General features: G+C 38.9%; 6 protein-coding genes and 1 long non-coding RNA gene across 8 annotated transcripts; 2 read left to right on the forward strand and 5 right to left on the reverse strand.

Moving 5' to 3' along the window:
- Positions 1 to 17991: 17991 nt before the first annotated feature.
- Positions 17992 to 23544, reverse strand: LOC122016108. Its single transcript, XM_042573298.1, has 7 exons — positions 23372 to 23544; positions 23126 to 23196; positions 22010 to 22118; positions 21624 to 21706; positions 19159 to 19314; positions 18581 to 18679; positions 17992 to 18343 (listed from the first exon to the last, which is right to left on the reverse strand). The coding sequence occupies exons 1-7, from the start codon at positions 23424 to 23426 to the stop codon at positions 18191 to 18193; spliced, it is 726 nt and encodes a 241-aa protein (XP_042429232.1). The 5' UTR covers positions 23427 to 23544; the 3' UTR covers positions 17992 to 18190.
- Positions 23545 to 26564: 3020 nt separating this feature from the next.
- LOC122015553 (probable auxin efflux carrier component 1b) lies at positions 26565 to 30083 on the forward strand. Its single transcript, XM_042572515.1, has 7 exons — positions 26565 to 27016; positions 27096 to 28296; positions 28827 to 29127; positions 29203 to 29288; positions 29364 to 29521; positions 29617 to 29693; positions 29772 to 30083. Exons 2-7 carry the CDS (start codon positions 27183 to 27185, stop codon positions 29836 to 29838), a joined length of 1803 nt encoding a protein of 600 aa, XP_042428449.1. The 5' UTR covers positions 26565 to 27016; positions 27096 to 27182; the 3' UTR covers positions 29839 to 30083.
- Positions 30084 to 30103: 20 nt separating this feature from the next.
- LOC122015554 lies at positions 30104 to 32433 on the reverse strand. 2 transcript variants are annotated; one of them, XM_042572517.1, is made up of 3 exons: positions 32000 to 32433; positions 31750 to 31913; positions 30104 to 30489 (listed from the first exon to the last, which is right to left on the reverse strand). In XM_042572517.1, the coding sequence occupies exons 1-3, from the start codon at positions 32375 to 32377 to the stop codon at positions 30483 to 30485; spliced, it is 549 nt and encodes a 182-aa protein (XP_042428451.1). In that variant the 5' UTR covers positions 32378 to 32433; the 3' UTR covers positions 30104 to 30482. The 2 variants fall into 2 exon arrangements, with proteins under 2 accessions (XP_042428451.1, XP_042428450.1); XM_042572516.1 differs by having other exon boundaries at positions 31766 to 31913; positions 32000 to 32432.
- A 4173-nt stretch (positions 32434 to 36606) lies between these two features.
- On the forward strand, positions 36607 to 39697 carry LOC122014844 (phospholipase D alpha 1-like). The gene is made up of 5 exons (XM_042571302.1): positions 36607 to 36638; positions 36719 to 36850; positions 37008 to 37088; positions 37179 to 39045; positions 39119 to 39697. Exons 2-5 carry the CDS (start codon positions 36746 to 36748, stop codon positions 39562 to 39564), a joined length of 2499 nt encoding a protein of 832 aa, XP_042427236.1. The 5' UTR covers positions 36607 to 36638; positions 36719 to 36745; the 3' UTR covers positions 39565 to 39697.
- A 188-nt stretch (positions 39698 to 39885) lies between these two features.
- On the reverse strand, positions 39886 to 45117 carry LOC122014845 (mediator of RNA polymerase II transcription subunit 17-like). The gene is made up of 8 exons (XM_042571303.1): positions 44966 to 45117; positions 44674 to 44887; positions 42703 to 42816; positions 42237 to 42322; positions 41768 to 42158; positions 41228 to 41692; positions 40818 to 41135; positions 39886 to 40394 (listed from the first exon to the last, which is right to left on the reverse strand). The coding sequence occupies exons 1-8, from the start codon at positions 45064 to 45066 to the stop codon at positions 40071 to 40073; spliced, it is 2013 nt and encodes a 670-aa protein (XP_042427237.1). The 5' UTR covers positions 45067 to 45117; the 3' UTR covers positions 39886 to 40070.
- Positions 45118 to 46094: 977 nt separating this feature from the next.
- LOC122017494 (zinc finger Ran-binding domain-containing protein 2-like) lies at positions 46095 to 47053 on the reverse strand. The gene is made up of 3 exons (XM_042575125.1): positions 46660 to 47053; positions 46306 to 46379; positions 46095 to 46205 (listed from the first exon to the last, which is right to left on the reverse strand). The coding sequence occupies exons 1-3, from the start codon at positions 47007 to 47009 to the stop codon at positions 46192 to 46194; spliced, it is 438 nt and encodes a 145-aa protein (XP_042431059.1). The 5' UTR covers positions 47010 to 47053; the 3' UTR covers positions 46095 to 46191.
- Positions 47054 to 55463: 8410 nt separating this feature from the next.
- Positions 55464 to 58093, reverse strand: LOC122016940. The gene is made up of 4 exons (XR_006121224.1): positions 57875 to 58093; positions 57693 to 57800; positions 57510 to 57596; positions 55464 to 55701 (listed from the first exon to the last, which is right to left on the reverse strand). It is a non-coding gene; the product is annotated as an uncharacterized LOC122016940 (long non-coding RNA).
- Between the last annotated feature and the right edge of the window lie 12634 nt (positions 58094 to 70727).

Below are 70727 nucleotides of genomic sequence, written 5' to 3' on the forward strand. Positions count from 1 at the left end.
TGCCGATTGAGCACTTGGAAGAGGTGACCGACGAAGCAGGCGGGAGTCATGTGGAGGCTAGCGACGCTGCAGCCACCACTGGTGAGCTACCACTCGAGCGGCAATCTATGGCACTGATCACGGTGCCCTCGGAGTCGGCCACTTCCTGTGAGCTGCTAATTCAATGCTGCAAGAGGCACCCAATGGAGGCTTCTACCCGCTCAGAAACTTCGGCCCTACATCCCTCTTCTCCTTCAACTTTTCGCATTCCATCCGAATGGAGTGAAGCTTCATCCTCAGCAGTTCCTGAGAGAGAGGCTTCCCTTCCTACGCCTCCATTCTTCGATCGGACACCTATGTTGTCTGCGCTGTCGGCTGGGATGATATGTGCATCGCCGGTCGCCTTCCTACCGCCTACGTCCACAACCTAGTCGGCCAGATATCCATAATTTGCTCCTCCCCCATATCCAAGTCCAAAGGCCCACCCACTTTAGAGCCATCAGCCCCGAGCGGTCGGCGAAGCATCAAGGTCATCCTTCGCTTGCCCACTGACGAGTGGCATCACTCGAAGGATGTCGAACCGTGCTCCCTTGCCACCAAATTAAATAGCCATTCAAGGTCCCCTTGCCCAAACATGGGCAGATGCCCGGGCAAGAGCGGCAACCTCTTAGCCCAAGAAGTTAGTTGACGCCTTACTTAGAAATCTACTAAGGTAAATTTCAACTAAGTTTTTTCTCTGCGTTCCCGGATCGAAAATTATTACCTGTTCTTTCTTGTAGTTATGGGTTGAGAGCTTGGCATTCTGCCAGTGGCTGATGTTTTTGGAGCATGAGAACCAACATCTTTGAGCCCCGTCCAGCCAAGCCTACACCTTGCGGACTCTGGTTGAGAAGATCACTACGGAGGTTGCCCAAATGAAGAAAGACTTGGAGCGGAGCTCCGAGCAGCTGTTGGGCTCCGAACGGGCACTCAACATGGAGAAGAACAAGAATCATGAGTACACCCTCCAACTCGATCAGCTAACCAAGCAAGCTCATAACTTTGAGTCAAAGATAAACTCTTCCAATGCCAGGAAACTCCGAGCCATCGAAGACCTCGACATCAAAAACAAAGAGGCTCGAGTTTTGTCTCAAAATCTTAAGGAGGCGGAAACTGCTTTAGCGGTCGAGAAGGTTAGCCGAACGGCTGAGCAGGTGAAGAGCAAGGTCCATCTTGATGAGAAAGATGCTGAGCAGCTGGCTACTCTAAGAGCTAAATTGGAGGCGTCCTGGGCGGCTTTCAACAGGTACCAAGAAGAGGAACCAGGCCGGTTGGAATCTTTTAGAGTAAATTATCTCCACTCTGGCGCTTTCAATGAAATGCTTACCAATTGGACTCTCCGCCTTTTCAACTACGACATCGATGACACTCTTCGATAGCTGAAGGACGACGGCTACCTCTCCCCTGATTTGTCTAACAAAATTATAAAGAGAGAGCATATCACCGGGTTACTTTCGGATAACATGCTTGATTATCTTGCTTAGCTTTCTTTTCCACCCTCTCGTCAACTTTTTGTATGCTCCAAAAGCAGTTTGTAAAAAATTTTAAGTAGCAATCAATATGCCCATTTGGCACTTTAGAATTCTTTTTCCTCTACCATGTATGCTGAGCTGAACGACTCAAGAGTGATGAGATGTGAAAATTAAGTTCACTTATAACACTGTCGAGCGCCTAATGAGTTTTTAACACTTAGGTAAGAGAGCTTGCTTACTTATAACACGGGCGAGCAGCTCGTGAGTCTGAGACACGTCCGGTCTGAACTCCGTGGCTAAAAATCTTGAGGCGCGAGAGCATGCTCTCTTATAACTCACCTGATCAGGTTGAGAGTCTTTGACACTTATGCGCGAGGGCATGATTGCTGATAACATGTCCGAGCAACTCGTGAGTCTTTGACACGCCTGATTTGAACCACGTGACAAATATTCTTGAGGTGTGAGAGCATGCTCGCTTATAACTCGCTCGATTATGTTGAAAGTCTTTAACACTTGGCGTGAGGACTACGCTTGCTTATAACACAGCCGAACCACTCATGAATCTTTGACACGCCCGATCTAAACCCTGTGACAAATATTCTTGAGGCGTAAGAGCATGCTCGCTTATAACTCACTCTATCTGGTCAAGAGTCTTTGATACTTGGCTTGAGGGTTGGGCTCGCTTATAACATGTTGAGCGGCACGTGACTCTTTGACACGTCCGATCTAAACCCCATGGTAAATATTCTTAAGGTGTGAGCGCATACTCACTTATAATTTGGTTGGATGACTCATGAGTCTTTGACACTTGGCGCGAGAGCTACGCTCACTTATAACACGGTCGAACGGTTCATGAGTTTTTGACATGCCCGATCTGAACCCGTGACAAATATTCTTGAGGCGCAAGAGCATGCTCGCTTATAACACAGCCGAGCGGCTCGTGAGTCTAGAACACGCCTGGTCTAAATCCTTTGGCTAATAACCTTGATGCGCGAGAGCGTGCTTGCTTATAACTCATCCAATCGGGTCGAGAGTCTGGGACACACCCAGTTTGAACCCCATGGTTAATAATCTTGAGGCGCGAGAGCATGCTCGCTTATAATTCGACCAATCAGGTCGAGAGTCTTTGACACTTGGTGTGAGGGCTACGCTAGCTTATAACACGGCGGAGTGGCTCATGAGTCTTTGATGCATTCGGTCTGAATCCCGTGGCAAATATTCTTGAGGCGCGAGAGCATGCTCGCTTATAACTCGTTGGATTGAGTCGAGAGTATTTGACACTTAGAAAATCTTTATTTGAACCTTCCTGCATTTATAGAATAAATGGTTTTACAATTTACATCAATTCTTCCACGTGCTTACTATTCCACTAGATAGGGTTGTGATGGTTCGCATTCTATAGTTGGTCAAGCTTTCTTCCATCTTCATCCTGTATATAGTATGACCTCGAGCAAAGCTTTTGTATCACTTTATAGGGCCCCCCATTGTGCTTCCATCTTAGTCACATCATCGACTGACTTCACTATCCTCTAACGATACGCAATCAACCGGATAATAGCTTTATCTCTTATTTCATCTATCAGATCTAACTCCATAAGTTGTCGATCAAGATTATCTTCATCGTACAGTTGTCGCCGATCAAATTCTATGCCAACCTCGACGGGCACCACTGCTTCTCTCCATACACCAAGTGGAATGGACTAATGTCAATGGTAAGACTGACATCCAGTAGCACTCCGCCCCTGTAGGACTTATGATATAAGTTGCGATTTCACGACATATGATAATGTGAATTTTGGCCATGAATTGATCCTACGGGTGAGTGAGTTTAGGAGTGTGCTATAATATGAAATCTTTAGTTTCTGGGAGGCTATAGGAATCCCCAAGTATTTGAAGGGCAATTCTCCTATCTAAAAGTCTGTGATAGTGAGCAACTAATCCCGTGGGGGGAGGGGGGGGGTCTATCCCTGCCATGTAAATGATGGACTTAGCTAAGTTGGTTGTGAGACTGACCATCTGGGCAAACTATGATAAGCTCTCAACGAACTGCGTCACTAATGGAGTATCCCCTTGGGAGGGTAGTAATAGGTTATCTGTATATACCAAATGTGCTATCCTCAAAGGTTCATTTTTGGGGTGGAAATGAAAATGAGACCTGATAGTGCATCGTACTAGTGACCTTGATAGATACTCCATGCACAGTCCAAATAGGTAAGGGGAGAGGGGATCCCCCTATCCGAGTCCTCTACCACCTCTGAAGAACCTATACATGACGTTATTAATCACTATAGAGAAGGAGGTGGTAGTGATACATTCTCTGATCTATGCGATATAGATGGTTGGGAACTGTAATGCTACTAATACATCCTACAGGAAACTCCAATACACCGAGTAAAAGACCTTCTGGAGATCCACTTTCAATGTACATATGGTGATATGTGTTTTTTGGTGTAGTTCCTTAGGAGCTCCTATGCCAAGTGGATATTATTTGTGATAATACGACCTTTGACAAAGATGGTCTGCGTAGGATGTAGGAAATGATCTGAAACCTTTGTCAGTCTACTAGCCAGGAGCTTGGAGATCACTTTATAAAACACCGTGCAGTAGGAAATGAGCCTGTAATCTTGCACCTTACATGCATGAGCTATTTTTGGGACTAGGGTAATCAGAGTGTGATTTCATGATTTTAGAAGTTGCCCATGTTAAATTTTGAGGGATGGCCTAAGGCAATCACCATACGATTTTTACTAAATATAAATTTACTATTTGAGTACATATTATAAGTTTGATTATCTTAAACTTATTTATTGAATATCTGTAATACAATTTATAGCATGAGAGAAATTGTGATTAAATCATAACTAGTGATTATCTCTACATGTATAATTATGAACGTATTAGAATTTCTCTAGTTGTTGACTTGATGCATTCAGATATCATCAATTCTGTAAGACTAGCACGAGTTATACTTCTTGGTTCACCAAATAGCTGTTTTCTCACTGGCTGAAGACATTGGGATATCGAGAGTCAAACGTGGATGATAGTTATGGTAACTAGTTCAATGGAGTAACTCGCTGTAAGACTTCATATGGTTATCTATATATATGGATATATATGTGAAGCTTTTACTGTAGCTCGAGTGCAAGTTTCCTTCGACTTAAGGTATACAAGTCATCTTGGTCATTGAGACTTATACTTTGACATCTTAAACAAGCACCTCATTGAGATATGAACCCGGGATGATTGAGTATAAATCGAAATGCCTGAAGATGTTTAGATAGCCCACAGAGGATTTATCACTCCTTGCGAGGAGACGTATACCCTATGGTCACTCGTTAGGATTACTCAAAGTCTTTGGCCAAAGTATCACATGTTAAGAGTGCGAGACTCTTAGACACATGTACGAGTAATTTGAATCTATAGAATGAGGAAGTATTACTTGGGCTAGGTGTGACGTAGTCAGTCTAGTGGGGAAAGACATATATACCATGTCTTGAACCAAGTGAGTATAAGACGAGTGAAAGGAACAAAGCATGACTCACTATAGCTGCTGAAGGGTTTAGAATTAGTTATAAGATCAACTGTAATTTTTTAGCTAATTGGGGATCATGATATACTACTGGATGTCACTCATGATCGTTCTATAATTAAGTAGTTAATTATGGATGACCAAGATAAACCAGGAACCTATTGGATCACGCGCACTAACGAGTCTCTAAAAGACGTAAAATAAGTTAAAGAATAGAATTTTTAAATCAAGAGATAAATGTTTGGTTGGACCATATATAACACAAATACGAAAACATTTGTCATAATGAAAGTGCAGATGGGTTATATGTCTTATGGTAGGGTTGAACCATATTTGGTTTAATTATGAATTATTCATAAACCAACTTGGTTTAGTTGTAAGCCAAACCAAGGGGTCAATGAACTAATTTTTGGTTAAAAGATAATGGATTGGATTTGGGCTTTCTAATCCAACTCATTAAAGAGGATTTATATACAGATGCAATTAGGAGAGAATTCGACACAAGTTTCATTATTTGGTTGATTGACTTTTGGAAACTCAATCCTCCTCTCCCTCTCCTCTCTCTCCCACAGCCAACAAGAGGGTGCTCCCTCCCTCTTGTTGCCGTGACCACCACAAGGGAGAAAAACTCTCCTTTGTGTGCTTCTCTTCTTCTTCCTCTTGATCCCTCTTCTTTGCTCGTGGCTACTAACTTCCGAAGGAAAGACTTGTACTCAAGGAGTTGTCTTGAGTAGCTCAGCGTGGATACGTATAGAGGTGAGATTCGACAACATCGCTATGGTTGATGCCTTCTCATTACAGGCTATCCGTAAGATATACCTAGCGTAAATTTATTTTTTGTAAAATTTTAAGTATGCGATCATGTTTGACATGTTGTATCCTTATATGCGTGTGGTGTATGTGATGCAATAATTAGAAGTTATTGTTATTTTATTTTTCGTTACGCATGTTTACGAAATGTGTTCTAGCACGCACCCGCATTGGGCATATCCCAACAGCTAAGTAGTAAAGAACTCCAGCATAGCTGAGGTGAAATCATCCTTGACTGTATCCCATGTCTGCTTAAAAAATTTAGAGCTATATCCATCTGGACCGGTGCTTTAAGGTCTCCTATACTGAAAAGAGCACACCTGAGCTCCTCTACAGTTAGGATCCTTGCTAATTGGGTTTGATGGTTAGCCGTCAAAACTCTCCCAAATTGCATACACTTGGCCTAGAAAGTGGCATGCACTACCTAGGTCCCTAGCTGCTCCTGATAGTATCTAACAAAAGCCTGAGCAACTTCCTGAGGACTGATGGTAGACACCCCATCATCCTTTTCAATAGCCATTATTTCTCTTCTTTTGTTATTTTTTTTACTAATGAGCAGAAGAAGGGGGTGCTTCTATCAACTTGTTTGAAATATGTATGTTTTACCCTTTGTTGATAGAAGAGGTACTCAGCCTGTGCTAGAAGATTAGCGATTTTCTTGACTTCTTTATATTCCTCATCCACGAATCCTTGGGTTAAAACCCTCTCCTGTACTTCCTCTAGATGTATTTGTGCCTACTTTGTTCTTTCTTGTATGTGTTGGCAGCTTTTCATATTGAGTTGTCATAGTGGCTCCTTAAGGAATAAGAGCTTCTGCTTTAGTTTGAACTATCCAATTCTCTTGTACTAGCTGGCCAAAATCATGATGCGTGGTCCACATATTGTAAAATTTGAAAGGCATGACATGTGGTCTATGAGGTTCTAAGATGGATACAATACATGTGCATTCAATCTGCACGTGGTGATATCAAAAGTATGCTCATGTCGTTGTCCTGCCTAGTGGATGATCCACCCACATAGATTTTCTAGGTTGCCTCCGGTTCGACATTCTATATCTTTGTCACAAAATCGGCCAAGGCTTGTGCCTTGATTGCCAATCTGCCCTGGTACTGTATGTCAAATTCATTTAGCTCCGTAGTTCACTTGATCAGCCGACATGATGCTTTAGGGTTAAGAAGAAACCGCCCTAAAGTGTTGTTAGTCAGTACAATTATAGGATGCAAAAAGTATGGACGTAACCTCCGAGTAGCTAAAATCAGCCCGTACACCAACTTTTCGAGACTGGTGTAGCGACATTCATCATTTTTCAATATATGGCTCAAAAACTACACTAGCTATTGTCAGTGCCATTATGTTGCACCAACGCTGAGCCAACTGGCCACTCTGTGGATGATAGGTACATCCAAAGCGGTTCAACAGCGATGGGTTTTACCAATACAGGTAAGAAGTTTAGATAACTCTTAAACTCCTCCAGCGCTTTATCGCACTTGGCGTCCCATTAAAATTTTATAGCTCGACGCAGAACCTTGAAGAACGGGTGGCTTCGTTTGGATAATTTGGAGATGAACCTTGATAATGTTGTGATCCGCCTAGTCAGCCACTGAGCCTCCTTGAGGTTGCGAGGAGAGGGCATGTCTTGTAGCGCCTTCACTTACATGGATTCGCCTTGATCCCCCACTCAGTCATGATGTAACCGAGGAAGCGTCCGCTCCTCGTCCTGAACAGACACTTGTTTAGATTGAACTTGATTCCATACCTCCTCAGCGTACAATAAGTCTCCTTGATATCTGCACAAAGATTAGTGGCTCAGAGGGATTTTATCATAATGTCGTCGATGTATACCTTCATGTTTTGGCCGATTTACCCTCGGAATATCTTATTCATCAGCCTTTGGTAGGTGGTCCCCGCGTTCTTTAATCCGAACGACATCACATTGTAGCAAAAGGTCCCATCAGTCGTGATAAAACTGACCTTCTCTAGCGAGCGGGACCTAGTGGTAGCCCTGATATGCATCCAACATGCAGATCAGTTCGTAGCCCATCGTCGAGTCCACCATCTGATCAATGCACGGTAGTGGGTAATAGTCCTTCGGGCAGGTCTTGTTCAAGTCTTGAAAATTAATGCAAACCCATAATTTATTACCTAGCTTAGAGACTAGCACCACATTAGCCAGCCAACTCAGAAATTGTATTTCGCATATGTGGCCAGCATCCAACATCTTTTCTACTTCCACTCGGATTATCTGATTTTGCTCTGAGCTGAAGTCTTTTTTCTTTTGTTTCACCGGCCTTGGCCGGACATGCAGCTCATGTTGGACGATGGTTAGTAAGATGCCTGGGAGCTCATGCGTCGCCCATGCGAACACATCATGATTCTACCTTAGACAAGCAACGAGCTCTTTCTTCTGTTCCACACTCAGGTCGACTGCAATGAAAGTCGTGGCTTCCAGCCGACTGGGGTGCACCTGGACTTCTTCTTTCTCGTCATAGACTAGGGCGATAGGCTCTTCCAGAATTGCGTTTACCTCGAGCTAAGGAGCCTTCCGTGTGACCTATGACTCGACTTTTACTATCTCGACGTAGCACCACCGAGCTGCCAATTGGTCGCCCTTGACTTCCTCGACCAAGTTATTCACAAGGAGCTTGATCTTCTAGCAAAACGTGAACACAACCGTTCAGAACTTGTTCTGTTGGTTAGTCCTAGGAAAATGTATCGGTTCCACTGTACAAAAATTTTTGTACAAGTGTCGAACCTTTCCTTAAATAATCTATTGTGTTATTTAGAAGTTAAATTAGGAATCGTAGACGAAACTTAACATCATTGATTCTAAATTTAACTTATCTGTTCTTAATGGTTTAGATTTGAATCGCAAGCGAAACTTAACATTATTGATTCAAATCCACCTATGTTATTAATTTCATTAAATATTAATTTCTAAAATTGACTTCCAGGACTGTATGGCGAGGCACATGGCCTTCTTGGATATGGGAGCAACCACCACCGCCTAAACAAAGCCTTTTAAGGAAAGCTAATATTTAATTTCCTTAAATAACTCTAGGTTAACCAAAAAGAACAATCGAATCACAAATTCGAAAAAGAAGAAAATACAAACTCGAAAAACTAATTCGAAAAACTAGATCTAATGCATCTTATGTTTGGAATTCATACAAGGAAAAATAAACTAGCATGATGCAAAAAATAAATACTAGTAATACCTTTCTTTGTAAACTTTAATGACCTCTTGATCTTCTACCGCATTCCTCTTCTAACCTCGGATGTTGTGTGGGCAACGATCTTCCGAGATGAGAACCACCAACCACCTTTTTCTTCCTTCTTGGTTTCGGCCACCAAGATATCTCCATGAAAAGATGAGGTTCGGCCACCACCAAGCTCCAAGGGATGCTAGGAAACAAAGTCTCCTTCTTCTTCTTCTTCCTCAAGTAAAATCTGGCCACAAACCATGCTCCTAGAGAAGTTGCCGCCGGCCACAAGAAGAAGAGAAGAGGGAGAAGCTAGGGTCGGCCACCAAAGAAGAAAAGAGAGGAAGAATAGAATAGAGTCATTCACCATTAAGGCACCTCTTTTATAATCCTTGGTCTTGGCAAATAAGAAAATTTTAATAAAAACTTCCTTAATTTCTTTGCCATGAAAAAGAAAAATTATTTTAATTAAAAAAATAATTTTCTTCTCTTAATAATAATGGTCGGCCACCACAAGCTATAAACAAGGAGATTTTTAATTAATTAAAACTTCCTAATTTGTCTCCAGAAATTTATAAAAATTTCTCCAATAATTTTAATCCCTTCATGGTTAGTAAAAAGGAAATTTTATAAATTAAAATATTTCTTTTAAATATGTGGATAATTTCTAAAAAGGAAAGTTATCTCTAAAAATTAAAATCTCTTTTCAATCTACAAATAAGGAAAGATATCAAATCTTTTCTTAATCTTTTGTAGAAACTAATAAAAGAGAATATTTAATTTTTAAACTCTCTTTTAAAACATGAACATGGTTTAAAAAGGAAAGTTTTCTCAAAATTAAAATCTCCTTTCAATCTACAAATAAGGAATATTTCAAATCTTTTCTTAATATTTTGTAGAAAGCTATAAAAGGAAAGATTTAAAATTACATAAGAAATAATTTTAATAAAAATTCCTTTTAATTTTCTAGTGGTCGACCACCTAAACTTGGGACCCAAGCTTTGGCCGGCCACCAACTTGGCTCATCCTTTGGGTCTTGGCCGGCCCTAGCTTGGGTTCCAAGCTAGCTTGGCCGACCACCAAAAGTGGGTAAGAAGGTGGGTATGTGATGGGTATAAATCTCTATATATAAGAGGCTACGATAGGGACCGAGAGGAGGAATTGGTTTTGGTCTCCCGATGGAATTAAGCTTCCCGTGTTCGCCCCGAACACACAACTTAACTTCATCAATAATAATTCATATCACTAAAGAATTATTATTGAACTACCGCACCAATCCCAAATTACATTTTTAGGCTCCTTCTTATTATGAGTGTGTTGGTCTCCCTGTGTTTAAGATGTCGAATGTCCATTAATTAAGTGAGTTACTGACAACTCATTTAATTAATATCTTAGTCCAAGAGTAGTACCACTCAACCTTATCGTCATGTCGGACTAAGTCCACCTGCAGGGTTTAACATGACAATCTTTATGAGCTCCTCTTGGGGACATTATCAACCTAGATTACTAGGACACAGTTTCCTTCTATAATCAACAAGTCACACTATAAGTAACATCATTTCTCAACTTATCGGGCTTATTGATTTATCGAACTAAATCTCACCCATTGATAAATTAAAGAAATAAATATTAAATATATGTGTTTGTTATTATATTAGGATTAAGAGCACACACTTCCATAATAACTAAGGTCTAGTTCTTTTATTAAATCAGTATAAAAAGAACTTACCTTAAATGGTCCTGCTCAATACACTTAAAGTGTACTAGTGTAATTTTTAGTCAAGATAAACTAATGCCTAATTACATTACGACTATTCCAATGGTTTGTTCTTTTCCATCTTAGTCGTGAGCTACTCTTTATAATTTATAAAGAACCGATAACACAATCTTCTGTGTGTGACACCACACACTATGTTATCTACAATATAAATTAATTGAACATCTACATTTGGTATATATAAATATAGACACTTGACCAATGTGATTCTTATAAATGTTTATATAAAAGCTAAGCTTTTAGTATACACTCCAACATGTTCAATGTCGGTTGACCCAAAATAACATTGTAGCCGGATGGGGCGCCCACCATTATGAAGTTCGTCATCCTCGTCCTTTTGAGCGGCTCCTCTTTGAGGGATATGGCCAGTCGAGCTTGGTCGATCGACAATAATTCATAGCCCGTGAACCCGTATAAGGGAGCCGACATGGGCTGCAACTCGTTCCGATTAATTTACAGTTGATCAAAAGCTTTTTTGAAAATGATATTCACTAAATTGCTTGTATGTACAAAAGTACGGTGAATATTGTAATTAGCAATTACCCTTTGATGATTAGGGTGCCCTCATGCAGGATACCTACTCCCTCCAAGTCTTGAGTACCGAAATTGATCTCTGGTCCTTCTGTCGTTGCTTTGCTGCATCCGACGGTGTGAATTTCTAACCGCTGAGCATCCGATTTTCGAGCCCGGTTAGAGTCACTGCCAGTCGATTTTCTTGCAATCATCCCAATGTTGCCCCAAGCGGCATTGTTACGGTTTTCTTCCTCCCGAGCTGACGAGCGTTCCCGTTCAGCAGACACCCGGGCAGTCCTTTGATAGTCTCCATGCTGATGCAACTGTCAATGCTCTTCACACCACCCTTCCACTCATCGGTGACAGTGTCTATCAGGTGAGGGGGATTTGCAGCGGAATCTCGAGGAAACCTCTCGGCGGAGCTTCATCTAGAAACTATAGCAGTCTTTGGTATTATGCGTTGTTGTCCGATGATACGAGTAAAAGAGTAGGGTCCACGACTAGGGCTTGGTGGGCCTCCCTCGCTTGGCCTCCACATATCGCATGGGCCCGAGGCTCCTGGTGTTGAGACGTTGTTCCCACTTGGGGCCCCTTTGGTGGTTGATGTACATGGGTCGATCAGTTGTCCGAGACGGGGGCTAGTTCGGGATCACTTCCTTACTCAAAGCTTCCTGGGCTTCTTAGATATTGATGTACTCGGTAGCTCGCCCGAGCAGGTGATCGAAGTCTCTAGAAGGCCTCCAGATGAGTGACCGAAAGAACTCACACTCTACAAGTCCTTGGGAGAAAGAGCTTATGAAGATCTCAAGTGTGGCTGATGTAATTTCCATGGTCACTTAATTAAACCTTTTGATATAGGTCCACAGTGTTTCCTTGAGCCCTTGTTTGACCACAAATAGGTTGACATTTATCTTCTGATGGCAGGGATTGTTGGCAAAGTATTGTAAGAACACCAATCGAAAATTTTTGAAGCTATAGATAGATTCGATCGGCAACCTCTTGAACCACCTCTATGCTGACTCGGAGAGTGTGGTGAGGAATACCTGACATTTAACCCCATCTGTATATTAGTGGATCATGACAACATTATCAAATTTAATCAAATGAGTCGGTTGCCCCCATGTATTCCTCTATCGTCAAAGGCCTATAATGGCGCGGTAGCTAGTCATCGAGGATCTCCTGGGAGAATTATTGGTTAATCTACTCGTCAGAGGTATCGAGCTGAGGTGCTTTACCCTTTCGCCCATCTCGAACAAGCATGTCATCTAATGAGGAGCTGGGTGTTTGCTCCGGTTGGTGGTAAGGGATGGGCATGTTCGCCGAGTCTTGGGAGACACCAGTTGGCCTATTGCTTTGCTTCCGGCCAATTTGATCTTTCGCTCGAGCTCTAGGTTTAGCATGCTGATTCATTCCTGACGTGGTGGGGTGGTCCACTCGGCGGTCGGTAGCTATATGCTGCTGCTTCATCATCTTCTCCGCTCGGGCTTGTACAAGTAACTCCAAGTCTTCTTGTGTTAGTGTTTCTGTAGTAAGTCGTCCAGCGTCCTCCATCTTCACGCTTCGGATTTAGGTAAAACTTCTCATAGACGACGCTAAATGCGATCCTATCTGAAAATGGAGATGGCGACAAATTGGGGAGGTGGCTTGAAAGCTGACGAAATGAAAACTCCATGCAAGCCTGCAACACAAAGTCATTAGTGCCGAGCCGGGAAGGGGTTCCCGACGATAACCCTCCGACGCTCAAGTCAACTTCCGACAGGTAGGAAAAATGGAGAATTGTAGTAAAAGTGTGTAGAAAATGAAGTTGGGCATATCTCTGCCTATAGATAGGAACCCCTTTTTATAGTGTCACTATAGTATTTATGCACGCATCTTAAGGTATAGGCACGTTTTCCTAGGTGTCTTAGGAAAAGATAAGTCTAAAAGTGACCCTGACACTATTCCTTAAGCAGTCATACAACTCTTTGATGTGACATCTTAGAAGCTTCTAAAATACGATTTGTCTACTAGACATGCTCTATTGTCAATAGCGCAAACTCCCAAAAGGATATGATAAGATAGTCAGCAGGTTCATATGTGACCGACCGGCCACTGCTCGGCTAGATAGTCCTTGTTTGGGTGTATTGCCATAAGCTATTGTCCCGCTTTCTGTTCGGCTGAGATGTTGTTGGAGGGCTGCTCTTCGTCTGACTGGCCACGCCTCCCTTTCGAGGATATTGGTCCGGTAGAGTTGATGCTCGGCTATCAGGGTTTTCAATAGTGGTGAATAGCGCAGTACATAGCGCGCTATCGCGCGCTATGATCAGCGAACGCTCTGCAGCGTTCGCTGATTAGCGATTGTCCCGAATAGCCCACGCTATTTGGGACAAAAGCGTCGATAGCGCACATAGCGTGCGCTATCATGACCTAGCGGCCCATATCGGGCGCTGTAATTGTAAATTGCTTACACAATAACTAGGGCAAAGGCGAGTTGAATCGTGACCGTCGAGGTAGGGCAGAGGCGACAGGCGGCGATCAGCGAGTAACAACTTGTGAGAGGCGAGTGGCGAGCAGTGACCTGTGAGCGGCGGCGAGGGACAGCGATTGGAGGTAAGCTTTTCTCCTTCCTTTCGTTTTCTTCGTTTAGTTTTTCATTTTCGTTTTTTTCTCAAAGGAGCAAAAGTGATTTCGCGATTTCCAGAAGTTAGGCATCTGGATCGATTGAGTGATCGATTGAGATCTTTTCTGTTCGAACAGAAAGGATCTGGATCGATCACTCGATCAATCTAGGGCATCTGGATCGATCCAGTGATCGATCCAGACCCTTTCTGTTCGAACAAAAAGGATCTCGATCAATCACAGGATCGATCCAATTCCTTGGATCGATCCAATGATCGATCCTGATGCCCTGGACTGATTCTCTTTTTTTTTTTTGCTGATTTGTTTCTAATTAATTAGTTATTTGTTCTGATTTTTTCCTTTTATTTTTTCTAGGATTTTGATTGTCTAGTTAGAATTTGCAATGTCTATGAATTTGTCAAAAAAAAGATAAAAAGGATATTGGTTGGAAGTATTGTTATCAAAATGAAGGGAAAAAATCTGTTCGATGGAAATTTTGTCATCATATATCGAATGGAGGGATTACTCGCTTGAAGGAACATTTAGCTCAAACTCATAAAGGGGTTGCACCTTGTATTAGTGGTCCAGATGATATTAAGAAAGAAATTAGAGAATTACTTGACAAAATTAGAGCATCTAAAAGCAAACAAACTGAATTATTACGAGAGATTGGTGAAGGACCCCAGAGTATGAGTACACAATCATCAAAAGTTGGAAGTGTAGGGGGAAATTCAATTGGATGTTCTGGTAGTGGTGAATCAAAAGGTAAAGGTATCCTTCATGGGTTTGTTAGTTCCGAACCTCAACAAACAACCCTAAATTCGACATACAAAAAAGATTTGCTGGTTGATGTGAAGTGTAGAGTTGATCGTTTTATTTACTCAGTCGCACTTCCGTTTAATGTTGTGAATGATCCTTATTGGTTGCCTATGGTTGAAGGCATTGCGGAATATGGAAGAGGGTTCAAGCCTCCTTCAATGCATGAGTTAAGAACTTGGATACTTAAAGCTGAGGTTGATGGCATCAACCTAATATATGAGGAGCATAAATAGGCATGGAAAAAATATGGATGCACTATTATGTCCGATGGTTGGACGGATGGAAAGAATAGAAGTTTGATCAATTTTTTGGTAAATAGTCCCACCGGCACTTTCTTTTTGAAATCTATTGATGCGTCAACTTCTATTAAAAATGGGGAATTGATCTTTAAATATCTTGATGATGTTGTTGATGAGGTGCGAGAGGAAAATATAATTCAAATTGTCACGGATAATGCTTCGAATTACATTAAGGCGGGGGAAAAATTATGGAGACTAGACATAGAATTTGGTGGACACCTTGTGCAGCGCATTGCATTGATCTAATGTTGGAGGATATTGCAAAGTTGAAGATTTTTTCTGACACAATTGAGCATGCTAAGATGGTTGTGAAGTTCCTTTATGGTCATGGGACTATACTTTCTTTGATGAGAAAGTATACAAACGGTAAAGAAATTCTCTGTCCCGCTGTTACTTGCTTTGCTATTTCATTTCTCATTCTTCAGAGTATGTATAAGGTTAAAAGGCCACTTGAACAAATGTTTGCTTCCGAAGATTGAGTTAGTTCACCACTATCTCAAACAACTCAGGGGAAGGTCATGAAGAGAATTGTTATTAATGATCTCAACTTTTGGCCACATGTTGCATTTTGTGTTAAGAGTGTTGTTCCTCTTGTAAGTGTGTTAAGGGAAGTTGATTTGGAGGAGAGATCGACCATGGGATATATTTATGAACTTATGGATAAGGCAAAAGAGATAATAAAATTTAATTGTGGGGGAGTTGTCAGAAAATACAAGCCCATTTGGAAAAAAAATTGATTCACGATGGACTCCACAACTTCATCATCCTCTACACGCGGCTAGGTACCCTTTAAACCTGCAATTGCGTTATGAAGAAAAATTTTCTGATTATGATGAAGTTAAAGATGAATTGTATACTTACATGGATAGGATGTTGTTTTCTGATGATCGTCTTAAAGCAGACATCCAATTGGACTTGTATAATAAAGCCGAAGGAGAATTTGGAACTCCAATAGCAAAACGAACAATAATGTTGCGAATTCCGGGTCAAATTTTCTTCTTGTAACCGTTCTTGTAAAATTATAGTAGCATTCATATTTTAAAATTATATACATTCTTGTAATTTTTTTTTAATGTTATTACTTATTAGTCTCATGGTGGGAACGTTTTGGAAGTAAGGCACTCGAGCTTACTACATTTACAATTCGAGTGCTTGGTCTCACTTGTAGTGCTTCGGGATGTGAAAGAAATTGGAGCACTTTTGAATCGATGAATATTCTATGTTTCTAACTCTACTTGAATTTTAATTGTTTTATAATTTTCATATCATTATTTATTTTTAATTTTTATATATATATATATATATATATATATATATATATATATATATATATATATATATATATATATATATATATATATATGTTTTCTTCTTTGTAATATTAGATTCATACAAAAAAAAGAGAAATAGGCTTGAACATGCAAAGTTGAATGCGTTGGTGTTTGTGAAATATAACTTCAAGCTTAGGGAGAGAAACATCAGGAAGAGAGACAAGATTGATCCCATTGTAGTTGATGAAATTAATTCAGATGATGAATGGATAACTGAGAAAGAAGGTCCAATTCTCCCCGTAACTACTAAATGGCTTGAAGATGATGAATTATTTGAAAGTGATCCTATTGTGAGTGTATCGTCGGCTACCTTTGAAAGTCTTTTCGACTCAGATAAGCGAGTCGAAGATGTTGAGGATATAGTTGAAGTTCCTCCTACGAATTCAAAAAAAAGAGTCGTTGAAAATTCAATTAAGCACTAAGCATATGCAAATTATTTATTTATATCTACTTCACCTATAATTGATTCTTAAATGCTGTATCTCTTATATAATAGGTGGAAGCAAAGACAAACAAGTAAAGTTGAGTCTTGTTGATATGGAAAATAATCATCTTGATGCTAAAAATTATGGAGTAATTCCAACAACTTTTGATAGTGAAAATTTTTCAACCATAGGCTCTATTGATGATGATAGTGATATAGAGTTCGATAATACTGATTATTTTTAGGTTATGTTATTTTAATTATAAGTTTTTAAATTATTGTTATGGGATATTTTGATATATAATAAATTATTATGATTAATTTTAGGTTATGTTATTTTTATCTATTTTTTTCTCAAATAGATAAAAAAAATTCCAGAAATTAAATTGATAATCCATATGTTGAATAATTTTGTATTTAATAACCTAAAAAATATATATCTAAAAAATTATAAGATTCGCTCATTTAATAATTACGTAATAATCCGTAAGAGGTGGATCGTTGCATGTCAAATGCATGTTTGTTGGTTGTATTCGGTACAAGTGGTCTGTCGATTGAAAGGTTGGCTTGGCGGTGATGGCATTCACTGTATTTGGGAAGACTGTTGGAGAATTATTGCACGGATCCATCCAAGACTGGCATTCTCACCTATGAATATCTATAAATATGACAAATTGATTGCGGGACAAAAAATCTATTTGTATTGTGCAGGGCGAAAATGAAATAATTAAATTTAAATTTAAATTTCTATTATCCCCCACACACATTTCTCCTTCGAATTAAATTTTAATAAAAATTAATTTACGAATGAATTAATAATTTATGTCTTGATAATGCTACACGTGATAAATGTTGAATAATGCACTTCTGCACTATTTCAACTGGCTATCGTTACGCTTCCATGAGGGGACAGATCACGACAGTGCTCTAGAAGTGGGCTGTACCTGCCTGACAAGTGCCATCGGACGGAAAACGTGGACCTTCCTCCCCCCGAAGGCCCGAATAATCTCTGAAATGAAAATCGATGCTATACCTCGAATCTTGGCAGCCAACATATTTCTCATTTTAAATATTTTAAAATAACTGAGGCACGCAGGCTTGCCTTACACGTAATCAATGAGCACCGTCATTTGATTAAAAGATGGCTCCAAATCGTTTTTCACGCATCATCTGACTTCAGTCGCCCAATGAGCTGGCAATGGATAAGGAAATAAATATTAACTGAGAAAACACAATTCAGAAATAATTTAGTTCTAAATCTCTTTCCTGCGAGGTCTACGAGATGTAGGGATACAATAAACCTAGTCAAATATTTCCTTGTTATTTAAACATGGACAGAAATTGGGTAGAAATACATGATTAAATTATACAATGTACACGATAAATGGGAATACAATCAGCTACAAAGTACCCTCCTTCGCCATATGCAGAAACTGAGCGAGCGTGATGTTGGGCAGTGTTTCAGAACCACCTGGTTTCTTCGTTATCCTTGTCATCTTCGACAACTTAGCCTCCATCATCTTTGAAACAGTGATGGAGGTTAAGTTATAAAACTGTAGAAAGTTGACATTAATCATTTAGGAAGAGGGCCAACACTGCTGCAGGCTAACTTTCTAGTTGGGCATAATCCATTTCTTTTATGTTCTTGGAAATATCTTTTCAGCTTCAATTCTTCTGAAGGGTTATATTGTACATTTTTTAATCCAGCAATGCTATTCAACATTATGAGGAAGAGTGAAGCGACCCCGGTAGTTTTATTGATCTATAATTGCAGAGTAAAGACATTTTACCTCACATACACCATGCAACAACAATCTGTGGAAGGGATCCTGAACATGCAACACAAGCAAACCTTCTCCACTGTCACTGATAAATGCTCTTATGTGTTCCTATCCATGGGACAAGAGACATCATGAGATAAAGTTCAACTCAATTGGCACGAGCAGGTAAAAGTAAGTCGTCGGACTGAGAGAAGCAGGATATATTTCTAAGATACAGAACAACATGTTTTCTGATAGTGTTTTATATAGGTTCCATTTCTATTTAATATTAAATATAAGTGATCTAAACTAGTGGGTGATGCAATAAGATAGACGTTCCATGGTGTGGAGCGTTTTATGCGCTGAATAGCGAGCGAAATAGTAGCTTGCTTGTGTTGATTGTCATGGAACAGAATTTTAAACCGCAATTACATGGCCTACATTTACATATATTTCTCAATCTCTACCATTAATAGTAGTTTACTTTTAAGAGTGATGATTCTCTTCTCCCACTGTACCTTTCTCTCAAGCTTTTTTACGTCTTCACAGAAAAATGATATTAGCAAAACCAATATATATATAGAAACACCTTCAACTTAAAATGTCACCTCAAATCCTTGAATGAGTTGTGGGAGGAACTTATGGCGCATAGCTTGCCTTGTTCTGCGATCCACTCGACGCCATGCATTTAATACAACTACCTTATCAGAGTTCACATAAACGCTTCCATCTATTGAAGACTTCGTGGATTTTGTAATGCTAGCCTGAACATGCATGTGCATAATATCATTGATCTGCTTAGTCTCTTTGATTCTATTAAAATACATAAGAATATATCAAACATATAGTTAGACATGTAAACAATGAAGGATAAGACAGCGTAATATAGACTCTTTCCGAACACCACATTGGCGTCGGGTTGCCCTTTTATAGTTAGACATGCAAGCAATCACAATGTTGTTTTCATTATTGATCAAAATTCATTCATTTTCAAATGCACTAAGAAACTGAAAATATAAATACTTTCTAATCAAAAGCTAAAAATGCTGGTTATCCAAAGGATCTCAATGTTCAATTATCGATCTGCTTAATGCAAAGGTTGATAAGTTACCACGGATGGTAAGGTGATTACAAGGTATTATATGTAGTGCAAACTGAACCACCAGGGAACTCTAAGTTGCTCGATCTTGTAAACTTGACCTACTAATTTGCTATAAGGACATGATCGTGAGAATAAACTAGATGACCTAGGTATTTACTAGTAGCATAATCATAAATAGAGCAAATGGTGGAATAAAATCCTTCTCACCAACAAAATCAATTGCGTCACACGGTTTGTTTTTGTATGATTTTACAAGCCAGAATGATGATCTAGCTGTAATTATTAAGCTAATACGTACATGAGACTAGATTATTATAAAATAATCACTGTATATGAAAAATATTTTATTTCAAGGATCATGGAAAGGTTTGGTCACTCTTTCAAATTATTTTCATTGATAACTTTTCTCATGAGCACTACCTATAACTATTTCTAACCAAGCAAACAAAAATTGGTAAAATTGTCCTCGCCAACTACAAAATAAGCATACAAATCAACACTAAGCTTTCATCCCACTAAGTGGGGTGAGCTATGGATCCTAAAATAAGCATACAAATCGGAAGGAAAAAAAAAGATGTTCACTGATGCAGGATTTACTTGGAGGAGAGAAAATAAAAGGAAAATGAATGTGAAGTGAAAGAAAAGAAAAGAGAAAATAAAAGGAAAATGAATGTGAAGTGAAAGAAAAGAAAAGGATTGTATTATCCAATTTCCACTTGGATGGAGTAGAAAGATGCAAATAAAGATACTTATTAGTGTCTTTTAGTTGCTTAAATGCCGTTTGCCTCAGTTCTTGTCTGGTTTTGTTAGAAATACAATTCCTTCCAAGCAAATAAGAGAATTTAATGATTTTATTTCTTTCTTTTTCCTCTTATTTCCATTCAAGTAAGCACAACATGAGAGACAAGTGAATCACCCGCTATTTGGATTTAGGGATTTGTTTCTCAATTCATTATTCAAATGCTACAGCTTTATCAGAAATAAGATTGCTAAGAATCTTATATACCCTACTCTATCACAGCAAATAAAATTTCAGATACTAAGGCTCCATTTGCTTGCAGGAAAATAATTTATTTAGAAAAAAATAATTTTTAATTTGTTTTTAGAAAAATAAATTATTTACTACTGATAATCCATCACCAAATATACTGGAAAATATTTTTCTGTGCCTTGTCTAATGACTGGAAAATTTCACTTCTCAAGTTTAGACCAATCAAGCAATTTGGATCAACCAGGCCTATTCAATCGGACAAACTGACACTACTGAACAGTGAACAGTCCGGACCACTCAGCCCGCAGATACAACCAACCCAACTAGATTAATTGATTTGTGTGCAATTAGACCACCAATACCAACCTACCCAATCAGACTGTTTAGACCAACTTGACTAGATCAATTGGCTCGCTCAACATGCTAGGCACCATTGACGCACTAACATACTGACACAATTAGACCAACTAGCTCTCCTGACATGCCCGTACCAACTGGTCCACCTATTTTCCCAGAGCGACTAACTTGTCTAGCCTGCTTAGACTGACCAGCCCATCCGACACACACGGATCAACTGATCCACGTGGCCCACTTGACCTGATTAGCCTGCATGAATGTAAGAAAGACTAGAGGATAAAGAGGTCTTATTGATAGAGTTAAAAGCTTGTGAATAAGTGAAAAAGATGACTTTCACTCTTTTATAAAGAGTCTTTTTTTTAAAACAAAAAAAAGCCTCTTAGTAAAAGAATTTTTCATTTACTAAAAAAATTCTATTAACTATGATTTCCTGTTGCAGTAAAGAATAAAAAATTAAGAATTATTTTTTTTGAAAGAAAAAAAATCCTTAAAAGAAATGGAGCTTAAGAAGTATTAGTCATAATTACAAAACTATCACTCAAAAAATTAAATAAACAAGTACATAAATGCTGTGAATGACAAAGAAAAATGTGAACGAATCTTATATGAGTGTGTGGGAAAACCTCTACATCCATGTCGATATTCCTGAAAATGTCCCATTCTTTAACATTTGTCATGGAAAATGCTGATAACGGTTTCTTATCACCTATGAAAAAGGAGAAACAGTAGTAACAGATAAAAGAAATCATGCATACAGAAGTCTCTATGAAACAAATTGGAATGCTTTCTTAAAATATAAATTAGTATAAATGTTGAACTTTATAAATTGAAGTTGTAGCAAGTATTTGAACCTTTTCTTCATAAGACACATGAAACTGTAACCAATGAAAAAGAGACATGAGAGTATAAAGTTCAGGTTGGCTTAATTTTAAGAATCAAATATCACTAAATAGGAAGCAAGGAATGAGATTTTACAAAATAAAGAAATTTGTTAAGTGTACAGTCTTACCCCATGGAGGCGGAGCAAAGAGTCCTCTAATTTCCTCCACATCTAATCTAGGAACAAGCTCAATCAGTAGGCAGTCATTTAACCATCTGCGAGACCGCCTGTTACTAACCTACAAAATTGTTGTTTAAGGAAGATTAAGGTAGGAGAAAGAAATGTTAAAAAAAACATATGAGCCAAAGACCTATTGTGAGATAAAGTTAGTTTTCATAATTGTGAGATAAGCCTGACGAATAACGTCACACTTATTCTTGCATGGTTATCATAATCGAATGTTCATGGTTAAAATTAGGAGGCACTTCGTTTCAAACCACATGGTTGAATTTAAATCGATCAAAACCTAGTCCAATATGATTCAAATTGGACCGATTCAGTTCGAATTTGTGATTCTGATTCCTATAATTGGGTTAATTCCACTTACTCAAATTAAAAATATTATGTAAATTTAGGGTTAAAATTGGACCAATTCTTCGGTGGACATTTTCTATGGCAGCATTCCTTCCTCCGTTCGTGTCTTCTTCGACAACATCTTCTTTGTCGGCATATTCTTCATGTTCGGGCATTGCCCTCAATAGATGTCGTGGACCAGCATACCACTTCAGCAGAGGACATAGGCAGACAGAGACTACTGCTTCATCAGCTTCTTCTTGGAGTGTCTTCGATCAGATGAGGCCTCCACACCTCATCCTTCAGCAATCGAGGTTGACCAACTGGCATCTTCAAAAGTCAACTACTCAGTGGATGTTGCTGCTTTGACAGTTTCTTCATGTCTTCAACTGGACACCTTCTCCCAATCCTTAACACCTCTCAGAGGATGTCAATCAGGAGCAAGTCGAATTATTTTTTAATTTTTTTGCATCCACTCCCTCGCTAAACAAATTGCAATCCATAATACTCTTATCAAAGTCAAGATAGTCTCTATGGTAGCTTATGATATTTGACCATCTATTTAATCTATTTTATTTGTGAAACTAATGGCATCATCTGAGATCAGTAACTATAATGTTTATCAACTGACAGAACTATGATTGCGAAGCTTCACCAAGATGAACAATCGCAATTTTGAGGAAAAATAACATTATGGAGTGGATATTTAATAAGCTTCTAAAAAAACGATACCTTGCCAGTCAAGCTTTCAAGAATGTCAATTTTTTTTTCGATTAACTGGCCTCTTGACATGTGCGCATCGCCTTCAACCAAATGAATCCAAAAAAAAAAAAAAAAAGGTTAACAAACTAATTATGGGCATGAACACGAAAGATTCAATCGGAATCAACTGAGGATATATAATAAACAATCCAAATCAAGAGACAAATACCTGAAAAAGCGACAGGAACGATTAGGGGTGAAAGGAAAGGGTCGAACCTTTTCGTGAATCGAAGATGGAATAGTGGAGTCTGTCGTCGACTACCCCTGCCATGATCGGAGCTTCTTCGAGAAAAACCAGAGATCGCCGGCCACGAGAAACGCAGATCAAACGCGGAATTACGTTACGACCTAATCCAGACCAAGAGAAGCGCAAGGCGCAAGGGGGCAAACTTCTCAACTATACGGTAGTAGATCTAGCCAAGGAATATTCCGTGTCCGGTTCGATGAAGAACCGGGTCCGGTCGAGTCTAGCGAACCGGAGTGTTTTCCTTCGTATCAATCTTGAGCAATTTACGGGCACTCTTGGTCGAATTTGTCGCGGACAAATCAATCTTTTTTCTGAGTTTTTTTATTTTGATTTATTATAATTATACGTGGAAAATTTTTATGGACTGAATCGATTATTTTAAAAATAATTAATAATATTAACTGAAATTATATTTTTTTAATATAAAATGATTTTTATTAACAAATAAAATTTATTATCCTAAAATTGTATTTTATGTTGGACCCAGTTTTGCTGCTGCATGGCTGCGTGCTCTGATCTCTGCGCTGTAACAACACTGAGTGAGTGTGAGCTGTGGAACTATTTCTCCATCACTGTACTGCACTCCCACCACATCCCTTGCACTGCAGCTGCCTGTTTTCACTCCACGAGCTACTTAATGCATGCCTCAAATCTATTGAAACGCCCGAGGTTGTCAGAAGGTGATCATCTTTGAGATTCTGAACCGAAAGAGTCCAAATGACAAACTATACTGATCGACCTTCACATTTAATGTTAAATGAGCATGTATCTAATTTGTATTTAATTAGCAAATTAAGGCCTAAAAGATGGTGACTAATCTGGAAATGGTCTGGACTTTATCCGGCCTGTTAAGAGCCCGATTGGGATATGTTCTTGTCCACTGGCCCCATTGGGCCCTTTTTTATAAAAAAAACATTTTTAAAACTTTAAACTGGCTTTAGTATTTTAAAATTATAAAATACTAAAATAAATACCATTTAAAATAAAAAAAAATAGTGCACTGAAAAAAAAGCCTATTAATCTTCACTTTTCCCTAGAGTAGGCAAAGAATCGTGCTCTACAAAGTGGAGTGCTGCCAAATTCCGATGTTCCAAAATGCTACTTAAATAGTCTCACTATGCCCTTACAATGTGCCCATTCATTCAATAAATTATTCATGGGCTATGTTTCTTCAAGGCAGTGCGATAGATGGTGCCTCGAGCTATTCTATTTCATATTTTACCATCTACGATCAAAAGACCATTTTTAGGATGATGACTATCAACACCTTTATATAAAATCTAACATTTATTTGGATGGATCTCAGCATTTTCTGATTTAATTTGATGATTGATGTTAAATTTTTAAGGAGTCGAATCGGTTATCTTCGAGATTATTTGGTTAGCCAGATATTTAGATTAGGAAAAAAAAAATCAAACATTAGATTCGCTGGAGTTAGATTGGTCAAGTAGATTCATAGAGTGAAGGTGATAGTTGATACCTGATAAATGACGGTTAAGTATTTATCTATTTTATTTTTGCCTGTTTAAATTATAGCATTAAAATATTAAAACAACTTAAAAGGATTTCAGAATTCTATCAAATTTTTTCTAAACTGAGAAGACGACTAACTGAAAACGTGATTCTACGATTAACTGGATGAACACTTCGTGTTATCCTATAAAACTAGGAGCATTAGTGTTGAAATAGGAAAAGAGTCTTCGGCGTTGGTTCTTCAACACTCAAGTTAGCGATCTGTGTATGAGGAGAAGTATACGATATACCAGTAAAAAGACTATAATAATGAGCATGTAGAATATGAAGGATCGCATATCTCCACTTGTAAATTGAGACTTCTTTTTATATTACACTGTAGTGTATGTGCATGCATCATAAAATATATACACATTTTTCAAAGTATTATAGGAAAAGACAAGTTGAAAATTGTTTATGATATATTTCCTTAAACAAGCATGCAAATCTATGAAGCGACAGACTATAAATTTTTAAAGTACGATTTACCTGAAAGTCATTCTCTGTTGTTGACGGTACAAACTTCCAAAAGCGTACAATAAGACGTCTATGTGAGTCTTGCTGTAAGTCGATCAGAAGCCACTCAGCCAAGACATGACCACTCAGCCATACAGAATAAAGAGGTTGATATGTTCTTCACTCGGCTCTACTTTTGTCGGAGAGGCATATTATGCCCAATCGAACCTAAGGTCCGATCGGCTAAGACGGTGGACTGGGTAACTTAATATTTAATTCTCGACCTCGATTGTAAGTTATGGAAGGTGACTGTTCGGTTGATCTGATCGGTCTTTCACGTCCCACTATGCTAGGCCCGCTCGGTCATCCGCAATTCATGATTTTGTAGTCCAACTGATCCTACGACTTTGACTGTTTGACCGTGATCTCCATGCCAGTCGATCTTCATTACTTTGATCCACTTTTAGAGGGGTCCATCTTTATCATTTATCACGGAATCACTGTTATAAAACTTATGCCCACATTATCTAAATTATTCATGAATATAATATAATATTTCAGTTAATAGAAACGCTGAAAATAGTTGGATCGGCATGATTAGAAACAAATCGTTCTCATTTGGTTTCAAAATCTACCAAATATAGGCTTAAGTTAGGCAGAACATTGTAGGACAAATGCCTTCGTTTACGCCCATAATGGAACTTTAGTGTGAGTTTTTTTTTTACCAGCAGCATTTTGCCGCAGTTGACAATGTGCTTGGAATCAATTCTACAAGGTACTTTAATCTTAATTAATCTATTAAGGAAAAAAAAGTCAACGATGGCAATATTGGGGTTTAGGGATAACTTGTGTTTTTTCTTCCATCATTTCTCCGATATTTTCCTTCCAAACATTCCATTTTTTTCTGTGAGTGTGTTATTGCCTGATCATTTATTGTTCTTGTATATTCAATTTTCCTAATCTTTAAATATGTATTTTTATATTATTTAAAGATACATCAAAATTCTCCTAAAAGTAACGTATGAGTGTAGAACTGTAGATTATGTCTATGAAATATATAATCTTATTTTAATACACCTGACCACCTTCAACAGTATGTGAATTCTGAAGCGAAGGCCTGAGTAAAAAAAAAAAAAAAAAACTCCAGAGAGCACAGAAGAAAGCAGTTGAGTGGCGTACGTAGTCAAGCTGCAGAAGAATCCTGGGAGGAGGGGGAAGACCAAATGAGAAAGAAGAGAATCTCTCAGGGGGCTCATCACCGGCAGCTGTTGCAGTTCTTGTCCGTCGACTCCGCTCCCAATGCATTCGTCCATCAGAGCTTGTTCTTTTTTATTATTTTTTCCTTGTCTGCCATTGAATGCCACCGTAAACCTGGTTCATGATGGTCGTCGACAGGTCTAGCAATTAAGTACCTCCTCTGTTCTCTTCTCTCTATGCTCTGTTCCCCGCCGTAACACCTACTTCCCTCCCTACGCCTCCCTACCTCTATTTGTTTTTGTATATTTCTGTCCCACCTCACCTGCTTAGTTCCTTTTAGCTCTGTGTGAGCTCAACATCTGCGTCGAGCACGCTCCATCATTCCGTCGAACGAACACCTTGCACACTGTTGCAGAAAGCTAGCTTCTTTTGCTTCTGCATGAGCTCTGGTCATCATTTCATCCAACAAACTTTACTTTTTTCTATGAAAAAAGTAGACAGCAAAAATAACTGGCCTAGTGCTTGCAGAAAGAGATCGCTTCTTGGAGTTCTTCTCGCCTTCTCCGTGAGCAATCCGCATTCGACTCTGCTTTGAGCAAAACAGAGGAAGAGGAGATGATATCGGCGGTGGACCTTTACCACGTGCTAACGGCGGTGGTGCCGCTGTACGTGGCGATGATCCTGGCGTACGGGTCGGTGAAGTGGTGGCGCATCTTTACTCCGGACCAGTGCTCGGGAATCAACCGCTTCGTGGCGCTCTTCGCGGTGCCGCTGCTCTCCTTCCATTTCATCTCGACCAACGACCCCTACGCCATGAACTACCGTTTCATTGCGGCAGACACGCTGCAGAAGCTGATCGTGCTGGCGGTGCTCGCGGCGTGGGCGAAGTTGAGCGCCCGCGGCTGCCTCGAGTGGACCATCACCCTCTTCTCCCTTGCTACGCTTCCGAATACGCTGGTGATGGGCATCCCCCTGCTCAAGGGCATGTACGGGGCCGAATCCGGTAGCCTCATGGTCCAGATTGTGGTGCTTCAGTGCATCATCTGGTACACCCTCATGCTCTTCCTCTTCGAGTACAGAGGCGCCAAGCTCCTCATCATGGAGCAGTTCCCGGACACCGCCGGCTCCATCATCTCCTTCCATGTCGACTCCGACATCATCTCCCTCGACGGTAAGGAGCCGTTGCAGGCCCAGGCGGAGCTTGGCGACGATGGGAAGCTCCACGTGACGGTGCGCAAGTCGACAAGCTCGCGCTCCGAGGCCTACTCGCGGCGCTCTCTCGGTGGGCTCAACTCCGGCGGCATCTCCGTCACGCCACGCCCCTCCAACCTTTCCAACGCCGAGATTTACTCGCTGCAGTCATCGCGGAACCCGACGCCGAGGGGCTCCAGCTTCAACCACGCCGACTTCTACTCTATGGTCAGGAACGGCAACAGCGGCACGGCGAGCAGCTTGAGCCCGCGGCACTCTAACTTCGGTGGCGCAACATTCGACGTGGAGACAGGGCCCAGGGGTAACGGCGCGGCTGCAGCCTACCCTGCTCCACCTACCACCGGAATGTTCTCGCCGGTGAAGAAGGCTAATGGGGCAGAAGGAGGGAGGGATTTGCACATGTTCGTGTGGAGTTCGAGCGCGTCACCTGTTTCGGAAGGAGGGATGCATGTGTTCGGAGGGACAGAGTTCAGGAACGAACATGGAGTTGCGCAGCAAGATGATAACCGCCACAAAGGTGAGATTTTTCAATTCTTATTTCCTACTTTTTCTCTTCTTTGGAAATGGAATGAATTATAAATTTTAAATTGTGTTGGTTCTTGTCATCCGAGATGGTAAGTCATGGTTACTTTGGTAGTTGAGAATGTGAGGTCAAATCATAGGGATGTTGAGGCGTAAATCTTGGATCCTTTGTATTTCCCCTCATCCATCACTTACCCACTCGGATATCATGATTTTGAGGGAGCGATTTCGTTTTTTTTTTCAGTTGTTCATGGAAAAATGGAATCGGTTACCATTGAGGGTGCAATTTCTACTGTTCATAACTTGATATCGTGCTGTTTAGCTTGTGGACCATTTGTCCCTTTAAAGAGGGAAAGACGACAACAACCAAGTATTGTTGGCAACTTAGGCTCTCTTTGTAAAACTATCTAGCACTGGAAAAATAAAAGGATCAATAATTCAACAACTTGCTGCTTAAATTTTGTACTTGTTTTTCAAACTCAGCATTATTGAAACGTGTTCTTCTTGCTCACTAAAACTTTACAGTCCTAGAAGCCAATCGCGACGCCTATGATTTGTGCCGACGGGATGACTTCAGCTTCGGCAATAAACCCATTGGCCAGGGAATGGATCAAATGAAGAAGGTTGGCCAGAGCCTTGCCAATGTCGGCACAAATTCAACAGAGCTCCACTCTAAAACGGGGGCTGATGAAGTCGCAAAGACCTCGATGCCGCCTGCGAGTGTGATGACCAGACTTATATTGATCATGGTGTGGCGAAAACTAATCCGGAATCCTAACACCTACTCGAGCCTTATTGGTGTTATCTGGTCTCTCGTCTCCTTCAGGTATTGCAGGCTTCCTGTTACACCTTTTGAGTATCTGCATTGTGTAATGTATATAGCAACTAACCATTCCTTCAGGTACAATATTGAAATGCCTGCTATTATTGCAAAATCAATCTCAATACTTTCTGATGCGGGACTTGGGATGGCCATGTTCAGTCTCGGTTAGTAAGATTTTGCATCATGTTTCCTCAGGAGGCTATGCAATAGAGTATCAAAGAGTTTGGATCTTTCTACAGGTTTATTTATGGCATTACAGCCGAGAATTATAGCTTGTGGCAATTCCCTTGCTGCATTTGCTATGGCTGTAAGATTTGTCACTGGTCCTGCTGTCATGGCTGCTGCTTCTATTGCAGTTGGGTTGCGAGGAGTTCTCTTACACGTTGCGATAGTACAGGTTTTGTAAACTAAACTTAGCTGCTAATATCAAAACAATATGCAGCAGGAAAGAACACAAACAAACTGAAAAGTAAGGTTTTCTTTTTCCTGCAGGCAGCTCTTCCCCAAGGGATTGTGCCTTTTGTGTTTGCAAAAGAGTACAATGTGCATCCTGATATTTTAAGCACAGGGTATGCCCTTCAATTTCTCTTTTGTTTTTTTGCTTGATAGGGTGATTTTGTTTAAAACGTGTTTTGAATTTACTGCAGGGTTATATTTGGGATGCTGATTGCTCTTCCTATCACTTTAGTTTACTACATATTACTGGGACTTTGAAGCTGAAGAGTTTCATGGAACGCGAACATTGACAGATGGAGTTAGGAAGATAGAATGATTTCCTGACCAACTATTTAGTGTGACAGAGAGAGAGTTTAAATCTTTGAACTTTGCAGTAATATAATGACAAATAGAGTAGTCATGTAAAACTAGTTTTAAGTCACTAAACACACTAGTCTTCAAAAACCCTTGTATTTCTTTTATTCTAGTTGAAGAAATGCATCTGAAGAAGTGGTTTATTAACATCAATGTTTTGCACAATTCGAAGTCTATATTTGACCTTAATTTACTTACTTTATCTTATTTGATTTTTTCTTCATTTATAGAATTCTTTAAAATTTTCAACTTGTGCACAGCTTCAGTTCGTGATTACATAGATATAGCTTATGATAGCTATCAAGAAAAAACACAATTCTTCACTTGATCATCGATGTTCAAATGCCCTGAGATGGTCTTCTGTGGCATGGAGAGTAGGAACCTTCACTTTTAAAGGCTCATATGAGCTCTGCTCCGGGACAAAGGAGAAAGTTATGTAGGCAGCTCCCTGTTGATCTAAACTCAATTTGTACAACTGCTGACCGGCAGCAAAGCTACCGAGTAACTGATAAGATCTCTCTGAGCCATCCATGGGTAAGCAAATTTCACTAGTGCCTGCCAGAATGTTGAAGAAAATTGAAATATATTTATTGGAAATTTCATTATTGCGCACAAACAAGCATTAATATATTTATTGGAAACTGAATTGATTGGTGTAAATGAGATCCACTGAAACATTATTAACTTTGGGGAGAAATGCTAAAATAAATAAGCATGGAAATAAGAGAAAAGAACCGCTTCAAGAAAAACCAAATGCTGGTCTGAAGCAAGAAACTAAAATTTACTTGATGATACACCAGGTAATTAACTAGTTCTTGAGTGCATACCGCAATTTGGTATTTGGCTCCTAAAATTCCTTTTGTTTATCTCTGATAACTGAATAATAGCAATCAACATCGCTTGGTGGATGATATCAGGCAAACAAGTTCATGGCAAGACTAATAAAATGACCATGAGACATGTAGCATTGACACCATAATCAGGTTATGCTAGAAATCCTAGAAAACCCTATGCAAACTAAATGATATCTAGAAGTTCATATATGCAGGAGTAAAATAAGTTCCGCTAACTCAGAAAAAAACCAAATAAATAAATAGCTCCTTTTGTTTTCTGTTGCAATGTTAAATGAAATAAGTGAGCTGAATTGTTTCTTGATTAGCGAGAAGTAGCATACACGAACAGACACGCGGGTCCAAAATACACAACTAAACACATTACTTTATTTCTTGGTTAAGTTTAACATTTTATTTCTTATCCAAGCTCCCCTAGCTGCATAAGTACCAACATAAACACACTAAATCTTGAATTTCTAAACAAAATATCCACAACAATACAAGGATTAATGTTCAGAGAATCTTGATATGGTCATCCTTCCCTGCCAATTTCTTTAAGATGCTATTGGGTTGCTTCAGCCATCACAAATTCTAGCTGCTCTAAAGATCTAATATTCAAAAAAGATTCTGTGATCGCTAAAACCTTTAAATCAATGCTGATATATAATAGATCCAAGTTTGTTTAACTTGTCCTAGACAACAAACGAATAGCCATCTAAAAGATCTACACTTTGGTGCAACAAGACACACATCCAGCAAATGAGTAGCTTCCAATAGTTTGTAAGCTTCCCATTTGAAAGACAATTATTTTGAATGAATCACTAAGTTAATTTATGCAAGAAAATAAATCACAAGCACCTAACCTCATTCATTATGCAAGACAAATTGTTTCTCTCATTTCATATTTAAATAACAAATGATTCTATAGTAATCTCAGATAGATCAGTTAGAAAAACACAAGTAACAGACGATAAGTACTCACAGACATGAAAACCTACAAGCAGCGAGTTCTTTCTGAGTTTGGTATAGGAACTCCAAGGTTGCTGAGACTTCCTCTTCGAATTGAAAGAACGGCCCATTCTCGAGATCCATTTTCCGAAGCTTGCAAAGCCCCTCACCCAATTCCATCATCGCTCCCCGGTGGTTCTGCATACTCACTTCCAACCCTAAAAATACCCTCTTTACCTGTTCAGAGACAAATTTCGAAACCTAGGGGTATTAGGTTACCTTACCTGGTTGAATAGATGATGCAGACCCACAGCACACTGCAGGATGCCATGAAGGAGCGTGCGGATGGGCTCCTCCGCGTCGTACCAGAGCTCCTCCAGGAAGTCATGGCACCGGTAGTACTCTCTTCCATTGAATAGTTCAACCGCCCGTCCAAATCCGGTTCCTTCCCCATCCGATGGCTGCTCATCTTCATCGTCCAGAGAGTATTCGAGGCGGCCACCCGAAAGCCGGCGGCGAGCTCGGAGGCTGTCGGAACGAGGACGCACACTGAGGAGTCGATGACGTCGGATGAAGAAGGATTCCGCGGGCAGAAAAGGGGGGAGAGAGCGTGGCAGAAGGAAAGACACAGAGGACGGCGCGAACCTAGAGACCGATGCCATGACTTCAACCTTCGAGAGTTCGAGGGTCGCGACTCCGACCAAATCTAGCGTGTAAATATTTAACACAGGAAATAGTGAACCAGGTCGCACCGACCATGGTGACCATCAGGATACGGGTGTTACCCACGTGACGAGATCTCTTTGTGGCATCGTGGTAAAAGATGAATATATTCACCCCTAGCGTCCTCATCAATCCGTCCCAAGGTCAATACAGAAGAGGTAAATCATGGACGGCCACTAGTCTTTGGAATAGTGACTAACATATAAAAGAGGTATTTATCTCGGCTTTGCCGAGATTCGAACGCCAGACCTCATTATGGCAATACCTCATGCGCTAACCAGTAGACCCATCCGAGGGGACGAGACCTCTTGATCCATATTTGTATGGACTAAGAGATTGATCATATAAAATTATAGTTGAATCATAATGAAGATTCGATCGTAATGGATTACTATCTTTTTTTAATTCATCGTCTCTTCAAATTATAGTTTGGGTCAGGACGGATGGTCGGAGGTCGTCCGAAGACCACCGGTGGTGAGCAAGTGACCAAGTTGCTGGTCCCCGAGCAGTAGGTGGCCTTCGGACGACCTTTGACCACCCGCCCCTGACCCAAATTATAACATGTGGATGGTGAACCTAGGGAGAGATCATAATTAATTGTGGATGGATCGCCACTACGATCCGGCCGTAATTCCATATGATCTATTCCCTGGTCCATAAAAATGTGGACAAGGAGATCTGCCTCCATTAATCACACACACTTTGGGACGGTTTGGTGGTTAAAATATAAAGTATTATCATATGAGATCTTAGAGTTAAAATTTAACATATTTGAGTATATCTTATTTTATATCTTGGTTATGTGTACTAATGATTAGTAGTCACCCATGATTTATCTTATCTGTGTTAGCTTGGGGACTAGTTGGTGGAGGCGTTGAGGGTGAACGAATTATCTTTTGTCATATGGGTGACCGTCAGGATAAATTAGAAAGTACTCATGACGGATGATCTAGAAGCTTAGTATTTCATTCTTGCGCATCCCATTTAGAAGATAAATCCATATAAAAAAGTGGTAATTAGGGATCTTTAACACAGAAGGAATAAAGATAGACAGAGTTGTTAAGCTATGGACAAAACAGTACATATTGTCCTCCTGGTGGATCTGCATGATATTTTATTTCTTTTAATTTTGTTGAATACAACTTTTTGTCATTCCCGTTATCCTTTTTATCCTTTTATTTTCATAAAATCAACTTTTCTTCTCGTCATTCTCCTCTCACCACCCCCTCCCTCGTCGTGATTAGCCCTCTCTCGTCGTGCCCTCCCGTGAATCTAGTTTTTTCAACCTTCTCTCGTTGCGACGAAGCTCCGCGCGACATCCTCCCTCTCCTCACCCTCCCTCACTCGCCGCAACAAAGCTAGGGTTTCCTTGTGTCTCGCCCCTAGCGACGATAAAACTCCCTTGCCAATAAAACATTTCCTTCCTTATGCAGGAAGATATCATGGACCACCAAACTATTCGTATGACTATTTGATTTGATTTTATTTGGTCATCATTTTTTTGAAAGTATGATACTGGTACTAATTAGATATTCTTATCGAAGTAGCTAAAAATATGGCAAATTATTAAGGGGTAACAGGTGAAATTTAGACTTGAAAACCAGTTGAGTAATGTTTTGGACGAAGGATGTCAGATTTCTAGTCAATTGATTAATTTTTCAAGAGAAAGGAACTAAAATTTTATTTTATTATTATTATTTTTAAGCAAATAAAAAATCTGGGTCATTTTCTAACTCTTATTGGTAAATGGTAATGTAGACAGATAGAAGTCATGCCTAAAGGTCCATCAAATATTATCATCACTGATCAAGATCCTGCTATGACGAAAGTTATTACATATATAAGTTTTCCCTCAAATAGTATATCGATATTGTCCGTGTTATAAACTAAATAAATTTTTAAATAAATTACACTTTTTGATTTTTCAAAACCACTATCAAAACATAAAGAATGTTATTGTAAATTCTACGACACTTAATGATTTTGAAAAGTCATGGAAAGAGATTATTTACTGTGTTAACTTGGAGAAAAATGATTGGTTGTCATTGACATATGAATTGTGACACAAATGAGTGCCAGTATATTTTAGTCATATATTTTGTATTGGAATGCCAAGTAGTTAAAGATCTGAAAGCTCACATTCATTTTTCAAAAAGATATATCTAAAATAAGAACTCATTCATGAATTATATCAACCGTTTCAACAAGGCACTGAGATACCAAAGATACAATGAGTTAGTTGCAAACTATATTGATACGAATGGACACCCCAAGATTAAGATAAACAAGTCAATGAAAACTCAAATGGTTACGTTATATAAAAACAAAAGAAATGACTAAAGTTTCAAAACGAAATGAGTTAGAGTCATGATTATTATGTGCAATAAGTATTTACAGGATTTGACTAAGTGGTTTACCATATGATAAAATTTAAAAGTTGTTCTTCCTTAAAACTAAGGATGCTCATGACCCAAATTTCCAACTTGCTTCAAAAATTTTAAAAAATAATAATAAAATTTTAGTTCCTTTTTTTTGAAAAAAAAAACAATCAATTGACCAAATGTATGAGATCCTAGCTAAGCCCAAAACATTGGCTTAGCTATTTTTTAAGCTTTTCAATTAGGTTAACTTCAGTTACTAGATTAAGTGAAGTTTTAATTTAAATTCGATCTGAACTGATGTAAATTTCACCTGTTACCATTGGATAATTTGTCAGAGTTTTAACTATTTCAATCAAAAATATCTAACCAGTACTAGTATCAAACTTTAGAAACATAATAATCAAATTAAATCAAATCAAATAGTCATAGCAATAGCTTGGTGGTCTATGATATCTTCTTGCATCAAGAAGGAAATGTTCTACCTGCAAAGGAGCTTCGTCATAGCAAGGGAGAGAGGCACGGGGACTTGCTTCATCACGACAAGTGAGGGAGGGCACTGCGAGGCTCGACATCCTAGGGAGCTTTGTCGCAAGGAGCTTCGTTGCGATGAGGATGGGCACGACAAGAGAGGGCTGGAAAACTTAGATTTGCGGGAGGGCGTGACAAGAGAGGGCTCGTCATGGCGAGGGAGAGCATAGAGAGAGAGGGCTCGTCGAGCGAGGGAGGGGAAACCCTTGTTTCATCACAACAAGTGAGGGTGGGTACTGCGAGGGTCGACGTCGCAAGGAGCTTCGTTGCAACGAGGGTGGGCATGACGAGAGAGGGCTCGTCATGGCGAGGGAGAGCATAGAGAGAGAGGGCTCGTCGCAGTAAAGGAGGGGATGCCGAAAGGAGAATGACGAGAGGAAAAGTTATTTTATGAAAATATATATAGAAATAAAAAGACTCAGCATGATTAAGTTGTGAATTTGAGCTCGGCTCAGCCATCTAGTCACAGGCTCGAGCTCGGTTTGAAGAATTAAAATCAAGCTTTCGAGCTCAAGCTAGAACCAAAATAGAAGTAATTTTATCATAATTTTTTTTATATTATAAATCAAACCATAATAACGATTTAATTCTTTTGAAAATAAACTTTCAAAATGGTAAGAGTTTATCTAATACTTCCCATTGATTACTTGATGGTACTAAATTATTCAATAATTATATAAATAAATAAAAATAATATATTACATATAGTCTACTCCATAGGGTTAGACAAACCCTCGAAACCAATATTAAGTGAGTTTAAGATTGACTCGAATATTAAATGAGTTAGCTCAAGTTTGATTAACTTCGAGTTCAAGTCAAACTTGGACAGAGCCGCTCGCCTATTTGCACATCCCTAAATCAGATAGCCATGGACCTTTGTTTAGACCTGTGTTGTTTTATTTTTATTTGTTTTTTAGTTTATGGGTATGTCATTCAATGTTTTGCTTTTAAAAAACAAAATCAAATCAAAATTTTTTTTAGATGTTGATAGAGTGTGCGGCATAATAGGTGGGCTATCTTCCCTATCCTGTTAATCTTCTTCTGAATAAGCTTTAAATTTAGAGTTTTTTTTTTCCATCGTTGTACGTCTTATCATCCACCAGGATCCCCAAACTTCGTACTTGCTTTCGGAATTAGATCTCTTTCTTGTGTCTTTCCGGCTAACGTTTGGTATTTGTGCTGAGTGGATATACTTTTCCTTTCTCAGGCAGCTGAACTTCTCGATGCCTCTATTTAAGTTGGGGCTTGTTTTCGTTCCTGTCACAAGCAACTACGACCTGTTTGCTGCTACGTGACGATCTTCAACTAAGCGCCTTGCTCTTTCAAGTTCAAACTAGAAAACTTCATTGAAGCGTTCTTTTCATGCTGCAGGGGCTGCTTCCTTGCACGCGGTAAGGCATGGCACGCATTTTGCTCCATGGAACTCTGCAAGCGTCGATCTTAGAAGCAGATTCTTTGCTGAACACACGTGAAAACCAGAGCAGCCGAAAGTCTTTTCTGAAGGTATATATATTATCACAAAGCAGCTAGCTGCCGTTGCCTATTTCAATTCCTCTGTTCTGCATTTTCCTCCTCTTTCTTTTTTTTTATTATTAAGCAACTCTCGATTCAAGAGTATAATAAGTGGTATGCTTTGCATGGTGTGCTGCTGAAACTGGAGACCTGCACTCTAACTCGAGTAAAGGGAACCCTTTTCAAAAGATTGTCATGGATCAGGAGAGCTTCTTTCTGCCGTCCCAAGGTTTTACTTGTTAGCTTCGACTTCAACTTATTGATCGATTAATTGAATGCTGCTTTTGAATGCCTTTTTCCGTTGCAAATTCGATATCAGGAACTCGTCCAACAAATAGAAAGTTCTGATAAATTCGGCCCTGTGAGCGTCTACGCCACCATCGACCTGGAGAAGGCCAGGGTCGGTCGCACCAGAGTGATAACCGCCGACTCCGTCTTCGCCTGGAACGAGGCATTCCATCTCTACTGCGCGCACCTCGCCGCCGACATTATTTTCACAGTCAAGACCGACAAAGCCATTGGGGCGTCCGTGATTGGCCGGGCTTACCTACCTGTGAAGGAAGTGATGCATGGAGCGCCGGTGGACCGGTGGCTGTTGATCTACGACGATGACCGAAATCCGGTGAAACAAGGAGCCAAACTGCACGTGAGAGTGCGGTACGTGGCCGTCGACAGAGATCCGGTGCAAAACTGGGGAAGGGGGATCGCCAACCTGTACCACCCAGGTGTGCCGCGCACCTTCTTCCCGCAGCGGCAGGGCTGTCGGATGACGCTCTACCAGGACGCCCATGTCCTAGACGGCTTCCTTCCTCGGAACTACGAGCCTCAGCGGTGCTGGGAGGATATCTTCGACGCCATCGCCGGCGCACGACACTTCATTTACATCGCTGGTTGGTCGGTCTTCACCGAGATCACTCTGGTGCGCGACCCCCAGCGGCCCAAGCCCGGTGGAGACGCCACCCTCGGCGACCTTCTGAAGGGGAAGGCCCGAGATGGCGTGCGGGTGCTGATGCTTGTGTGGAACGACCGGACCTCGGTGGGGCTCGGCCGGCTGAGGAAGGACGGCGTGATGGCCACCCACGACCTGGACACCGCGAGCTACTTCCGGGACACGGGCGTGCAATGCGTCCTCTGTCCTCGGAATCCCGACGACGCCGCGAGCTATGTTCAGGACTTCCAGACTGCCACCATGTTTACGCATCACCAGAAGACCCTGGTGGTGGACGCCGACAGCGGGCGGGATGGGAAGCGGACGATCCGCAGTTTCGTCGGAGGAATCGACCTCTGCGACGGCAGGTACGACACGCAGCAGCACTCTTTGTTCCGGACTCTTGCCACGGCGCACCGCCTGGACTTCCACCAGCCGAACTTCCCGGGCGCGTCCAGGTCCAAGGGCGGCCCGAGAGAGCCCTGGCACGACATCCATTGTAGGCTCGAAGGCCCCGTGACCGTTGATGTCTTGCACAACTTCGAGCAGAGATGGAGAAAGCAGGGCGGGGCAGAGCATCTGCTACTGCCGGACGTCGAACGCTTGGCGCCCGTTCGTGCTGTGGTCGACGACAAAGCTTGGAGCGTGCAACTTTTTCGCTCCATCGACAGCAGCTCGGTCGACGGATTCCCTTACACGCCAGTGGAAGCCGCCGCAGCAGGGCTCATCACTGGCAAGGACCATGTCATAGAGCGTAGTATCCAGGACGCATACATTCATGCGATTCGGCGAGCCAAAGACTTCATCTACATCGAGAACCAGTATTTCCTCGGAAGCTCATACGACTGGAGCGCCGCCGATGGCATCAAGGTCGAGGACATCGGTGCGTTGCATCTCATCCCCAAGGAGATCTCTCTCAAAGTGGTAAGCATGATCGAGGCTGGAAGACCGTTCGCGGCCTATGTGGTGATTCCGATGTGGCCGGAAGGCGTCCCCGAGAGCGAGTCCGTGCAGGCTATCTTGGATTGGCAGCGACGGACGATGGAGATGATGTACAAGGACATCTCGCAGGCTCTCAGAGCCAAGGGTCTTGGAGCGAATCCTGATGATCATTTGGCCTTCTTCTGCTTGGGCAATCGAGAAGTGAGGAGAAGGGATGAGTACATGCCGCCGGAGCAACCGGAGCCGAACTCTGATTACAGCAGAGCACAGCAAGCAAGGCGATTCATGATCTATGTCCATGCCAAGATGATGATAGGTAATTGCATGCGTAAATCTTCAGCTTGATACATTTATTACTTGGAGAAAAGTAAAAAATGAATTCTTCGCAGTCGATGACGAGTACATCATCGTCGGATCCGCTAACATCAACCAGAGATCAATGGACGGGGCCAGAGACTCGGAGATCGCGGTTGGCGCATTCCAACCTGAACATCTCGCAAATGAGTGGCGCCCGGCCATGGGGCAAGTCTACAGCTTTCGTAGGGCACTGTGGCACGAGCACCTGGGAGTGCAATCTTTGCAGGATGATGTCTTCCAACGTCCTGGGAGCGTGGAGTGCGTGAGGAAGCTGAACACGGTCGCCAAACGAAACTGGGATTTGTACGCGAGCGAGGAGCTATCCGACGACCTCCCGGGCCATCTTCTCAGATACCCCGTCGGCGTCACCAGCTTCGGGAAGGTCACGGAGTTGCCGGGGTTGAAGTTCTTCCCGGATACCAGAGCTCCTATTCTCGGGAGAAGGTCGGATTACCTTCCTTCCATTCTCACCACTTGACAACTTCTATGCATCCGTGTCTGATAGAAGTAGTCTAATTTGATTTAATTTAAACATGAACTGATAGATTAGCAATGATGGATTAAGAAAACTTAGGAGAGAAAACTGGAGAAAAAACAACGTTAGATGTGAATTTGATTTAAGAGAGGTCGCAGATGCCACTCAAACTAAATTAACCTTATCAATCTTTCATTATATCAGTCAATTAGTAGCAGCCAATACGAAACAAATACAACGTGTAGGTGTACTATAATATACCATAAGAAACTTGTGAAATTAAAAATTTTATAATGATGTAGCAATATCACCTATACGTCTAGGTAAATAAAAATTACTCTATTGATTATACATTGGCACTGAAAGTGTCTACACCAATTCTTACATTAATTGGAAAGTTGGACATAGGGAATTATATTCTAAAACGTAATTCCTAGTGCCAACTTCTACGTGTGACATGCATCATCAAACTCTCAGTGAGCACTTGTTGAACCCATAGATATCACCTTCTAGGATCCACCCAAACTATTAGTGCTAACATTCACTAGATCCATCAACATAGAGTACAATGCTTCAAGCGATAGATGCCCGAGAAACCTTCGGTTCTTGTACTCGCCAGAGTTTGTAGAGAATTTCCCATCATCTGCCATGCCATCCTCCATGATCATCCACCATGAGATGCAGCCATTGACGTCGTCTGGGTCCACACGTGCCACAAGACCAAGCATGTCACCTTGGTCAAGTTCAAGATACAGGCACAAAAAGTCTCTGCTCACCTTCATCCCCACTATCAATGCTTCATCATGAAGCCAACGAATGATCTGTCCTGCAATCTGCAGAATGGAACTAAGTTGAGGTAATCTTATTTGGCAATTTACCAAAAGAACGCACCTAATTTACTGAATATATCCAAAAGGAACCTCCTCCTTTGAAATTTACCAACTAACACTCTTGTTCCCCAAAATGTCTCTCTACTCAACCCACTTACCGGTAAAACATTTTTTGCAAAAGTGCTTTACGGTCCTATAGGAGTTAAAATCAAGAAAAATGAATATGAATAAATTAAGAATACTAGTCATTTACTGGCACTTCTTGTCGGTTCCAGACTCACCAATTAGATTTTACTTAATCTATTCAAGGGCTAGCTATTTTGATAGGAAACGAAGGTCTCAGTAAGCAGTATGAGCTGAGTATCCTTCAAAACAATAATCTTAGTTTAGAACAAACAAAGCAGTATATGCAATAGATAAAGATACCTGCTGAAGAAGAATTAGTGGAAGATCATCCAAGTCACACCCATAGCTATCCATTGAAGAACCATCAGCAGAAATTCCGAATGAACAGAGAGTACCGAGTGCACCTTCTCCACTCACTGTAACTTGGTCATCCTTGACCACTATCTTGGTATGAATTTGTGGCCTAATTAAACCCTTCACATCATAATTATTTGAAGACTCAGACAGACAAGCTGTATGAAAAACTGACTCAGGAAATTTTAAGAAGAGAGACCATGATGATGTTCTGGAATGCCAAGGAGGGTGAGACAACAGCTGAACATACGGAATCCTGCTGACCTGCATACAAAGGAAGATGACATCAAAACTTTAGATGGTTTACTACTTTTTAATTCACTGTCAAACTATAGAGGGAAAGGGTCACTTCTTACAAGACGTTCTATTTCAGCCAGAACTTTAGTGGAAAAGATCCTATGAGCAACTGTCTTACAGAAATGAGTGAGACCACAAGATTCAGTAGCAGCATGACCAGTAACAGCTACTCTTGAGGCAGAAAAATTTTTCTCCTTCAATCGTACTAAGGAATTTTTGTGGAAAATATGTACCAAATAAATTTCTAAGCCAACAGGGCTAGGAACTTCCAAGTTATTTTGATTAAATTCATCTTTCTCGTTATTCACTACTAGTGCTGATGAGTCAGAATGAGTAAACCCATTATTGCCTTTCTGAGAAAGTCCCCTGGAGTCAAGAAAGTCATCTTCTTTCTTAACGGATACAAGGGACATACAAATAGATGTATCTTGACCAACAGCTAACTGTAAAAGGTCTTCTAGCATCCCAGTGACATGAATTCCTGGTGAAGTGCAGTAACTTTCATGATTCACCCTATCAAAAACCTGCAATTAACAAAACAAAAAAAAAAATCAGCAGCTATGAATAATGTAATGCTGAAGAAAACAATAGAGAAGTACCTGCTCCAGAAAAATTGATTGATGAATTTCACGAAGAACTGAATGTGTATCTTTGACCCATGAATTGACATCTTCATCAGTTAAAGCTTCTTTCTTGTTTGCTTGAGGATTCTCAACTGAGTTATATATATTCCCTTTAAGGGGCTTCTTACTTCTAGAACTAAAATTAGTCCCAGTATAACTTATCGATATGCATCGAAATGATTTTGGAGGTCTTTGTATGGCCAAAAGGCCTGCATTCTCACGAACAATGCGAACTAGAGCATTGGGCAATGGACGAGATAGCATAGTAGTATCTGATGATGTATTGTCTAACAGATCGAATGAGAACCCATCACTACCTGGACCTGCTAACACACGTTGTCGTTTAAGTTTCCAGTGTTGCTGCAATCTGTCAGTCAATGGAACATAAATTAGATAATATTTCCCAGATTTTGGAGCACTTTATTATTAAATGTGGAGCAAGTACCTGATCAGTGATCCATAGAATCTTGCCTCTCTTGAGACTTTCAGTTCTAATGCTTTCGAAGATTGTTTGAAGTACCTACCAAGATTCTGTATGAAATTCAATAAGAGATAGAAACAACTGTGTATCCTGTTACATATTTGGAAATAACCACAAGATGTGGATCGTTTACTCGGAGAAAAGCAATTAGAATCATAATTTAATCTGTCAAAACAAAGTAGTAATCAGTGTCAAAAGAAAGCATTGCTGCCTTTTCTTTGACATAAAAAAACAAAACATAAATACTTTGACACTTGCATAAGCTAGGGTAAATTATATGCACTTCTATTGGTGTTTGAGGAAATTTCATGCTGCCTCTCAGATACTAAAAGGGCCACCGTATTCAATCTATAAAGCCCATGCTGCAAATTTAAAAGTATACAAGAAAAAAACAAAGCTGTTATCATTTTTTTTTAATAAAATATAATACCCGGAGACGTTGAAGCTTAGTTGCTGCAGATACTGCAAGGTCTGACAGAGTTTCATTTGGCAGCTGCTTAGGTCTCTGCATTCCAGACACTGCTACTGCATCATTGGCTTCAACCTACATTTTTTGCCCAGAAGCAAGTCATACTCTAATTTCTAATTACACAAAAAAAAAATAAAGTTCTATTATTTTTATGATGGAAGAGATCGTAAAATTTTTCATATTTCTCAACAAAACTCTACAGATTCAGAAATGAAAAGGATGAAAAGATAACATTTTTAATTCTTGACTGGAGATACATATATCATGTAGTACAGGATGTACCATACTGTGTGTACCTGCAAATGACAATCCATCATGTGTCCCAAAGAGGGAAAAAAGATTGGGCAGGGGAGAGATGAATCTATAACAACCTCATACACATTGACCAATGGGAGCATAACATGTGTCGATAGTTGGCATTACAAGATGGCAAATAACCATGAACCATAAATAGGAGTTAGGTGCCATAATAAGGGGATTTTTCCAGGAGAGAGATTCTTAATCCTTTATTCTATCTTGACTGCTAAGATCCCAAAACTCCTGATCCTCGAACCATCTCATCTGAAAAATTCACTTTGGCTATGCGCATCTCCACCTTTTCACCTCAAAAGGTAAACCTCTTCACCTCATATAGGAAACCTCTTTAACTCATAATGGAAACTTCACCTCACAAGGGAAAACCTATTCACCTTATAATGGAAGCTTCTTCACCCCATTAAGTTAAACTTCTTTAATTAGTTATCTAGTTAGAGAACTGTCTTCACCTACAAATTGTCACTTCATGCAAACTGCTTATGTTTCATCCAAACTGTTCCACTCAATCCACTTCATCTTAACTGCTACAATTTCATCCCAACTACAACCAGTTCATACTGGTACATTGGAGAATTAGCCTAAGTAAGAGCAAATAGCCTAAGCTCTGTTGCAAGCCACATAATTTTATTGTAGGTTTCCCATATCAACGTGCATAAAGTTTCAAACATCTAAACAAATAGGTGGGAGATCATACTCTACATATATAAGTATTCATTAGTTAACAAATTTAAATAATTTTCATTGCTATCAATTCAGCACCCAAAGTCCAAAGGCTATAATGTTGATTAACAATCAGTTGAAATTTTTTAAAGAAAAATCTTGGTTGTATGAAGAAAATAAGTCCAGCAAAGATGGCCAGATACTGCAATGAGATACTAGATTTTTTTTATTACTTAGCTAAAATGTCTAACAAAGATGATCAAACACTGCAATTAGATACTAGATTTATTAGAATGTCCATATGAATAAAATAAGAGGTAACTAAAAGCACGAACCATTTTATTTTCCATGTAGTTCACAGTTACTATACCTCAATTCTGTTGTAGATAACTCGTACACAGGGAAATAGTCTAAAACCTCCAACCGTATTTCACATTCACTGCTACACAGTTTGACTCGTTTCCTTTGCAAACATAAGGTTAAACCAATCCAACACCATTTATTGTCGCCCCACAATCAGAGGTAACTCCATAAAATCCGTCTCTTCAAAAAAATTTATTTAAAATAAAGCAAATTTTGATTTCTGTATGACAAGAGTTTTTCAAGATCCTGGAAGCAAATGGAAAGTGTTGTTAATATGACTGCGAGAAGTAAACGACAAAATTTCTCACCAAAGAATAAGATTTCGACCACCATTTAGTGAATATTACAGCTAATTAAACCATTAAGTGAACCCTAAAATCAAGCGCATATCTAAAGAACTCTAAAATAAAACCCTAAACGCATAATCTCAAAGGAATCTCTACAACTTTAATGCACGAGGCTACCACTTTCACTTTATCCTAGGTCAATATTGTAACCGCTACTCCTAAGTTCATGATTGTTAATGAGATGAAGGGGTGAAAATCAGATTCTCCTCTAAATTAGAAAGCAACTTCCAGAGAGGCGAGAACGAACCGTGTTGATCAGATCGATGATGACTGATAACTCCTGGTGGGCAAGCTGCAGATTTTCCACAAAGCCCTGCCAGGGCCAGGCCTGCTGTGGTGCGGGAGCGGCCTCCTTAGGGGTCGTCTTCTGCTTTTTCCTCGTGCCAACGCTATCCGCCACGATGGAGGAGAAGTCGATTCTCCGAATCATACCGAGGCGCTTCTCCTCGTGGCTAACATCTCTGCAAGGAGGAAGAAGCTCAGGGCGCGGCGCGCCAGCTACATCAGTCAAAAGACAAATGAGGGGAAAAGATGCGCACGGAGGGAATTGCTCGTTGCCGATCTCATCGATGGCGTCCAAGCGCTTGATCGGGAGCCTGTCGAGATCGATCGATATCCTCCTTCTGCCGCCCTCCTCCATGGCCTTCGAACGGGAAGCCGGACTTGATTCGCCAGGTCGATGCGTTCTGCGCTTGATGAGGGTTTTTAAAATACCGTGAAATAAGAGTTTTTAAAATAAAAAATACGATAAAATATTTTTGATATTTTTTTTAAAAAAAATAGGAGGCCTTTTTTATTTTCACCCCAAAAAATTAAGCAAGACTATTTAAATTAAAAAAAAAATTTGTTACGCGGGAAAACTTAATTTGCCTTCGCAATCTAACTTTTTTTTTTACATTTTATCCCTTACAATTTAGAATACTATATTTTACCCTATATAGTTTTTTAAAAAAAATCTTTCCTCCTATGTTATGCATTCGAAAGAATTTCCTAACCTCATTTTTTAAAAATCTTTCTTCTTATTTTGTCTAATAATTTTATTAAAAAATATTATAATTAAAAAATCTCATTTTTGAATCATATGATTTAACTTTAATTAGATGTTAGATAAATGATTTTATATCCTAATTAATCATATGATTTTAGATGTTATTAAGGCCAATGATATTTTTACTTATAATATATGAAGAGTAAAATATAATATTATAAACTAAAGAATAAAAATACAAAATTAAATAAATTATAAGCAATTTTTTTTAAAAAAAAAATAGATAGACTACGAAGCCAATAAAGATGGCAAAACAGAACCACATATGAAATGAGCTCAACAAGCAATATAAAAAATTAGATTAATTAAATATTAATTAACGTTTGCATTCTCAATACATTAATATTTTCTTGGTCGCATGATATTTCCATGCAAATTAAATCAATTAGCTCCCATGCCGTATATAATCCATGACACCACAGTCGCAGAATCTGTCGATAGAATTAAACCACCAGAGGCATGCAGAGAAAGCTACATTGCTCAAAGCAGAATGAATTGACACCACACTGACAGAATTTGTTGACAATACAATTAAATTAATTAAGCATATACTCTTTAAAAGATAGTCTTAAATTCAGTAACAGTGTAGACTTTAATTAGCTGATAACAGCTTACAGTCTCGATTATATATACACACACACCAGCTGAAACAAAAAGGGACACAACATATATTTATTGACTTGTTTGAAAAAGTCTCTTCATGTGCTTGCCTATATATTAGTATTCTGAACCTGCAACCAAAATATATATAATTGGCACTTTCGTATAATTTAGAAAATAGGAGCCTTGAATTAAGCTATTTAATTAATAAAAAAAATGATGATTAATTACCACAGTCTGATCTCGGTGCATTGCATCGGAAACATTCCATCCTTCTCGCATAGTTGTGCTCATTGCAACCTAATCTGAATACATTAAAGCATATAACAGACCATTAGGATTAGTTCAATTACAGAGATTGGCTGAAAAGCTATCGATAAAGACGTTCCATCATCTCATTCATTCATGTATATAAAAGTCGATCGTGTTATACTCAACACTTGGCATCTCCTCGATGCACAGCATCTATTGAGCTAGATAGTACGCGACTTGATGAACAATGTGGTACTGGTGCATGAATATTATTAAAGTAACTTCACTGCGACTGTGCGTGGTGTTAGAGAATAAGATATATGCATGTGATACCTGGAGCAAATCCAGTCGCCGGACTTCCAGGAGGAGGAGCAGTTAGCGGCGCCGGAGGCGGTGTCGCAGCGGAAGCCCCAGGAGCTGGCGATGGCGGAGGCGGAGTCGTCCTTGGAAGCGCCGCACTTGAAGCAGGAAGGGCGGTTGGCGTAGTTGTGGACCCGGCAGGCGGAACAATACCAGTCGCCGGGCTTGACGTCCCAGCTGCCACCAATGCTGGTGTAGTCCAGCCGCTCCACCCCAAGCTTATGCTCGCCGCACCGCTGGCACGAGTCCCGCCGACAAAAGTTCACGTACTCGCACGACCTGCACACCCAATCCCCAGGCTTCCTCGACATCCCCCCGCTCATTTTGATATCGTTTAGCTTATTAATTAAACCAACAATTGGTCAGTGATCTCGATTGAATTAAGTCTTGGAGGGGTAGGATTTATATATGAAGGGAAGAGATACATAGAGGCATGTGGGATTATAACGAGGTACGTAATAGTTCAGGTTCCAACCTAGCCAGCGTCTTAATATTCTTTATGCGATATTCTTTTGTAAAGTTGTAAAACAAAAAGGAAAAAAAAAAAAAAACCACCAAGGAAGGTTGTATGTGGGGAGTTCATGTTCGATATATATATATATATAAATATATATATATAAAGGAAGGCACATATCGAAGATATATAATCACATTTTAATTAATTTCACAATTCATTCATGTGTGATCGTGGCGGCAAAATGGAACCTTCCTAGCCACTTTTTCTTGGTGTGTTCAATGTGAGGTGGTCATGCACAACAAAATGTAGACTGTTGCGATATGTTAGCGACTAGCTTCTTATCCGCTACGTTTTAGATTCTTGCTCAGGACTAAGTGGAAAAAGATAGACGTGGGCTAACTAGCAATTGCATCTTCCACTTGAGTAGCCATAGTATATATTCCTTTTGCCTAAAGGCATGATGACTAATCACACTTATTTGGACCAGTACATGTACTATACCTCCTATAGAACATTAGACGGTTCCTTTTTGTCTCTCAGATGTCGACATTTATAGTTGATGTGGCGAATTCTTGCCGCCACGTAGCCCCCACATGCTGCGTGCAGTTAAAAGTCATTTTTAATTGTCGGTCAAAATCTAACTGAGTCAAATATGACAAAAAAAAAAAAAAAAAAATTAGATGTAGCCCAGATGAAACTCAAATTTGATCGAACAAGTCAGCTAACATATCTCGATCTCAGCTATCAACATCTTCTCAATCTCAGATTCTAACACCCTCCCAATTTCAACAATCCACCCCGTATCAATCTCAGTCATAATTGTTGACACCTTTAGTATCAGTCTAATCCTAGCATCACCTGAATCTCAGTTCCAGTCTTAGATCTTGGCCTTATGCATGCATCTCTGCAGTAGTTGTTGACATGTTCAGTATCAGTCTCAGATCCCGTCATTATCCAGATCCCAATATCAGTCTTGGATCTCGACCTCACTCGTATCTCGATCACAATTGTCGATACCTTTAGTATAAGTTTCAGATCACGACATTACCTGGGTCCCAATCTCATATATAGGCCTCACCTGTGTCTCGCCCGCAATTGCTGATACCTTCAGTCTCATATCTTGACATTATCTACATCTCAATCTCATATCCTGGCCTCATCCATGTCTCAAACACAATTGTCAATACCTTCGATATTAATCTCAGATCTCGACATCGCCCAGATCCTAGTCTCAGTCTCAGATCCAAGCCTCACTAGTGTCTCGGTCATAGTTGTCGATGCCCTCAACATCAATCTTAAATCCCAACATCACCCAGGTCTCAGTCTCATATTCCAGCATCATGCATGTCTCAAACTCAATTGCCAACTTCATCTATCCTCAAGGCCACTCAACATTGATGTCATTTCCTCAATCTTGGATCGAACCCACACTAACCCCTCGTTCATGAGGCCAATTTTCTCAAAAGGTGTCGATAACAATAACGAATATTCCAGAATACGTGACACTAGATAAATGAAGAGACAACTAAGGGGTATCAGATTTGGTCCCCTAAATGCCCACTTTATGGCTCATACGAGGATGATGGAGGAGTATGCATCGTAGCATCTAACTAGTAGATGCTCTTCTTGTAAGGACCCCGAATTAGTTTTGATGTGATTAGTCGAGTTAAGTTAGGTTCTGTGTGTTTGATGCCTTGTGTATGAGTGTGCAACGACTTAGAAACACAGAAGTTGAGCAAAAGACGTAGCGAACGAGAAGGATACACGGAAAGGGAGTTGACTGGCTAGGTACATTCGAGGGACGAGGAGCTGCGGAAGAATACACCTGTTGAGTGAGAAGGATGCGCGTGGCCCATCTGAGGGACGAGAAGCGGAGAGGAAGTCTACTTGAGAAGAAAGTCGGAGTTAGGTTCAGTGACCTCAACTCCGGGCTACTGAAGCATCACCTAAGCGAGCGGAGTCCAAAAATGGTCAACTCGAAAGTTGACCTTGAAGACTTGAAAACTTGAGACGCCTTAGTTGGATTGAGGCACATTGGATTTCCAGAGAAGTCACTGCTACGAATGGGACTTGAGGTGCCTCCGATGGACTGAATGTGCCTTAGATAAATAGAAACCAAGGCGTCTCAGATCAGCTAGAGGCACCTCTAATGATCATAACCATTGCGGAGCGGATAAGCAACAGATTCCAACTTAGCCTAACAAAACGCCTCCGATGAACCGAAGTGCCTCACATCCACCAGTTCAGCTGAACATTAGCAACGATAAGGATAAAGTTTATCCATTTGGAGGTGCCTCCTAGCATTTGAGGTGACTCGGATGTGTCACATCAGCAAATGGTAACTTCGACCAATGACCTATAAATAGCACCCTAAAGCTAGTTGTCAAAAAAATATACTTGTTCTTATATTTTCATTCTTATTCTTAAAAGTTTGTACTCTCAACTGTTGTAAGGGGCTTTTCCACCTTCAACCTCTATCAAAGGAGCTTTGTTAGTGAGTTTTCCATAGTTTTGGATCGACAATCACCCAAGTTGTAACCAAGTAAAAACCCATGCCTTTTATTATTTTTTGTTATTTTGTCTAATTAATTAGTGTTTATTTGCTAGTTCAATAACAAGAGAAGTTCTAATTTTTATTATAGACTATTTATCCCCTTTAGTCGGTCCACCTGGTTCAACGCTTATGACAACTATATAAGCCCTAAGAGGATAAGGGAAAAGGATTCTGGACTATTTACAACTTCACCATGTTTTCTTTTTCTTCTCCATCTTTTTTTGTACCGCATGCTACCTCAAGTAAATCTTAACGTGAGAATTGGAGTGGTCTGTCGAGACTCCTCGATGCCAGTCTAACCCTCTTTTGGAGTACCTTTCAGTTCCCTTCATCCTCCTCACTAACAAGCTCTGGAGAGCACGTGCGTCAGCCCCGTTCCTTGACTGAAGGCTTGACTATCCACGGTATTCTAGTGTCGTCTATGGAAACTCTGAGCCAAGACACAATAATAGTTCATAATAGAAGGACTACCAACAACTACAACTCCGTCTGAGAGAGAGGCCATAGGGAAGCAACAACCATGGGCCCATGACTTAAGAAGACATTAGCCAACTGGTGGTCAGGAGTATAATATGCTCTGTGACAAAATCAGCGCTAGCGGGAGGCCCTCCTCCTTGACAGGCGTGCCTCCTCCATAGGTTAATATATCATCACCCTTCGTAGGGGTCTTGCCGGTCATGGTGTTAATCCACAAGGGTGCAAACCTTTTAGGAAAAGACTCACATAAATCGTAAGCAGGGGAGACATCCCCTCACGACTGCAAAAGAAAGATGCAAGCCTCCAACGATGGAAGCATTCGAGGGACCAGGGTGTTAAATGCTGAGTACTTATAGAGAAGTCCTCGAGCAGGAACTGCCTCTCCCTTTTCGACGGTTGTAACTAGGTGAGTACATGGGATTGTCATACCCAAAATATCATTTATGCAGTTTTGAAAATACCTCCCTACTGCACCAATATATCGATGGTGTTAAGTGCTGAGTCTTCTTGACTACTTTATCAGGTTCAACCTAATGGTGGTTCAGTCGGCATCCAACCTCTTCTATCAACTCCTTCAACGACTTCAAAGATGCTTTCCTACACCAATTTGTCAACTGTAAAAGGCATTAGAAGACACCTCACAATTTATTCACAATGAAGTAGAAGCCATGAGAATCCCTCCGAGAGTACCTCCAGTGGTGCAACTGAGTCGTTTGGGATTCCCCATCCGCTCCTTTAGAGATCTTGACTAGCATCTTCTTCCAAGGGCTTGTAGATGTGATTTCTTTAGATCTCTAAAGAAAAAGCCTTTGGTAAACTACGAAAGGCTACTGAAACTAGCTGAGAAGTACATACATTTGGAAGAGACTCAGCTTGCATGCAAGAGTGATGCCATTCTAGCCCCTCAGTTAGACAAGAAGCCTCTCTATCCTCTACCAAGGAACTAGATCTCTCATCAACTCTTCAACTATTTCTCAATTCGTAAAGAGGAATCAGTGGTGCAAGTTGTGGACTTGGCTCCTTCATTTGCAAAAGGACCAACCTAGCCATCCCAGGAGAAGTTGGGCCGTTTCTACACTTATCATTAGTCAAACACTCATGACACTCAAGAGCGTCGGCAGCTTGCCGAAGAAGTCAACCAAGTCATAAAATAACAGCACCAAAGCGGGAGAACTTTGTCCATTGATATCAAACATACACCCGTCAGGTACATTCGGCGCAACGACTCGGGAGATCAATCGAAGCAATGTAGAATCAATTCAATCTTGAGATGATCAGACAGACATTAGAACCTCCTCGATGCCACTTCCTTGATCACCATAACGACCACCAAGACGATCGTTGAGATGATCACTGTGATCAATAGGCCCGATAAGTTGGGAAATGATATTACTTATAGTGTGTGTTGTTGATTATAGAAGGAAACTATGTCCTAGTAATTTAGGTTGATAATGTCCCCAAGAGAAGCTCATAAGGATTGTCATGTTAAACCCTGCAGGTGGACTTAGTCCGACATGACGATAAGGTTGAGTGGTATTACTCTTGGACTAAGATATTAATTAAAGTAAGTTGTCAGTAACTCATTTAATTAGTGGACATTCGACATCTTAAACACAGGGAGACTAACACACTCATAATAAGAAGGAGCCCAAAATGTAATTTGGGATTGGTGCGGTAGTTCAATAATAATTCTTTAATTGAATGAATTATTATTGATAAATTAAGTTGGGTGTTCGGGGCGAACACGAGAAGCTTAATTTTATCGGAAGACCAAAACCAATTCCTCCTCTCGGTCCCTATCGTAGCCTCTTGTATATAGAGAATTATACCCACCTTCCTACCTATCCTAATGGGGCCGGCCAAGCTAGATTGTAGCTCAAGCTAGGGTCGGCCAAGACCAATAGGATAAGCCAAGTATATGGTCAGCCAATGCTTGGAGCCCAAGCATAAGTGGCCGACCCTAATCAATTTAAAAGGATTTTAAATTTTAAAATTTTCGGAAACGAATAAGGAAGTTTTAATTTTGTGTTTAAAAGTTTCCTTATTTGGAGCATTGGTGTGTGACCGGCCATAGCATGGTTAAAAGGAAATTTTAATTAATTTTTCCTTAACAACCAAAGGCAAGGAATATAAGGGAATTTTAATAACAATTAAATTTCCTTATTTGCCAAGACCAAGGAATATAAAAGAGGGGGTAGAGGTGCCTTCACCTTACAACATCTCTTCTATTGTTCCTCCTCTTTTCCTTGGTGTGTGGCCGACCCTATTCCCTCCTCTTCTCTTCTTCTTTAGTGGCAAGATCATCTGTCTCTTGGAGTTCTTGTCGGTGGCCGGTTCTATCTAGGAGAAGAATGAGAGAAAGGAGGCCTTACTCTTGCATCCCTTGGAGCTTGGTGGTGGTGGCCGAACCTCTACATCTCTTGGAGACTTGGTGGTGGCCGAAACTAGCTTGGAGAAGAAAGAGCATGGGTGGTTCTCGTCTCGGTAGATCATCGCCCACACAACGTCCGAGATTAGAAGAGGAATACGGTAGAAGATCAAGAGGTTATTGCTTACAAAGAAAGGTATAACTAGTAATTATTTTCGACATCATACTAGTTTTTCTTTGTATGAATTCCAAACATAAGAGGCATATGATTCTAGATTTTCGGATTAGAAATTCGAGTTTGTGTTTTTTTTTTTTTTTTCAAATTTGTGATTCAATTGTTTCTTTTAGTTAAACCTAATGTTATTTTAGGAAATTAAATATTTAATTTCGTTAAGAGGTTTTGTCGAGGCAGTAGTGGATGCTCCCATACCCAAGAAGGCCATGTGCCTCGCCATGTTTGTCCTGGGAACCAATTTTCAAAATAGATATTTAATTGTATTTGTAACATACGTTGATTTAGATCAATAGTGTTAAGTTCTGCTTGCGATCCAAATCTAAACCATTAAGAACAGATAAGTTAAATTTGGAATCAATAATGTTAATTTCCGTTTGTGATTCCTAATTTAATTTCTAAAGAACACAATAGGTTGTTTAGGAAAGGTTCGCCATTTGTATAAAATTTTTGTACAGTGGAACATGTACGATCTTCCTAGGACCAACCAACAATTGATATCAGAGCTAGGGTTTGCCTCTGTGTGTTTGGTTTTCAGTTAGATTATGCACATGTCATACATAATTTAGGCAGGATAATAGTAGGATGTGCTAACTCTGTGGTTACATTTATATGCTAAGTGTAGTTTTTCAATTAATTTATATTGTAAATAATATGGTGTGTGGTGTCACACACAGAATATCATGTTATCAGTTCTTTATAAATTATAAATAGTTGCTCACGACTAAGATGGAAAGGAACAAACTGTTGGAATAGTCATAGTGTAATTAAGTATTAGTTTATCTTAACTAATAAATTATACTAGTACACTCTGAGTGTATTGACTAGGATCATTTAAGGTAAGTTCTTTTTATACTGACTTAATAAAAGAACAAGACCTTAGTTATTATGGAAGTGTGTGCTCTTAATCCTAATATAATAACAAGCACATATATTTAATATTTATTTCTTTAACTTATCAAAGAGTGAGATTTAGCTCGATAAATCAATAGGCCCGATAAGTTGCGAAATGATATTACTTATAGTGTATGTTGTTGATTATAAAAGGAAACTGTGTCCTAGTAATCTATGTTGATAATGTCCCCAAGAGAAGCTCATAAGGATTGTCATGTTAAACCCTACAGGTGAACTTAGTCCGACATGATGATAAGGTTGAGTGGTACTACTCTTGGACTAAGATATTAATTAAAGTAAGTTGTCAGTAACTCATTTAATTAGTGGACATTCGACATCTTAAACACAGGGAGACTAACACACTCATAATAAGAAGGAGCCCAAAATGTAATTTGGGATTGGTGCGGTAGTTCAATAATAATTCTTTAGTTGAATGCATTATTATTGATAAATTAAGTTGGGTGTTCGGGGCGAACACGAGAAGCTTAATTTTATCGGGAGACCAAAATCAATTCCTCCTCTCGGTCTCTATCGTAGCCTCTTGTATATAGAGAATTATGCCCACCTTCCTACCTATCCTAATGGGGCCGGCCAAGCTAGCTTGGAGCTCAAGCTAGGGCCGGCCAAGACCAATAGGATAAGCCAAGTATATGGTCGGCCAATGCTTGGAGCCCAAGCATAAGTGGCCGGCCCTAATCAATTTAAAAGGATTTTAAATTTTAAAATTTTTCTTATGTGGATTCCATGGTTTTAAAAGAGAGTTTAAAATTTAAATCTTTCCTTTTATAGCTTTCTACAAAAGATTAAGAAAAGATATGATATCTTTCCTTATTTGTAGATTGGAAGGAAGATTTTAATTTTGAGAAAACTTTTCTTTTTTTGTAACTATGTTCATGATTTAAAAAGAGAGTTTTAAAATTAAATATTTGCTTTTATAAGTTTGTACAAAAGATTAAGAAAAGATAAGATATCTTTCCTTATTTATAAATTGAAAGGAGATTTTAATTTTAGAGAAAACTTTCCTTTTAGAAATCATCCACATGTTTTAATAAGAGAGATTTTAATTTATAAAATTTCCTTTTATAACCAACCATGAAGGGATAAATTATTAGAGAAATTTTAATTTTAAAATTTTCGGAAACGAATAAGGAAGTTTTAATTTTGTGTTTAAAACTTTCCTTACACTACAACAAAAAAGCTAATAGACAACGCTTTTAAAGCGTTGTCTTTATGCTTGAAAAAGCGTTGTTAAAGGCACTGTTGTTAAAAGTCTGCTCAACGACAACGCTTTTAAAGCGTTGTCGTTTGTACCAAAGACAACGCTTTTGCAACGCTTTAAAAGCGTTGTCGTTTTATGCAAAGGCAACGTTTTGCAACGCTTTTAAAGCGTTGTTTTTGGTAGAAAAGACAACGCTTTAAAAGCGTAGTCATATTTGCAAAGACAACACTATTACAACGCTTTAAAAGCGTTGTTGTTGCATTAGGGGGGCCGCTAAGGTAGCGGATCTACCTTTTTTAAAAGCGTTGTTATTTTTTACAAAGACAACACTTTTTGCAACGCTTTAAAAGTGTTGTCATTTTAAAGAAAAATAATAATAATAAAATATTTAAAAATCATTATTTTTATATTTACGAAACTATTATTTTTCTTTTACCATGTCTAGATTCGAATTTTACATATAATCAACTCAGTTAATGATTTCAAACTCATCAAAATAATAGAAATCTGACGTTGAAGTAATATTAGTATTTAATTACATGAGAAGCTAGTAAATATCAAAATTAACACTACTTCTGTTTCAAAGTATATAGTGATATTCACATATAAAACAAAAGAGCACAAAAAATCTGTTTTGAACAGCTACAATCTGTTTAGCCAACAATCTGTTTACTGAATACTGAATACTGAAGTAGCCAACAATCTGTTTACTCAAAATAGTACAGTAGTTACTGAATCCAGACGCTTAGTGTACTGATCAATTACTGAATCCAGACGCTCCTTAGTGTACTGATCTCGACTGTCCTGTATCCACCTACAAAAGTAACAATAATATGTTTCAAGTCCATATATGAGCATTACTGATGGCTCTCAAAAGAAACAAAATAATCATCATGACTTTCTACCTACCAAACACACACAATATCTTAATGAAGATTTTCTGTAGCTATTTTGTGCAGTTATTGTTTCCCATTTAATTATTCAAGTATAATATGGTTTCATGGAAATTCTATTCCATCAAAAGAATCCCCTCTAAGAGGTTCTGATTCTAATGAAAATCCCTCTCTTCCTAATGTTTCTGTTAGTCTAAATGCCCATAGAACCATCGAAGAAAATATGCAAAGCAACATTAGGAAACAATAGACACGTAAAGTACATAGAAAGAGTGCTAAAATAAACATGTAGATTGTTAAAAAGATAAAACAAAAATGCTACTATTCAGAATAAACTAATAAATGATATAATAAGAGAAACTATGTTCAGTAGAATAGCAGTGCTAATAGATAACAAACACATTTTGTGATTAGACAAGTTGAAATATCAGAGTTGAAGGGGTGAGGGATAGCACAAGATAAAAGAAACTCCAGTTAACATAGTAAAAAATGAATTACGATACATTGACATGACGAAGAGTCATGAAAACACATTAACAATCAGACAATTCCTTCCAAAACAACTAGTTAGGAATCAAACAATCAAGACAGTGAAAACAAGGTAATTTCAGCCTTTATGATGCGATTGTAATCAGTAATTGAATGGAAAAAAAGAGTTAATTTTGATTAAGGGAAGACTAACAATGAAATAATCAGAATAAACAAAATTGTTCAGGATTCAGAATCAATCGGATTCCAACGTCAGTTAAGAACAGTCAAAACTTATCAGAAACTGAATAAACATTCCAGTGAGCGGTGTGTTATAACAAGAATTGCCACTTAACAACAGGCAAAGAATCTAACAATATCTACATTGAGGCATGCAACAAATGTGCCTCCTAACTACCTCATGCATACTTGCATTAGCATCCATTAATCCAGAATTCAAGCAAAACAGAGTGGAGCTATCAAATATCACAGCAAAGCAGTCAACTTAAAACTATAATCAATTATAGGAAAACAGAAAATATAGTACTTTTCATATAATACAGGAAATTGAACTTATACAGTACTTAACATTTTTTGCAGTGCATATATTAACGTGTGAAAGGTAGGATGTTCAGATTAAAAAGTATTTATAATCAAAACCTGAATGAATGCAGCTATCTGCAATAAAGACTTTTTATTTCCCAAATTGTGTGCACAAATGATTTCATTTGTAACAATCAAACCATCAATTAGTCCACTTAAAAGATTCTCCATAATTTAACAGAATGAAGTGTTTACATTTTTAATACTGCCACAATAGAGAATAGACATATATATCGTAGCTAAGAACATATGCATTATATCCCTTCATGTATACCATATTATTATTGTTGACGTGACAATATGATTCATCTAAACTCTCCAGGTTATTGAAATAACAGAAGAATTGATCAAGTGGACTATCATATGGCTACAACTGATATAAAAAATTAAGCAAACAATTGTCAAAATTAGAAGCTCAGGGAGCACATCTCAGTATTTCTCCATTCTAAAATGCATTCAGTTTATATAATTCAGTTAATGACCAAGAAGACTCTTTATCACAGATTAAACTGAGAATAACAAACAAGGGTAGATTGCATCTCATAGCTGAAAATGGATTCTAAAGAAGCAAAAAGTTGCTTCTTGCTAAAGATAATGAACTTAATTACATAAACCTTAGCTAAAACAAGGTAATGAACTTACATAAACTTGAACGCACCTACTCATAAATATGATCTTGTATACATTCTGTCAACTCCGATCGCACCTCATCAATTTCTTCTCGAGAATACTCTGCTTGTGTGAACTGTGAACATTAATGAGGAAAAAAAATCAACATTGACTTTGCATATTTTAAATAGTTTATTTCAAATAATTTGAGACATAAGCAAGTAAACATTACTATAGATCGTAGTGAATCTCTTTCGATAATTTCAACTTCTTCAACAATTTGTCTCATAAATCGCATCACATAGTAACCACATTATTTGGCATCTTGTTGTCGAGGAGCCTATGGAAATTAGAGACATATTATTAATGATAAACATACACATTAAAATATATGTTATATGTAATTACACATACCTTTACTATTACCCACATAGCCTTTTTTCTACCTTTCCTTCCCTTGTTTGAATTAAACAATCTTAAGGCCCTTCATACGTTAATGATTTTTTTATATATGAGTTTTGTATTAACATAAATGCTTAATAAAAAAGAAATATGAACTCACATTTCCACTATATATTTCCAATCCTCATCATGAATGCGGTGCCTTAGAGAATCCAACAAATAAATAACTTCATTGTAAGAGTCAATAACAATGAGAATCCAATGGAAACTATGCAACAAACACATAATTAGTGCATATAATTCAATAAATTATCAAAAGACAACAATTGAAAGTGATGTTTTAATTCTTACTTACCCGATATTACATGGCACCAATACAAGTTGATCTACAGATGCACCACTTAGCCTGCCTGCCAAATGACTTGCCCTTTGGTTTAGCCTTTCAAGCTTACCTTTTTTGTCATGTGCACTGGTTGCCATATATGGGATTTTATGTGGATTCACAAATCTGAATTTCTCTTTCTTGTTATCTTTCAGCAGTTTTTTATAAAGATGTTTGCCATTGCAAACATAATAAAACGAAGAGGTAGATTGAAAAATGAAAGTTATTCACAAAATGGATGATTATCATAGATTACAGTAAACCTGTTAAAATTATATTTAAATTGCTAAATCTAAACACTTACCATATGTAGCCAACTACACAATTGCCTGAAAGGGGCTCCAAATGATACAAAGGAATGATGTCCTCAAGGTGTAGAACAAGTTCATAATCATCATCAAACACGTCATAATCAAAACTCACTGATATATATCTGCCATCATCTAAAGCACGCTTACTATAACAATATAACATATGTAATGCTCTTGGGGCACTTGTTGACAAAGTATGTTTCTTTTTTGGTTGTTCAAGCTTCTTCCTTCGAGGCTTCTAATAATTTCAAATCATGACAGTTAGATAGGATGATTAATAAAACAAGTGACAATTTAATTTGAAATAAAATCTAACAAATACCTCATCTTGGTTCACTATCAAGTGTTTTGGCCAAGCCACATGGGTTCCTACAGCATCACCAATTACTTCAAATTCACTTGGAATTGGATATGGCAAAGGTGATGATTTTTCTACTACTTCATCAATGGAGACTCGCATGCAATTATTGGGAAATGGAACACGATGAAGCATTTTATCAGATTCATTGCCACAAACAATTGTACCATGTGCAACAATATTTGTGCTAAATTCCAATGTCAATGCAACTGGTTTTCCCTAAAATGTAAAAGTTGCAGGTCACAAATAGCAGCAGGTCATAATTAATGCAACTAGTGTTATACCTGCAAAACATCAGCTTGACACAAAATTTGTAGGTCATCATCATCGTTCTTCATGTCATCTTCAATCATGGGTTGCAACTTTACTGAGCAACTGCCTTTGTCATCAATCGAATTATCGCACATGGTACCCTTTTTATACACCATTACTTCAAGGTTTTGTATACGTGCATCTTGCTCTAAAATTTTCTTCCTTGCCTCCATCAGCTCCCTTTTATGCTCAGTGATTACATCAGCATGCTTCCATCTTCTACCAGAATTGAAATATATTGTTGGAGTGATATGGCCTCCAATACCCCCTCACACGGCCATTATATTCTTCAGTGTCAAGTGCTTTGGTAAGTATATCCTCTTTGGTTCCTTCAATTATCAACTTACCCTCCCTCTTTTGTTGAATGTAACCATCCTGTCAGGCATATTAAAAAAGCATTATTACTAAAAGAGTTATCAGTTCAATAAAAATGGTACTTTTACTTATTGTTATTTTGCTTACAATCTGTTGGATTTTTTTTTATCAAATCCACTCCTTCAAAGCCACCTTCTTTGGTGACTCATCCTTTCTTCCACATAATAGCTCTATTAATGTCTTCATCATCACATAATTCAGTCGCCTACAACAAGAAAATTCCAATAACAGTTAAATGAATAAAATTAGTCATTAAATGAAACAAATTCGTAGAAATTGGTCATCAAATTGCAGCACTAGAACAATCAGGATTGTGATCAGGATTAGAGCCAACTGAAGCAGCACATCTCGCAGAGGCACAATCATTAAATGAAATGGGAAATCAGGGAAAAGCTTTAAGGCATGGGGTACCAAATGTATCACTAACTGCCAACAACTTGCAGCAACAAGCCAACCCCCCGCATACTCAGTTTCAGACTCAGGTGTTGAGTATGCGGTACCAAAGGTGGTTTGCTCCTGCATACAACTTGCGTCTACTACATAGAACTTGCGTCTCAGCAACCACATTGACAGTGAAATGCCACCAAATAGTAGGGAATATGGGAAAACAGCAAGACACAATCAGTGATCCCACTGGCACAGTGAAAATTCAAATAATTTTATGTGAATAAATTGGAGGGTTCATAAGAAAATATGCTAAAAAAATACTTACTATTTCCTCCACAAATCGTGCATATCCTTTACATGAAAGCCGATGAGGATACATGTGTTGTTTTCTTCTTTCTTTTTGTTGATCACTTAGTTTCTAGTTAGTGAGGATACATGAGGATACATGTGTTGTTAAACTTGAATATAAATAAACTAGTTTAAAAAGATTAAATTACAAATCTTACCATGAAGTCTTCAGACATGCGACTAATCACAAACGACCTCCAAGTATCTGTTGTAATACCATAGCCAATAGGTGACTCATCCAACTCCTCGGGTTTATCAAGCTTACTTAAAATGAACGTCTTAGTGAGATAACTTTTGTATTGACGCCACTTATTGTTTGCTGATTTCAAACAACCATTCTTCCACTTTAGGTCAACATTGTACATCAACTGTAAATCACAAAAATGGAAATATGTTAAAAAAAAAATTAAGACAAACAGTAAATATATTATAATAATTGATAAAACATGCTAATTTACTTACATTAACTGATTCCCATATCAGTTCTTTAACATCACTTGGAACATATTTCCAAGTCTTGTAACTAATTTGAACCTTTTCTCGAGCCAGCACACCAATATAACTTTGCATTGCAATAGCTGCTTCTCCTATTGGCTGTCCAAGTTTATTGAATGCAACATCCTTTCTAACTCCTTGAATCCTTTGCTTAGCTAGCTTATCTAGGTGTGTACGACCTCTAGACATTCTTGTGGTTTGGGTGTTTGTAGAATCCAACTCTGTGTTACCATCCCAACTCTCGGTAGTGGCTGGAGTTTCAATTTTTTCCTTACCCTTAGCTTTTTTTGCATGCTTTCTAGAGGCTTCCATGGAGTCCACACCTTCTGCTGATCACAACAACATGATAAAAATAATCATAGAAAAAAAAGTAAATAGACAACAGATACAAGAAAAGAACTTCCTAGATGTTTTGTGTGGTGTTGTTCACAAAACTAGGCTATTGTGAAACTAAGACTGGTTGCCATAGTGATGTTTCCACTGCCAGACTTGTATCTCTTTTCAATTCCAGTGGATGAGCATGATCAAAACCTAATGTAGCATGTTCTTAAAGAACTTCCTAGATGGCTTCTTAATAAAGATTAGAACTTGAATCATGAATTTATAGATGGATCTCTTTTCTAACAATTCACACTGCAGGAACAAGTGATTCGCCATTCATTTATAAATACCACTATACCCATCCATTTGAGATAACTTTGAGAACCGAGAATTGATAAAATAATCATAGAAAAAAGTAAATAGACAAAGTGATAAAAACTAACCACAACATGAGAAACAAAACATATCAATATTGTCCACAACATATCATTCTTCAACGGTAAATAACATATCAATTTAAATTGTTTACAAACTCATCTTGAAAAGTAAAAAGTTCAACAGTTAAATATTGTCGACCCAATTCCCATCACAGTCATCCCGAATGCATGGTGGTTCATTATCATCTTCTCCGTCAACATCCATTGCTGGTAACCCTCTGCTAAAACATTGATAGTGGATTGCAGTTTCTTCAAACTCTATACCATTTATGTATTCAAAGTACTCTCTGCTTGGAGTTGCAAGTACAACACTCCATAAAGGATGTTCAGGATCTTCGATGTAAAATACTTGCTTTGCTTGACTAGCCAAGATAAAAGAGTCAGATTTGAATCCAATTCGATTGAGGTTTACCAATGTGAAACCAAGATCATCAACTTTAATACCATTATTATTCTCCACCCAATTACATTTGAACATTGAAATTTGAAATTTGGTGTAATCAACTACCCATATTTCTTCTATAACTCCATAAAAAACCATATCTGACACAATAGGTTTTTTATCCTTTGCACTAGCAATTTGCATTGTCTTTGCGACTAAGTTGACTCCGGAGTTTTGTACAACTCGTATACCATCATGCTCTTTTGTAGCATAAGTAACCCCATCAATCAAATAACTAGAGTACTTTAAGATTTGCTTGTTAGGTCCGCGCGCTATCCATTTCAATCTTTCTGATACTTGATGAGTGGAAGGGTCTACACGTGCAACCTATATTTTTTATGTGATAAATTTTTAATTATGCGTAAATATGATAATAAATGTAGAAGATGGATTTAATCCAAATATAGTACACAATAGAATATCATGGAACATGAAACTGGAAGGCCTATAGCATTGACAACAATAAAGAAGCCCAAAAGTTTGATAATGGGAAGCAGTGAGAGGATGGGCTCACAAGTTTGTTGTTCCTGAGTATCTAGTAATTTAAGTTCAAAAGTCATAAACATATATTAGCCAAATATCCTCACCACAAAATTTAGTAGTAACTTTAATGTGGGTGATCTCTCCAACTTATTAACCAAGGATTACTCCTACATTTGTCAATGGAACTAAAAGGTGTACTTGCATATCCTGATGTGCACTTGGCATGCAATCATCTCAATATATTCTCTCCAATTAATGCTAACCCGTCCATGAATTCACTATACTATGCACACTACATCACTTTTTACAAGAAAAGGAAATCATCATATCAAAACAACTAAGCACTTATATGGAGTGTTCCTTTCACCCAACTAATCATCAGTTATCACGGCTCTCCATGTGCATAGATATGGAACCAAAGAGAAGTCGTTTCACCTTGTGAAAATAAGGTAAAATTTCAATCCATTTAATTGTTGGGAGTGTAATGCTCAGGTCACGGAAAAATTCCATGCATAACATCTGATACTCTCATATGAACTTCTAGAGCCTCTATTTATGACCCGTAAGAGGCATCACATGGTTCATATCTTGTTAGTTCAAACAAAAATATCATTTGCTAGATACAATTTTTTTATGAAATATAACAAGAAATCAGCAAAACGAAATAATGAACAACCCAAACAAACTGCAGTTTCATGCTTACAGGTGCATAAGTATTACGCGGATACCACACTTGCACATGAAAATTGTCATGGATACAGAGAAAACTAAAACCCAGAACTATGACCTAAATCCCAAATAAAATAATAAAATCACGAACACTGGAAGCCTCCTCCAAATAAAATTTTGTGACGTGGCAATCCCTCGGACACAAGAAACCCAAAATCCAGCCAAAAAAGCTCGAAAAAGTGTTCCCTTTGACGACGAACAGCGCGAAGGGGAGTGGAGAAAAGCGAAGACGCGAGGAATTGGGCATAAAGCAAACTATACCATTGCGCAAGCCTATGCTGGATTCCTCGGTGTTGATGCTATAGAGGATGCCCTCGTATCTGATCTCGCTCTTGGAGGTCAAGCTTATGAGGCTCCCGATGTAGGAGTCCGCCGACGCCCCGGATCTGGAGGTCGGAGAGGAGTTTGCCGGAGAGGAGTTGGATAGAGAAGGCTGCGTGAGATGAGGAGTTGGGAGAAGGGTTCGGGATCAAAAATGATCGGAAGATAGAAGTTAATTGGGAGAAGGGTTGGGTTTTCTACTCCTTACCTAGATCCAACGGTTTGTATTAATCAAGATTTAGATCCAACGATTTGTATTAATCAAGATTTAGATGAGATTTTAAACATAGACAACACTTTTTATAAAACGTTGTTGTAGACACTAAAAATCAGTCTAATAGACAACGCTTTTTACGAAGCGTTGTCTTTGACCCGTAAAAATAACTAATAGACAACGATTTTTAGAAAAGCGATGTCTATTAATAAGAAAATAATGAAATAGACAACGCTTTTCACTAAAAGCGTTGTTAAAAAAAAAATAGACAACGCTTTTTATAAAAAGCGTTGTCGTTTAAGTGTTGTAGAATTCCAATTTTCTTGTAGTGTTATTTGGAGCATTGGTGTGTGGCCGGCCATAGCATAGTTAAAAGGAAAATTTAATTAATTTTTCCTTAACAACCAAAGGCAAAGGAATATAAGGGAATTTTAATAACAATTAAATTTCCTTATTTGCCAAGACCAAGGAATATAAAAGAGGGGGTAAAGATGCCTTCACCTTACAACATCTCTTCTATTGTTCCTCCTCTTTTCCTTGGTGTGTGGCCGGCCCTATTCCCTCCTCTTCTCTTCTTCTTTAGTGGTCGGATCATCTGTCTCTTGGAGCTCTTATTGGTGGCCGGTTCTAGCTAGGAGAAGAAGGAGAGAAAGGAGGCTTTGCTCTTGCATCCCTTGGAGCTTGGTGGTGGTGGCCGAACCTCTACATCTCTTGGAGACTTGTATTGGAGTGTATACTAAAAGCCTAGCTTTTGTAAGCATTTATTTTGAAATAAAAGAATCACATTGGTCAATATCTACATTTATTTGTTAAATGTAATTGTTCAATTAATTTATATAGTAGACAACATGGTGTGTGGTGTCACACACAGAAGATCATGTTAATGGTTCTTTATAAATTATAAACAGTTGCTCACAACTAAGATGGAAAGGAACAAACCATTGGAATAGTCGTAGTGTAATTAAGTATTAGTTTATCTTGATTAATAAATTACACTGGTACACTCTAAGTGTATTGAGTAAGACCATTTTAGGTAAGTTCTTTTTGTACTGACTTAATAAAAGAACTAGACCTTAGTTATTATGGAAGTGTGTGCTCTTAATCCTAATATAATAACAAGCACATATATTTAATATTTATTTCTTTGACTTATCAAAGGATGAGGTTTAGCTCGATAAATCAATATGTCCGATAAGTTGGGAAATGATATTACTTATAGTGTATGTTGTTGATTATAGAAAGAATCTGTGTCCTAGTTATCTAGGTTGAGAATGTCCCCAAGAGGAGCTCATAAGGATTGCCATGTTAAACTCTGCAGGTGGACTTAGTCCGACATGACAATGAAGTTGAGTGGTACTACTCTTGGAGCTAGATATTAATTAAGTGAGTTGTCAGTAACTTACTTAATTAGTGGGCATTTGTTATCTTAAACATAGGGAGACTAACACACTCATGATAAGAAGGAGCCCATAATGTAATTTGGGATTGGTGCGGTAGTGCGGTAATAACTCTCTAGTGGAATGAGTTATTATCGATGAACTTGAGTTGTGTGTTCGGGGCGAACATAGGATACTCAAGCTCATCGGAAGACCAAAACCAATTTCTCCTCTAGGTCCCTGTCGTAGCCTCATTAAAGCCTCAAGTCCATCCAAAGAAAGGCCCATCTTGGTGTCCAAGAAGGGGGCCGACCCAATGCTTGGTGACCAAGCAAGGGCCGGCCACATCCTCTTTTATTGGGGCCGGCCCTATTGCTTGGTGGCCAAGGATGTAGGGGCCGGCCAAGATTAATTCAAATAGGAGGGGTGTATTGAATTTTTAAATCTTCTCTTTGAAGAAAACTACATGTTTTAAAAGAGAGTTTTTAAATTTAAAAACTTTCCTTATTTGAATTAGGCCACATGTTTTAATAGAAAATTTAAAAGTTTTAAAAACTTTCCTTTTTTAATCATCTTCATGGTTGAGAAAAAAAAAAGGAAGAAAAGTTTTAAAATTTAAATTTTCTATAACCATGATAAAAAAGGAAATTTTTTAAGAGATGTTTTAAATTTTAAAACATGGTTTTAATTTTTAGAAACTTTCCTTTTTTAACTCCCACTTTAGGAAATTAGGAGAGAGCTTGTAAAATTTTATAATGACTTAAAAAATTTTATTAAAATTTATTTTTCCTTTTTTCTCTTGATGAGGTGGCCGGCCACCTTGCTTGGTGCCCAAGCAAGGGGCCGACCATAATTAAAATAAAAAAAATCATCATAAAATTAATGTTGGTGATTGATTCAATCAAGAGGAAAGAAAAGGAAAAATAAAAAGGGAAAAGGAAAAACTAGAGGATGATTTTATTTTTTGTAAAAAGTTTTTCCTTATTTGCCTTGGGCAAGTAATATAAAAGAAGGGGTGAGGAGGCCTCATGAGACATAACTCTTATTCTCTTGCTTGGAGAACCTCAAGTGGTCGGTCCTCTCTCTCCCTTCTCTTTTCCCTTTTGCTCTCTTCTCCTTGGGGGTGGTGGTGGCCGGATTTTAGAAGAAGAGGAAGAAGTTTTTGGGTGGTGTTCATCTTGGAGGATCGTCGCCCACACGACGTCCAAGGCGAGGCGAGGAATAAGGCAGAAGATCTTGAGGTCGTCAGCATACAAAGAGAAGGTATAACTAGTAGTTTTCTTCCGCATCATACTAGTTATTTTCTTTGTAAGAATTCCAAACACAAGAGGCAATTAGATTTAGTTTTTCGAGTTTGTGTTTTCTTCTTTTTCGAATTTGTGATTCGATTGTTCTTTTTGGTTAACCTAGAGTTATTTAAGGAAATTAAATATTAGCTTTCCTTAAAAGGCTTTGTCTAGGCGGTGGTGGTTGCTCTCATATCCAAGAAGGTCATGTGCCTCGCCATGCAGTCCTGGAAGCCGAGTTTGAAAATTAATATTTAATGGAATTAATAACATAGGTGGATTTGAATCAATAGTGTTAAGTTCCGCTTGTGATTCAAATCTAAACCATTAAGAACAGATAAGTTAAATTTAGAATCAATGATGTTAAGTTCCGTCTGCGATTCCTAATTAAACTTCTAAAGAACACAATAGGTTATTTAAGGAAAGGTTCGACACTTGTACAAAATTTTTGTACAGTAGAACCGATACGATTTTCCTAGGACTAACCAACAACTTGGTGGTGGCCGAAACTAGCTTGGAGAAGAAGGAGCATGGGTGGTTCTCGTCTCGGTAGATCATCGCCCACACGACGTCCGAGATTAGAAGAGGAATACGGTAGAAGATCAAGAGGTTATTACTTACAAAGAAAGGTATAACTAGTAATTATTTTCGGCATCATACTAGTTTTTCTTTGTATGAATTCCAAACACAAGAGGCATATGATTCTGGATTTTCGGATTAGAAATTGGAGTTTATGTTTTTTTTTGTTTTTCGAATTTGTGATTCGATTGTTTTTTTGTTAAACCTAATGTTATTTTAGGAAATTAAATATTTAATTTCGTTAAGAGGTTTTGTCGAGGCAGTGGTGGATGCTTCCATACCCAAGAAGGTCATGTGCCTCGCCATGTTTGTCCTGGGAATCGATTTCTGAAATAGATATTTAATTGAATTTGTAACATAGGTTGATTTGGATCAATAGTGTTAAGTTCTGCTTGCGATCCAAATCTAAACCATTAAGAATAGATAAGTTAAATTTGGAATCAATAATGTTAATTTCCGTTTGTGATTCCTAATTTAATTTCTAAAGAACACAATAGATTGTTTAGGAAAGGTTCGACACTTGTACAAAAATTTTATACAGTGGAACCAGTACGATCTTCTTAGGACCAACCAACAAAATCAACGTGTTATAGGTTTACTTTCTCTTGTTAGTATTTGTTTTTGTATTTCCGTTGTGAACTAACATTATAGGAAACGATCGATTTGGGTGAGACGCTATTTACCTCCCCCCCCCCTCTAGTGGACGTCAAGGTCCCAACAAGTGGTATCAGAACTAGGTGAGCTCTTGTTGGACTAATCACAAACAGAGAAGCTAGAGGAAGAAGATGGAGTTGAAGGGACCTCTTGGATGGGACATCTGAATCCCACCTCCATACGAGCGCGAGGACTTCGACTATTGGAGGAAGCGCATGGAGATGTGGTTCCAAATGAATTGGAACCAATGGATTGCGTTGGAGGAACCATTTAAAGCTTCAACGGACAAGAAGGGAAAGCATCTCCGACGTCAATATTGGACCGAGGAGCAAAGAGAGCAATCGGAGACGGACAAGGAGGTAACTAGAATTTTGATTTATTTATTACCTCCTAATGCAGTATTGAATGTAGGTGAGTACGAGAATGCAAGTGACCTTTGGAAAAAGGTAATTGCACTTCATGAGAGTCCAACACAAATCCAAGAAGAGGAGGAACCCAAGGAGGACTTATTGGTCCAAGAAGAGAAGGACCAATCGAATATTGACACGAGCTCAACATCCAAGGAGAAGAAGGAAGATGAGGAGGTATCATCCACATCTTCAAGTGAAGAGGAAGAAGAGAAATCCAAGGAAGAGGAGATCTTGGAAGCTCAACCCTCCACCTCAACTACCAAGAAGAGCACAAAGGACCACATCAAATGTTTTGAGTGTGGTAAGATGGGGCACTTCAAGAGTAGGTATCCTTCGTTCAAGAAGGTAAAGGAGATAAACCCTAAACTCACTAAAGTTAATTTAGAAACTAATGTGAGTTGTAGGAAGAAGAAGAAGGAGAAGAATCACATTAGGTGCTTTACATGTGGTGAGTGGGGTCACTACCACACAAAGTGCCCAAGGAGAGGAGAGCTCAAAAAATTGGCGTACTTGAAGAAATGGGAGAAGAAGAGAGCTTCAAGGGTAAGAGAGGTAAATCCTAATTTGAATTCAAGTTCAAATTTAAATTCTTCCATGCATTTTAGAAATAATTTTTATGATTTACCCAAGCATAATCATGGATTTAGATATAATGATAGGAATAGGGTTAATATAGGTGATAACCCTAGGAAATCATTTTCAAATGATAAACCTAAAAGGAAACAACCTATCTTGCCTAAGGAGAAGAAGATGGTTGAAAACCTAGGCATTGATCCCAAGAAGGGGAGACACATGCCTAGGAATGGTAGCTCTAAGAATGTCCATGATGGACATGTTGATTCTAGGGTTAGAATCCTAGAATTGGAAAATCAAGCCTTGAAGGCAAAGTTTGAGGAAATGGAGAAAGTGCTAGAGAGGTTCATTATTGGACCTAAAGGACTTGACATGTATTTGAGTGGTCAAAGATCCAAAAATGTCAAATTGGGTCCCTCCAAGACTAAAAGGGGGGGTCAAGTGCTAAGGTGACACATAACATTGGTAAGGGAGGAGTGACCAAGGCCAAGGGAAAGTCATCCAAGGCTAATAAGAAGGAATATGCTAGGGTGACATATAATTATGGCAAGGATAAGGTGTCCAAGGTTAAGGACAAGAAGAAATTAACCAAAGACAATGTGTCCAAGGTTAAGAAGGTGAGTTTTGTAGGACAAGTGTCACTCAAGGTGCACCGAAGTGGCCTAGCCATAGTGGATGAGTCACCAAGCGAAGTGACTAAGGTTAAGATTCCTAAGATAAGGAAGAGCCTTTAGGACTCATGGTAGATGGGTTATCAAATGTGTCAAGTGGTTAGGAGACAGACTTAAGTCTCTAATCTAGTGGGTTGACACAATTGGGATGGTATCATGCATGAAAATATGACATTGGGGGTCATATTGCATAAAAATTAGTTTTTGATGTATAGATGTCATATAAACCCATGCTAGGGAAGTATTGTGGTTTAGTATGGGTAGATACATCAAGAGGAAGCCAAAACTAGGACTTTAGGTCAATGTCTAATTGAACTATTTAGCTAGTTTTGAATTTTATGTCAATCTTGGGATCTGTGATAAATATATATATATATATATATATTCCAAGTAGACATAGATAAAATAGACCTCTCCACAAAATTTGAGATTTTTTAGAGGTCTGTAGAATTTCTAGTGTATTTATGAAGTTAGTCAGGAAAGATTGATTTTTGCAGAAATAAGGTAACAATGTTTTTAAGCACAGAATGTCTCTATAATCTCATTTTGATCAGGACAGTCGACTGGTTCCGATACCAGTAGACTGGTAACAGTGTATTTCAAACACAGAAAGTTCTGTGAGTGGAAATCGAAGGGGTCAGTCGACTGGTACCTAGTGCAGTTGACTGATATCAGCCTAAAAGTATTTTTCAACGCTGTTCTTGACCCTGTCAACTCGTTTAGATGTATGAGATCTATGGGGGATCAATACATAAGTTTAGAGTCAATTTGGATGACAAGTTTTCAACAATTGGGATATTGTTGGAGCTCTTTTTGATGTATGACAAAGGGGGAGAAATTTAGGTTTAAGTGGGAAACCTACACACCTTTGCAAGAAATCCTAGCTAAGGGGAGCTTAGGTGAAGGGGGAGCGATTGTTCAGGCAAAGGGGGAGAAGTTTACCTTTGCGAGAAATCCTAGCTCAAGGGGGAGCTTAGGTGAAGGGGGAGCCTAGGGTTAGGTTCCATGACTTATGCATGTGTAGATTTTATGTTTATTCACATTGTTATTGCATTTATGTTTCCCTAACTTAAACAGGTTGTCAAACATCAAAAAGGGGGAGATTGTTGGAGCAATCTAGGTGCCCTAGGTTTTGATGTTTGGGCAAAGGTTTAAGTTAAGTTTATTGTTGTATTTGATATGCATTGTGAGTGTGCAGGATACATGTACAACAAGGAAAGTTCAAGTGTGACTTGACAATGGATGAAGTCCCGGAGGTGAGAAAAGTCCAAGGATGAGTCTCGACGGTGTAAGTCCAAGTGTGTAGCCTTGGCAACGTAAGTTCATTCGGCGGTGTAAGTCCAAGTGTGTAGCCTTGGCATCGACTGCAGGATACACATGTGACTCAGGTTGATGACTTCG

This window comes from Zingiber officinale, chromosome 8B (genome assembly GCF_018446385.1).
Source record: "Zingiber officinale cultivar Zhangliang chromosome 8B, Zo_v1.1, whole genome shotgun sequence".
Taxonomy (NCBI): domain Eukaryota; kingdom Viridiplantae; phylum Streptophyta; class Magnoliopsida; order Zingiberales; family Zingiberaceae; genus Zingiber; species Zingiber officinale.

Bases quoted from the DNA above. Each gene is read 5' to 3' on its own strand.
- LOC122015553 (XM_042572515.1), top strand. From the start codon at position 27,183: ATGATATCGGCGGTGGACCTTTACCACGTGCTAACGGCGGTGGTGCCG. The intron at 29,128-29,202 runs GTATTGCAGGCT...CCATTCCTTCAG, and splicing joins TGGTCTCTCGTCTCCTTCAG to GTACAATATTGAAATGCCTG. The intron at 29,694-29,771 runs GTATGCCCTTCA...AATTTACTGCAG, and splicing joins CCTGATATTTTAAGCACAGG to GGTTATATTTGGGATGCTGA.
- LOC122017494 (XM_042575125.1), bottom strand. From the start codon at position 47,009: ATGAGCGGGGGGATGTCGAGGAAGCCTGGGGATTGGGTGTGCAGGTCG. The intron at 46,380-46,659 runs GTATCACATGCA...TAATGTATTCAG, and splicing joins GGCGACTGGATTTGCTCCAG to ATTAGGTTGCAATGAGCACA.
- LOC122016108 (XM_042573298.1), bottom strand. From the start codon at position 23,426: ATGGCAGGGGTAGTCGACGACAGACTCCACTATTCCATCTTCGATTCA. The intron at 22,119-23,125 runs GTATCGTTTTTT...ACAATTTTGTAG, and splicing joins TTGAAAGCTTGACTGGCAAG to GTTAGTAACAGGCGGTCTCG. The intron at 18,680-19,158 runs GTGACATTTTAA...TCCCATGGATAG, and splicing joins AACTCATTCAAGGATTTGAG to GAACACATAAGAGCATTTAT.
- LOC122015554 (XM_042572516.1), bottom strand. From the start codon at position 32,377: ATGGCATCGGTCTCTAGGTTCGCGCCGTCCTCTGTGTCTTTCCTTCTG. The intron at 31,914-31,999 runs GTAAGGTAACCT...GTGAGTATGCAG, and splicing joins TGCATCATCTATTCAACCAG to AACCACCGGGGAGCGATGAT. The intron at 30,490-31,765 runs GTAGGTTTTCAT...ACATTCTGGCAG, and splicing joins TCAGAAAGAACTCGCTGCTT to GCACTAGTGAAATTTGCTTA.
- LOC122014844 (XM_042571302.1), top strand. From the start codon at position 36,746: ATGGCACGCATTTTGCTCCATGGAACTCTGCAAGCGTCGATCTTAGAA. The intron at 36,851-37,007 runs GTATATATATTA...CTGAAACTGGAG, and splicing joins GCCGAAAGTCTTTTCTGAAG to ACCTGCACTCTAACTCGAGT. The intron at 39,046-39,118 runs GTAATTGCATGC...AATTCTTCGCAG, and splicing joins CCATGCCAAGATGATGATAG to TCGATGACGAGTACATCATC.
- LOC122014845 (XM_042571303.1), bottom strand. From the start codon at position 45,066: ATGGAGGAGGGCGGCAGAAGGAGGATATCGATCGATCTCGACAGGCTC. The intron at 42,323-42,702 runs GTATTATATTTT...AATTTCATACAG, and splicing joins CTAAGCTTCAACGTCTCCGG to AATCTTGGTAGGTACTTCAA. The intron at 42,159-42,236 runs GTACTTGCTCCA...ATTGACTGACAG, and splicing joins TTCTATGGATCACTGATCAG to ATTGCAGCAACACTGGAAAC.